The 72,089-nt window shown below is 42.6% G+C and overlaps 3 protein-coding genes across 3 annotated transcripts; 2 read left to right on the top strand and 1 right to left on the bottom strand.

Annotated features, from left to right (window-relative positions):
* Positions 1 to 30,895: 30,895 nt before the first annotated feature.
* On the top strand, positions 30,896 to 70,559 carry LOC147608948 (uncharacterized). The gene is made up of 6 exons (XM_086788774.1): positions 30,896 to 31,018; positions 31,172 to 31,428; positions 67,746 to 68,717; positions 68,843 to 69,043; positions 69,782 to 69,977; positions 70,169 to 70,559. Exons 2-6 carry the CDS (start codon positions 31,267 to 31,269, stop codon positions 70,351 to 70,353), a joined length of 1,716 nt encoding a protein of 571 aa, XP_086644900.1. The 5' UTR covers positions 30,896 to 31,018; positions 31,172 to 31,266; the 3' UTR covers positions 70,354 to 70,559.
* LOC147608950 (uncharacterized) lies at positions 36,413 to 38,235 on the top strand. Its single transcript, XM_086788280.1, has 2 exons — positions 36,413 to 36,833; positions 36,924 to 38,235. The coding sequence occupies exons 1-2, from the start codon at positions 36,413 to 36,415 to the stop codon at positions 38,216 to 38,218; spliced, it is 1,716 nt and encodes a 571-aa protein (XP_086644406.1). The 3' UTR covers positions 38,219 to 38,235.
* Positions 39,827 to 41,210, bottom strand: LOC147608949 (uncharacterized). Its single transcript, XM_086788279.1, has 2 exons — positions 40,127 to 41,210; positions 39,827 to 40,095 (listed from the first exon to the last, which is right to left on the bottom strand). The coding sequence occupies exons 1-2, from the start codon at positions 41,208 to 41,210 to the stop codon at positions 39,827 to 39,829; spliced, it is 1,353 nt and encodes a 450-aa protein (XP_086644405.1).
* Positions 70,560 to 72,089: the final 1,530 nt, after the last annotated feature.

Genomic DNA, 72,089 nt, shown 5'->3' with positions numbered 1-72,089 from the left:
GTTTTGATTAAGATAATGAGATTAGCACTAAGATGCATCCTTCTAACAAGGATCCATCCAAAAACATGACTAATCTTTCAAAAAGAGAGATTTACTAATCAAAAATATTAAATTTAAGCATAAAAGATTAGCATTAATCCAATTAAACATTATGAATCACTAAAAATCTTGATTTCAAGAAAAAACCATTGATTAAAAAGCTTCCCAAGCATCAGAGAGGTTGGGAAGAAGATAACTATTGAGAAAGATAGAAAAACACCATGGATTGGTTTTTGGCTTGATTCTTTTAAAAAGAAGTGAAGCCCACAAGGAAAGCTTGGCCACCAAGATGGGGAGGGTAATCTCCAAGGGAGGATGGAGATTTGTGAAGCTCCAAAGCTTCCCAAAGTAGAGGCAAAATAGAGGGATAATAAAATTACACTAAAATAAAGATAATACTGGCATGTAAATACACAAAGATGAAAATACAAAGGAATGAGGGTCTATTTATAGGTGAGGGAGGCCACTAACCAAGTCCAACTTGGTTCTAGAGACTTCCAGCTTCAGTTTGACCCAATTTGGACAAGTTTTGGACCAGTTTGGCTCACTTTTTGATCCTGTTTATAGGAGGAGAGAGGAGAGATAAAATATCTCAATTTTTTTGAATTAAAAATGAGAAGTAATCATTTGATTCAGGCGCCTTCTTCATGATCCTCCTCCCTCCTTATTAAGGTGTCAATTTTTTTACTAATAAACCTTATTTTTTGACTTATAAACACAGTACTAAGTCAACTCTCCATCTTATGTGAGCATTTACTCATTTTTGGGAGATTTTCTTTTATTCTTTGTATTTTTGTCATCCCAACACTTGGATTAATCCTATTGGCCCTTTAGAACCTTATTTGGACCTTAATAAATTTTTTTTGAATATGTGGACCCTTAATAAAAAATTTTTGAATATGTGGACCCTTAGGCTAAGGTCTCTAATACACATATTCAGTTAATTTCTAATGCACATTGGAAATTTCTTTTTGAACTTTTGTTTTAGGGGACATCTTAAATATAAGGAGAAACTTTGTATCCAAGAATATCTCAAAATTGAATTATCTCTCTCTAGAATATTTTCTCTCTCTATGCCAAAAATAAGGAAAAACAATGTTTTCTTGCGTTTTGGAATAGGGGATGATTACAAGGGATTGAGAGGAGAGCTTATACATCTTTTAGGGCTGAGGAGGAACCTTACATCCTCTCCCACTTGAAAAATGCGAGATGTCCTCATCTCGCAAAGTGGGGTAATCCTTTACTAGCTCTTCTTCTTTCTCCCAAGTGGCGTCCTCTAAAGGGTAGAACTTCCACTTGACCCTTGAAACTCTCTAAGGACTCTGTTCCTGAGAGCCTTCTCCCAAACATCAAGGATTTCTTTGCGTTGGAGTTCCATCTGGCCTTGAGTCTGAAAAGTCAACTGTGACATGGAATACATTATGTACTTTGAGATAGGGAGGCAGAAGAAGTTCATAAGCTAGATCTCCTACTTTCTTAGTAATGGCATATGGCCCACAGTATCTTGGAGATAGCTTTTTGTACTTCCCTAGAGATAAAGAACTTCTCTTGGGTCATACACGAATGAAGACCATATCTGCTTCTTCAAACACTCTCTCTGTCCTTTTCTTGTCAGCATATTGCTTTTGTCTGTCCTGGGGAGCCTTAATATCTTTGCGGATTGCCTGCATTTGCTGCTCCATGTCATCAAGCATCTGTCTCTGGACATCTCAACCTTGATCAATGGGTCGGACCACGCTAATGGTGTGAGGCAATCTTGTCCGTACTACAGAGCTTTGAATGGGCTCATCCCGATACTTCGGCGATAAGAGGCACTGTAAGCAAACTCAACTAGATGTAAGTAGCTTAACCACTTTTTGGGTTCTCTGCCACATAGCATGATCGAAGAATATCTTCTTCAATTATTTGGTTTACTCTTTCAGTCTGGCCATCTGTCTCGGGATGATAAGCTGTATTGAGATCTAAGGAAGTTCCTACTGCTTTGAAGAATTCAGTCCAAAACCTTGATGTGAACTTAGAATCTCTGTCGCTCACTATTCTTCTGGGTAAGCCATGCAACCTGAAAATCTCCTTGAGGAAGACTCTGGCAACATCCATGTTACAGTGTAGATTTCTTTTACTGGAATCAGATGGGCAACCTTGGTTAATCTGTCAACTACCACAAAAATGGACTTGTAACCTGATTGCACTGACGGTAATCCAGTAACAAAATCCATACTGATACATTCCTGCTTCATTTATGGAATGTCTAAGGGATGCAACTTTCCTGGCATCTTAACCCTTTCTGCCTTGACTCTTTGACATGTTAAGCACTAATGTACATGATTGAGTACATCCCTTTTGAGTCTTGGCCAGAAGAAGCTTTTCTTTTTACAGACATGTAGGTCTTTATAAACCCTGGATGTCCACCTATCGGGCTATCATGGGCTTCCCTCATAATTTTCCCCTTTGTTTCCTCATCATTAGGAATGCATAGCCAATTATTGTAATACATGTAGAACCCGACTCATTTCCTGAGGAGTCTTGCTTTCCTGCATCGAAAGGGTAGCAATGGGGGCAAAGAATATGTTCTACATGATCTTCTCTCTTGCTTCACTGGTCAATGGATTTGACACCAATGTTATTGCAAGGAAGGAGGCTTTCCTACTGAGCATATCAGCTACCACATTTTCTTTCTCCATGGTCGGTACTTTATCTCAAAGTCAAATTTTTGTAGGGTCTGCATCCACCTTCTTTGATGCATGTTGAGATCCCTTTGGGTGAAGATCCACTTCAGACTTTGATGATCTGTCATCAAGGTGAATCTCTGTCCCAAGAGATAATGTCTCCACAACTTTAGAGCATAAACTACTGAGAGTAACTCCAAGTCATGGTGGACAGTATAATTTCTCTCATGCATTCTGAGTTTTCTAGATTCATAGGCTACTGCATGACCTTCCTGCATAAGTGCACCTCCTAGGGCAAAACCACTAGCATCTGTCACTACCTCAAAGGGTAAGGAAAAATCTGGCAATTTTAGGAGAGGGTTGGTTACTAAAGCTTTCTCTTCAGCTTATCAAAAGCACTCTGATACATAGAGGTCCAATGAAATAGGGTGCTCTTCTTGAGAAGATTAGTTAAAGGGGATGCTATTTGAGCATACCTGGGTATAAAGATTCTATACCATCCGGTTAATCCCAAGAATCCTCTGACTTCTTTCATTGTTTTGGACTGTGACCAATCCACGATTGCTTGGATTTTAGCAGGGTCAGGAGAAATCTCGTCTTTAGATACTATAAATCCCAAGTATTCGATATGGTCAACAGAGAAAGTGCACTTGCTCTTCTTTGCAAAGAGTTGGTGCTTCCTTAGGATCTCCAGGATTTTGCGCACATGATCTTCATGATCTGCTGCATTCTTGGAGTATACTAGGATATCATCAAAAAAGATAAGAACAAATTCATCCAAGTATTCTTTGAGAATGTCCTGCCATTAGGTGATTAAACATTGTTGGGGCATTAGTTAATCCAAACGGCATGACTATGAATTCATAATGCCCATAGAGCGCGTATTGAAGGCTGTCTTTGGGATATCTTGTTCCTTGATTCTGATCTAGTAATACCTAAATTTGAGATCTATCTTTGTGAACATTTGGGTTCCACTTAACCGATCAAGAAGTTCATCAATCCTAGGGATAGAATACTTATTTTTTATTTGTTAATTGATTTAATCCTTTGTAATCAATACAGAGTCTTAACGTTCCATCTTTCTTTTTTTGAAAGAGAACGGGCGCACCCCAAGGTGAAACACTAGGTCTTACGAATCCTTGCTCTAGCAGTTGACTTAACTGCTCCTTAAGTTCTATGGCTTCAAGAACTGGCATTTTGTATGCACGCTGGGCTATTGGCTGAGCTCTGGGGGTTAGCTCTATCTCATGATCTACTTCACGAGTCGGAGGCATCTCAATCACTCTTCTAGGAATACATCAACGTACTCACTTAGCCATTCTAGTTCTGTAGCCTTGCATTTTCTGTCTATTGGATTCATTTTAACGAAATAGATAGTTTGCCTCTTTCTGAGTCCCTTCAGCAATTTAGAAGCTTTGACTAATTGCAGAACTGGGGATCCAAAAATTCCAGTTCCTTGGACTCGATTCCCGTGCAGGTCAAGGAACGAGATGGTTTCATTGTGACAGTATGTCAACCTGATTTTTGTGGAGCCAATCCATTCCAAGGATTCCGTCATAGATTCCCAAGGGTAAGATTCTGAACTGGCAGTCTGTCGCATTCCCATTTAGATTAAACTGAATGCGGTCTATCTCATGGTGTGTGAAAAGACTCTTCCCACTGCCCAATTCTACTTGCATAGGTTTCCCTATTTTTTGATCTAGGACTAACTTACGCAAGCATCAAGGGGAAATAAAAGAAGGTGTACTACCTGAATCAATCAAAAGCTTAAAGTGCTTACCCTTGTATTCTGATGGAGTCTAAAGGACTGAGAACTGATGATTTTGCCCTTGATGTTCAATGGTGGCATAAATATGTCCTCTTTCTTCCTCCTCCACTGCATCAGCTATTGTGACAGCTCTGGCTGTGCTACTGTCTGGGGTGGGACTCTCTCTCACTGGCTTCCCCAATTATGGGAGGGAGTTCTGAGACTACTTTGCATTTGAGGCTCCAAGCTGAGCTGGCACTCTTCTGGGTTGCCCTGATTTTGGCGAGGGGGACCTTGATTGGCTTGATATGAAGGAGTTGGTCTCTGCATTCTAGGACCTTGGCTTCCTTGGCCTATTGACATAGAAAGAGTTGGGCAATCCAAGAGCTTGTGCCCAAAACCTTGACAACCGAAACACTTATTTTCACTTCAAAGCTCTTCCTTCTGCATCATGGAAAGAGCCAGAGTTCCTGAAAAAGTGTTCCAAGGAAAAGGTCTTCCTTCATTTCTAAAACTTCCCATCTCTTGGTTCTGATTGGGACCTTGGTGTCTTTTAGGAGGCGGAAGGTTGGAAATGCTTTCCGAGGTTTGTAACCTTTTAAGAAGGATGAGGGATCTCGGACCTTAACAACAAAGGCCTTAGCGAAGTCCTTCGCCATCCGCACTGCTTCAACCATAGAAACTGGATAGCATTCTTTACCAAGGTGTCCAAAGGTCCGTTCATTCCTCAGATGAACCTAGCCATCAGCTGTTCCTCATCCAGTGGTGGTGAGTATTTAAGGAGAAGAGAGAACGCCTGGTGGTATTCCTCCGTGGTACGACTTCCCTAGGTTAGCTCCAGGAACTCATTCATCTTAGTTTCCAGGAAGTCGGGGAGGACAGAATCTCTTCTGGAGAGGTATGCCTTAAGATCGTCCCACGTTTGGGTGTTCCAATCCAAACGGTTTGTCTCACAGTGATTTCTCCATGCTACTCTGGCTGTTTCTACAATCTTTAGCCTAGCAAGAGCAATCTTACTTTTCTCATTGTATCCACTAACATCAAAATATTCTTCTGTGGCTTCGATCCCCTTTTCCACAGCCTTGCCTAAGTTTTTCCCTTCACCCTTGAAGGGACCTGGTTGAGATCTGTGAATTGCAAACATCGGGATCAAGCTCTTCCTCATCCGTGAGAGGATCTGGCTATCTACCACGATTCACACGTCTCATGATTCTGTCAAAACGATACATCATTGAATTTCTATTTGAGTTCGTCTCGAGATTCTAAGACTTAAGAAGTTCATAATTAATTACTTCAAACAGGGTAATCGTTCTTACTAGAGATCTACAACATACGTCTGAGAAAACAGATCTTATTTCTTTAAACTTGATATCTGATAATCACTTAGACAACTGGAAATTTTCACAAAACATTCATTATTTACATAAGATTTGGAATATATACATAGAGCAACATGGCTCCAAAAAATCAATGCCTTAATGGTATATGCATGTAACGGTGATACTGCGCTGTGGATATGCCGTGATGTAATTGTTTTCTTACTGGTGCTACAATCTTACTTCTCAGGATAAAACAACTGAGAAGTCTATAAATATGACAATAAATCCTAAAATCTCGAGGTGTGGGGTGATAAAGGATAACATTACGAATCACCTTTAGACTTAACAGGACCATGGCTAAAGAGATGTTCTTCCTCGCATCTGGCGCTGGTTGCAAGCAGCATGGACATATTGCCCTGTGTGCCACTTATATTGTTGTCTCTTAGCTGGGTCTGAAAAATATAACTCCTTGAAATGATTAGCGAGCTTTGCCCTGCTCGTTCGAGTCGTATATAGCGGAGGAGAGGATATGCTCAAAAAGCGAAAGTAGTCAAATCCTGAGTTTGAGTAAGATCGGGGATACCAGATAAACACGGGGCATCCATCTATAAAATCCAATTCATCAATTAAAAGTCTTTAATAATGAACTTAATCTGAATGAAAACACAATATGTGAATGCTCTTTTCCAAGATTTTATTATAGATTTATGTCAAATTTGGTCTTTTATTCTTAAGCTTTCAACAAAGCTCTGATACCTATTGTGAGACCCCTGTCCCCTCTGTGCACGGAATCCGAGAAGCTAGCAGGCGGAAGTAGCAACCTCTCGCGCGGGGCAAGATTTCCCACTCGGGACCTCGCCCACCACGAGTTTCCGGAAAAGAGACTAATCCGGCGGTTCCTCCGAAACCAAGACTGGAAAAACTTCCCTTGCCTAGAAAACTCGGGCAATTCCACCAGGAAAAATCTTCTAACAAAGATTTTATCTAACGGGTCAAGGCCTTAACTATCCTTTCTATTCCGACACCGAATCCATAAGTCACATGGCTAGATCAAAGAAGGGACTTGCACTTGGTTCATAGAAATCATCGCTATTTTCCCCTTAAGCGAGGCACAGCCGTTCATTCTTTCCCATAAAACAAGAATCTTCCTAGGGACTTACTCTAACTAGCGTGACTTGAACATATCTAAATTTATTTAGGAATCCACCGATCCAGCCATGAGTTAGCCAACCGCCCAACCACTGAATTGGTGGGATCCCTTTTTATAAAAAATTTGGTTGTGTTTTGTCTTGGGTACCAGGTAAAAGAGTTTCCAGGCCCCCTAGTCGAAACTCAAGCAAAATACAAAATAGACACACTACTTACACACCCAATATGAAATTGCTTTTTTCACAGATTCAGCTATCTTTAAGGTAGAATTGGAATGAAACCATAGTATTTCCATCATAATCCTCATAATTCCAGTCCACTGTTTTACAATCAAAATGTCGTCCGAACTCTCCGTTGAAGACTAGCTAGTCAACCAACGAGATCCAATTTCAAGTTCCAGTTCACATAGATAATTCCTTGCCAGTCCATCCATATCTTCCTTGACATACGCATGGGTGTCCCAGCAGCCGCCACCGCGAGCATGTGAATCGCCCGGTCAGAACCCTCTAGGATCCTCCTTAGGTGTCCTAGCACTTTACTCTCAGGGATCGCTTCGTCGGCCCTTGCCCATCATACCGGAAGCGCACCATTTTAACCATACCGAGGCTGGTCAAGACCTTGGAAGGCTTTGCCGCGAGAGACGTCCTTCGATGACTCCCCGCCAGCAGCAACATAACTCTCCTTAGATTAAACCATAAGCCAAATGCTTCCTCCAGCATTCTGGCGTAAGACAATCCTTTTTCAAAAACAGAGTTTTTATGCAAGTAAGAATTTCCCGTTGAGTTTGATTCCACAAGACCCTTTTTGTCAGAATCCAGACTTTCTTAATGAAAATCACAATTCTAGTATCTCGGTAACCCACCCATCAATTACAATGAATTTCGAACTTATTTCTCGATGATTCTGGATCTAAGAAAAACTTCTCTAAATCACCGGTAATCCATTCTTTGTACTGAAGAAATGGGAATGGTCACAAGGTTTTGCTTAATTTCTGATTCGAGAGAAGGGTAAGCATCTTACTAGCCTACCTTTCTCACGCGGTCATAGTCTAACCCTAAATTACTCAAATTTAATCCTAAAGATATTTTCTAAAAACAATTCTTTATTTTTTTCCTGATAAATTAACTGTGATTTCCATTCGTAAGGGAAAATCCAAAATTATGAGAATTCATTCTTTCTTGTACATAATAGAATTATAAATAATTCTATTCGTGAGAATAATAGGATTTTATAAAAATTAATTATTTTTCCAATGATCCATTTGTGAATATGCATACATCATTTTATTGAGTTATTCTCATAGAATTATTCTAAATTATTCTTTTCTCCAATTAAAACTCGTCATCAACATGCCCTAAATTTCTATGTAGAATTATGGTGAAACCTTCTCTTTTAACACTGAAACTACTTAAGGCATTTTCCTAATTAAAGTACGATGAAAATTCCTCTTAAAAAATATCCATGTATATGAATATACCTATTTTGAATTATGACCAAAATTCCTCTTTAAATATTTAAAATGTTTGTACATAATATATCGTGAAAATTTCTCTTTTTGTATCTAAATTTTTATGCATGTACATATGTAAAAATAAATATAACAAAAATTTCTCTTTTCTATATTTAAACAATTATGCATAAATACTATAAAAATATTTTTCATAAATGTAACAAAAATCATTCTTTTAGCATAAAAATGTTTATGCCTAGAATACGATGGAAATCCCTCTTTTTGTATTAACAAAATTATGCATAAAATTAAATTCTTTTTTAATGAAAAACTTTTTCCATAGCTTTGCTACAATTTCTGAAAATACTCAAAATTCTACTTTTAAATAAATACTCATAGTTATGAAATGTGGTGGGAATTCCCCTTATAAACTAAAAATTTATTATGCACACATAACATAATTATAAACATAATTATAAGCATATTTATAATTAAACCTCTTAATTAATCTTAAAAATATCCATTTATCATTCCTATATGAAAATACTTACAAAAATGTTAGCATAACTCTTTTTCAGTCTTAAAATGAATTAATATGATTTTTCTTAATCATAAACAAGTTTAAAAGAACTAATCATCATTTTTATCTAGATTAAAATCATAAAAATACTTAATCATCTTCTCTTGTTGTCAAGCCTAGAGTTTTGATCAAGATAATGAGATTAGCACTAAGATCCATCCTTCTAACAAGGATCCATCCAAAAACATGATTAATCTTCAAAAAGAGAGATTTACTAATCAAAAATATTAAATTTAAGCATAAAAGATTAGCATTAATCCAATTAAACATTATGAATCACTAAAAATCTTGATTTCAAGAAAAAACCATTGATTAAAAAGCTTCCCAAGCATTAGAGAGGTTGGGAAGAAGATAACTATTGAGAAAGATAGAAAAAACACCATGAATTAAGGCTTACCCTTGGTTTTTGGCTTGATTCTTTTAAAAAGAAGTGAAGCCCACAAGGAAAGCTTGGCCACCAAGATGGGGAGGGTAATCTCCAAGGGAGGATGGAGATTTGTGAAGCTCCAAAGCTTCCCAAAGTAGAGGCAAAATAGAGGGATAATAAAATTACACTAAAATGAAGATAATACTGGCATGTAAATACACAAAGATGAAAATACAAAGGAATGAGGGTCTATTTATAGGTGAGGGAGGCCACTAACCAAGTCCAACTTGGTTCTAGAGACTTCCAGCTTCAGTTTGACCCAATTTGGACAAGTTTTGGACCAGTTTGGCTCACTTTTTGATCCTGTTTATAGGAGGAGAGAGGAGAGATAAAATATCTCAAATTTTTTGAATTAAAAATGAGAAGTAATCATTTGATTCAGGCGCCTCCTTCATGAGCCCCCTCCCTCCTTACTAAGGTGTCAAAAATTTATTTTTTAACTAATAAACCTTATTTTTTAACTAATAAACACAGTACTTAGTCAACTCTCCATCTTATGTGAGCATTTACTCATTTTTGGGGGATTTTCTTTTATTCTTTGTATTTTTGTCATCCCAACACTTGGATTAATCATATTGGCCCTTTAGAACCTTATTTGGACCTTAATAAAAAAATTCTGAAAATGTGGACCCTTAGGCTAAGGTCTCTAATTCACATATTCAGTTAATTTCTAATGCATATTGGAAATTTCTTTTTGAACTTTTGCTTTAGAGGAATTCATCTTGAATATAAGGAGAAACTTTATATCCAAAAATATCTCAAAATTGAATTTTCTCTCTCTAGGCCAAAACAAGGGAAAATAATGTAATCCTTGATTTTCAAGGCGTGTGAAATAACCACTGTTAATTACAAGGGCTAGAAATAATTTATTATGACAATTGTGAATAAAGATAATATTGTATATTAGATAGCCACCTCTATTATATATTTTAAAAATATAATATAAATGTATTATTTATTTATATATTCAATTAATAGGTATTTTGTTTGTTTAATATATATAAACCTTATTAATATGTATTTAATAATTACATTAAATTAATATACTCAATATATATCTCTAATTATATTTATACACTTATGTTTTCATATTATTTATATATTAACACAATGGAAAAATATTCAAATCTAAAATATAGTTATATTTAAATCTAAAATATATAAATAACTTTACCAAGCTAGCAATTTTGTGAAGTATGTCAAGAATGATAGACATTTAGAGGAAAAAGTGCGATAAAAAAATCAAAGAAATTAGATTAAAATAGAATAAGAAATAGATCTAATTACTATATAGAGAACATGGCCCCAGTATATAGAATCTGAATCCTGAAAATGATGGACAAGTAATAACGCTCCAAAACTCCCAAGAATGAGTGCGACGACTTTGTACACGGCCACCCAAGAGTTATGATGACACTACCAGCCGGCCAAAAATCAAGTGCACAAACTAAATGTGTCTCTTTTCCTATCTCTTTCTCTCATTCTCTTTTCTGAAAACCCTACATTTCCTATCTCTTTCTCTCTTCCTCGTCCTCTTAGTATTGTTGTCTTCCCTTCTCAAGCAACTCTCTCCTCCAAAGATCGAATCGGCCTACCACTCTCTTCTCCAAAGAATGAATCAGGCGCAACCCATGATGGCTCCAAAAAGGTTTTTCTTGTAGATTTTTTTCTTTCTGAATCGCCTTCTTGCCATGGTTTTTCTAAAAGATGATTTCTGTTTCTTGCTAAATCGCCTTCTTGGCTATTTGCTTTATGTACTTCTTACCATGACATGCTATAAGAAAACCTTAAAACTAGCATATTACTTTAAAAAATCATCTTGAAACTAACTACCTAACTCTACTTATCAACCTTCCATTAAAAACATGCAATTATACCCATTTTACACCATAACTATAAAAAATATTCATTATCTGTAAAAAAATCTTTAACATTGTGATATAAAACAAAAAATAAACCAAAACTTGTTTTAAAACTTTCCTTAAATTCATTGCATATTTTAAAATATAGATTTTCTTAAAAAATAGACCAAAAATAAAGAAAATTAATTATTTTCTATTTAAAAAGACTTTTTGAGAAATTCTCACTTCCTTGACATTCCATAACATCTCTCTAAACTACCCTTAATTTTAAGAAATAAGTAAAAATCATTTACTATTTATTAAAAAAACATTTATTCAATTTGCTACTCATAAAAATACCTAATAATTCCATAATTACTCATAGTAAAACAAATTAAAATATGTTTAATTTTTTTATGAGTAAAACATAATCAAATGCTTCTTTGATATTCACCACTTAGATAAATTATTTAATTAACTCTCCCATAATAAATAATTACTAATTCTACCTTGAATTTAAAAATTAATTAGTAAATAGCAAGTTACACCCAATAATTATCAAAAATTTAGCATAGCATTATTTCAATATCTTATTTCTTTGTTTTGATTAAAGTTTTAAAAAATGATCAATAATTAATATACTTTTTTTTGTTAATTACCATTCTATCATGATTTACTCATTTGCTTAATTAATTAACTAAACATGATTAACTATTAACAAACTTAATAACTCAATGTATCTTATCATAATGGATGATTGATAAATAGGGTTTTACTAATCACGCATTGAATCTCTTAATAATCATGAATTACTTCCATTTTTAAGCATAAATAAAGAAGAATGCCTTAAGGATTTGACAATTTTGATCTATTTGAGTTGTTTATATTGCAACGGCACCGATGACTCTCAATCTACCACTTCTCATCACTAATCCATCGTTACTTGCTCTAATCAATGATTCTCTCCCCTTAATTATTCTTAATTTAAAAACTTAATTAATACTGCTAATAACTTTTCCTACATGCCACAAAACACAGAATGGATGCTTCCATTGCATTTGACATGGTCTAAAACCCTAAGATTAACTATCTACTTGCCCTATTTTGACATTTCTAACTCATTCTGCCTCCTTTTCAAAATGGGGCTTCCCTCAAATGAGGATTACCAGAATTTGAGCAATTGCGTTTGAGCGAGGACTTTTGTTGATTTTCACAACAAAGTTCAAGTTATTTATGTTCCAAATAGAGGTATTTCTCATTCATCTTTGGAGAAAAGCCTATGTATATGAATTTTTTTAAGTATGAAAAATCCACAGAAACATGGGATCAACAGTCTTAAGAACATATATCCAATATCAAAAGTATAATTTCTGGTTAGTTAGCTCTAATTGCATCTATATGTTATAAAAAATTACATTGTAATTATATCCCCAGTTAAAATTTATTTATTGAAAACATCTCTAAATATAGCCCTCTCTACTTTATTTATGGTTGATGTTTTGTCCGCATTATTTTTAATGTCAAGAACTTCAAGGATTAAAATTCTAGCAATTACCTTTCCTTCATTCAAACAACAATAGTCTCTTAAAGATTGAAAAACCAAAACCACTTGAGCATCTATATCATTGTTAATATGTACAAATCAATTCATTATCCTCGTCATTTCTGTTCCAAATATAGTTATTTCCCATTCATTAATGTAAAATCCAAAAGTCCACATGATTTTATTGAATACAAAGAAATCCATACCCATTTAGAAGCAAGGGTTCTTAGACCGTTACCCAACATCAAAATAGCAAAATTCTAGCAAGGTTAGCATTGATGCTTCTATACATTCCCAAAATTATATTGAAGATTTATCAAAACATATATAAGTGTTTCTCAAATTCTTCTCCCAAAAAAAGCTAATGCATACATAAGGCTGGTCCAAAATGATCTCATACAGTCTCAAAATTCAACCAAGTGGCCGACCAATACTTGGCTGGTCTACGAGAAGTTAGTGATTGGAAAAATTCCACCTTTGTAAGAGCTAATTGGTGCATAAACTCGTGCACTTTATCACTCAATCCCAAAACACTGATGAAGATAAAGTAGATGTGTTTGCATGGAATATAAATCCCTTTCTTTGCATCTCATTGCATGAAGTCCTTACAAGAGCAACGTGGAAACTCTGATATTATCACTGTGTATGTCAGACCCTTTGTAATATAATTTTCTGTACGCACATAGAAAATATGCATTTCATTTGGACTTATTATCTTCTCTTGCACTACTTCAACATTCAAACATTGAGCCTTTTGAATCCTCTCTTGAAAATCTTTACTTAGCTTGGATCTCCACTTCACAATCCTATTATCCCTTCAACTAGCCCAAACATGACTCAATGTTGTTGCACTCCGCTTCATGTTTGGTCCTTGCACATGCAAACTCTCATCCTCCTCAAGCACAAAACCTGCATGCTGCAATTGCTCCTTTTCATTTTTTTTAATGGAAGTCCTAACAGAAACCTTCCAGACCCTAGGGGAATGGCCAAGGACACCAAGGATAGACTGGTCAACACTCCATGTATGCGCTCCAAAGGTGTTGCAAAACCATACAAACTGCTCTTTAATACCATTAGGATGTTGTCTTCTCCCCTTGAAGCAAGGTGCAGGGACATCCTCAGTTGCACTTCGACCTAATGTATTTATGAGTGCTCCACATCTAGCCTTTGTGGTAGCAATGAACCCAAAGCATGCCACCACACTACGTGGCTGTGTTCTTCTGATGGACCAATTAGTGTCATGAACAACACTTTCCTCTTGCATAGAATCTCCTCTTCATGTACATTTGAAGAGGTAGGTCTACTCCCACCAATTGGTTGCCTACCTGTAACATAAATGTACTCCGACCTATGACTGTCATGCTCCATCACTGCAGCAAGAGTGGCAGAGTCTCTTCTCCTTCTAATTTGGGTTTGCTCCATTGATGGCCTTTGCATTTCAGGTGTCTAAATCCCAGCCTCTTCTATAACACTGTGGGCAACATCAACTAGCCTCTTTGTCGACACATTGCTTGAATCTTCTATCATAATCCTCTCCCTTAGTTTGTCTAGGGTAGGTCTTGTTCCCAAATGTTTGCCAAACATGTAGGCATTGTAGTGTGCACTTTGAAGCACATACATTTCCAGGTTTGAAGCAGTGGCCTCATATAAGCTTATGTGTTTAGCATATCCATGAGCAACCCTCACACTTGAATGCTTTGTCTCTGATAAATTCATAAAAGGAACAAATCTTGTGTCCTTATGTTGTTGCATGAATGATCCCCCCCATTGGGAAACCCGTATATCTCACCATTACGACCATGTCTCAAGGGCAAACAACTCACCATCTTTTACATGCATAGGTGTCCACCACTTCTTTAAAGCATCTTTACAAATCTCTGCACACTAGCATCTGATGTCTCTCTCTTCCAGTTTCTACACAGCTACTTATGCTCTTCTTGAGAAGGAGGCCTAATGAATTTCCTTATATTCCCTATCATGCTCATTTCCCAATGAAAACCACATCCTCATTAGGCTTATGCCTCAATTTATAGAGTTTACATCCAAGCATCTAATCCCACTGATTTCTCCTTGATTCTCTCCACCTCTCCCAGAATATCTCCACACTTCCTAAGTTCTCTCACATTTACACATTCTCTTTTACAGCCTCCTCTAACCAAAGGCTTGTTCCCGCACACACCCTATTCATTTGTATATTTCAACACCTCCCCTCAAGTGAATACTCCTAGAACACCTGGACCCTATACCAAGTTTCCCTCTTACTTGATAGTCCGCCGACCAGTGTCTAGCACACCTCCCTCAAGTTAACTTAGCACACCTGGACCCTATACCAAGTTTCTCTCTTACTTGATAGTCCATGACCAGTGTCTCAAGTCCCTAAACTCATAGTCCTTGACACTCTCTCTCTCTATGTGTCCAAGGCTACTACAAGTGCCCGCGACCTTGACTAAAGTGCTCACACATACATCTACCACGTGGCCTACATCATCGGTGGCTCAGAGGTGGTTTTACATCATCGGTGCTTAGAGGTGGTTTTACTTTGTTGGGGCAGGTTACATTGGGTTGTGGGGTCTCTCTCTCTCTCTCTCTCTCAGAAAAGATGATCCGACTCCACTTCCTTTGGAGCCTCCATGAAGTTTGCCGCCGATGTCGTTCCTTCTCCACTGGGTTTGCAGTAGCAGTCTCTTGCCATGTGTCCTGGCTTTCCACAGTTGTGGCAAGTGAAGGTCCTTCCTCCTACTCTGCCTCTTCCTCGTCCTCGTCCTCGAGACAATCCTCCTCGGGTGAAGAATGCTTTTTCTTCTCCTGCTGTTGAGTCGAGCCATTTCTTCTCTTTGCCTCTGCTCTCTTGCTCTAGTAGAGCTCCTTCTATCTCATATAGCTTCAATTCAGGTACATTCTTTAGTGTTGCTACAATGTTTTCATATTCACCTTTGTCCACACTCTTCCAGAAGCACTGCCAGTGCCTCATCATCTTCTACCTTTTTGCCAATAGTGCTTAATGTTTTTATATCTGTTCAAGTGTGTGATTAAAGGTTCACTTTCCTTCATATCCAATTTGTAGAATTGCATTAACAGATTTATCTTTGAATTTTGTTATTAGCAAGCACACATATTGAGAAAGTAAAAGAGATTCCTCAAATCTATAATGGTAACGTGGCTTTTGAGTTGCCAAATGCACATGATCCTTTAGCCTCTCCAATGCAAGGAATTGAGCAAGCACATGATGGCCATTGTTGGGTAAAACCTATAGAGAGTTATATGAAGTTCCCTAGGGTTGTACGAAAGAGTTCTTGTGGAGGCTTATTTGAGTGCACTTATGCCCCTTGTGTGAAAGGAGAACTATGACGGCACACCGAGTACAACATCATGGTCATTTAAACTGAGTGCAATAAGTCCCAATGCTTTTTCATTCTTGCTCTTCCACTCATTTTCCCCTCTCACCTCTGGGCATTCATCTCTTCCCTCAACTAGCCCCCACAAATTTTTCCTCATGAGCAGATACATGGTTTTTGTATGCCATGTGTAAAACTACTCCCCATTAAATTTGGCCATCTCTTGTGCTGTACTCATGATGATATGAAGGGGGTCTTACCTCTTGATCCAATTTCAAGATTCAAGGGAAGTGTCTACCCTTTTACAACTCAATCTGGTGTTTAAGAGATGATTACAACAGATTTATCAGCATAAAATCACCAGAAATTACATTAAATCAAGGGTAACCAATTTGTACGGAATGGTTGGAGTATCAAACCAACTCCGAATTGCAATCTGAAGTTATAAGGATCTGTATCAGATACCTAATGGTTAATTTGAACCCTCAATTGTACCAAAATACAGTGATTAGCATTGATTAATCTCACTGATTAGCAAATTAATCCCTTGTTTTGTGTGCAAAAAACAGAGTATGCGGGGAGCCCAGATCTGAGGCCTTAGAGTTCAAATGAGCTCAAATCCTTTCAAGGCCATTAATAGCAATTAGTCTAGTAGAGGATTACGCTAAGAAACACAAGATTTGACCAAACATTGAATGCTTAATCTCTGTTTTACCAAAGTCACCTGCAAATTTGATGAAGAGCTTGGATCTCACTGTAGACTTGATCAAATCAATTTCTGACTTCACCAGCTTGTAGAGCATGTTTGAAAACCCCTGGAGCTATGAGAAATTAGATCAATTTTATTTCATAAAGTAGAAAATGCAGATTTCCTCCAAAAAAATGGCACCTGCAAATCGTGCCGCCGGCGTTCTACGCTGATTTGCTTCAATTCCTTTGGGCTGTGTGTAGGCCCTTGAGTCTACTATGAGTACCTAAAAAGGCTTGGGCAATGGTTGAGCCTACAAGGAGAGGGAGCTCCTCCACTGACTAGGGGTGCAGAGGTTAGTTGAAAAAGAGGTGAAAATTTTAATTTTTTACTAATCCTAATTAGCAAAGTAATTAGCAAGATAATGGGCTCACAAATTGGTGGATTCTAGGCTTGGCTCTGATGCCATGTTAAAATTACAGCAATGTGATGAGCTATGGTGGATCAAATACTAGAATCAACATCATTAATAAAGTGATTAGCAAATAATTAAGACGTGATTAGTGAGTAATTAACAAATAGCTTAATGTAGGCATGGATAATCAAAAACCAGTAAATTCTCATTAGGCCAATGCCTCAATTTATAGAGTTTACATCCAAGCATCTAATCCCACTGATTTCTCCTTGATTCACTCCACCTCTTTTGCTTGATTCTCTCCACCTCCCAGAATATCTCCACACTTCCTAAATCTTCTCATGCTACCCTTTATTCTCTCCCACTAGATTCTTCTCACCTTTTCACAGGTTCTCTCACATTTACACATTCTCTTTTACAGCCTCTAACCAAGGGCTTGTTCACGCACACACCCTATTCACTTGTATATTTCAACATATCAAAGAAGACCAAAACAAAATAATTTAAATTCTCTTTGAAGATCTCTTACATTAACTAATTGAAAGTAGCATGGGTATTTGTCAATTCGAACGATATTACTATAAATTCATAATGTCCATATCGGGTATTAAAGGCTGTCTTGGGAATATCCTACTCCTTAATCCTAATTCCATAGTATTTTGACTTTAAGCCAATCTTGGTAAATATTTGGGTATCATAAAATCGATCTAAAGCTTATCTATCCTAGAAATGGGATACTTATTATTGATCCAATTTAATCTTTGATAATAATCAATACACAATCTAAGCATTCTATCTTTCTTCTTTTGGAAAAGTATATTGGGGTGCACCCCATGGGGATACACTAGATCAAACAAATCCTTGCTCCAAAAGTTACCTCAATTGTTCCTTGAGCTCAATTTCTTGAGAGGTGGAAGTCTCACATCATCGACAAAGTGTGAAGACAACCAGTCCTGCAACATCTCAGTTTGCACTAGCCTCCCAAAATTTTCAAGTAGGGAGGGGCAAGTTCTCATCCTCTTCTTCCACCGATTGCCTGACAACCCTTTTTCAAGAGCTCTGTGGGGTAGAGAAGCCTGCTACAATACTTTCTTGGACCACATTTGACATAATCTCACTTGGCCCTACATTTTTCAGTGCTCTTGGACAATGTTGGTTGAGAAATGTTAATGACGTCTGGTACTGATGAGCTTTTCGAGATTGGGTTGATGAAGCCATACAACATTGCAAATGAGTTTAAAGTCAAGGGTAGAGGTGACTTGTGCATATTAAGAGTGTATGTGTATGTGAGTGTGTTTTAGTATGTGTGTGTGTATACTTGAGTGTATTTAGTAGAGAGAGAGAGAGAGAGAATCTCCTTTACAATGTCTGTAAAAGATAGAGAGAGAGTAATTATATGTATTTGTGTTTTTCTTTGTGTGTGTATTTGTGGGGGGGCGAAGAGATGCATGCAAGACGTGAGACTTTTGATTCAACAATGAAAAAGAGAGAGAGGGAACGTTACCTCCTTTCTCTTGATGGTGGTCAATACAAAAAAAAGGCATCAAGATGGCCTTTTATACACACACAACATGGTTAATTTAACCCAACCCGAACCCTAACCTAACCACTCGAGTTATACAACTAGATCATATTTTGAAAGTTTATAAGATAATTGTAAGTTAAGGGATAGGTGTAAAAAATTAAAGGGATTTGTTAAAAATATATCAATATTTACTTTGAACCTAAAATATAGGTGGCCCATATAGACAAGAACCCAGAATATAGGTGGTCCATATCCTTACATAGACAAGTAGTAGGCAAGGAGTAGGTGGTCTTAAGCAAGAAAAATTGCTCTCTCTCTCTCTCTCTCTCTCTCTCTCTCTCTCTCTCTCTCTCTCTCTCTCTCTCTCTCTCTCTCTCAGTGTTTTTTTGTTAATGTATGTGTGGGGAAGGAATGAAGGCACGGAAACATAGGCATAAGGAGCGAGGTTTATTAGTGAGGCTACTCCGAGGGCATGCTCTCTACTCTAACACAACACCTCCCAAAAGCTCCATAAGCTACCTTTGTGCGATACATGTTTGAAGGAATGAAGGCATGGAAACATAAGCATAAGGAGGGAGGTTTGTTAGCAAATCTAATCCAATGACATGCTCTATAGTCTAACACAATGCCTCCTAAAAGCTCTATAAGATACCTTTTTGTGATACATGTTTGAGGTTCCCCCAGCAACATGTTTTCTTCTCTAATATAACTCCTCCCAGATAATGCCATATATCATGTGAGGGAAGCCTTACACTTGGATAGGTTTCTCAATGCAAGAAGACATGTTTCTAAGTTCAATTTATCGTGGGTTATATGAACCTTGTATGTAAAAATGTTTTTTGATCTTCCATGCAGTGTTGAACAGCGCAGTAGCATCGAACAAACAATGCTGAACAAACCTCTTTTCCTCTTCGAATAGACTTCATATTTGCCGCGCACTATGTTTTTAGTGACCAAGAACCGCCTACTATTAGCATCTTGCTACGTTGTTATTTGACGTGGCAGTTAATTGGCCACGTCAACTAGTATGTCATATTTCGATGCTTAGCAATATGACATGGAAATTGACTGCCACGTTAAATCATAGCTTCGCATCGCAGAAGAAAACAAACCACAACCACACCCGAGGTCTGCGACTTTACAACACCCGAGCTCCCTAACTTTGTGCAATTGGCTTATATGATGTGGCAGTTAACTGTCATGTCAGCCACATTCGTCAGTGCCGCATCAGCCACACACACACACACACACACACAAACAAACACAAACACTCACATGTTTGTACTTTCTTACTTACATCCTACTAACACTTTACACCTCAAAACTCCAATTTCCCCATCTCCCTCACTCTCATTGACTTGTTATTGTTGTTATGACAATTTTTGTCTTGAACCCATTACGCTTCTGTTTTCTTTTACAAATCCTTATTCATCTTGTTGCCTTCACTTGTCTTATCACTACATACTTTTTTAATAACAGGAGTAGAGTCTTGGTGACACCTACCTTCCCTCTACCAATACAATTTTTTTGTTTGGTGTTGGATGGTGGTAGGTATAGAGACTCTACCTCTAAAGTTGATGCATGGATTTGCCCTACTTTATGCATCTACCTTGTTTCAAACTTTATGCATCTACCTTGTTTCAAACTTTTTTCTAAATACTACATTTTTAAGGTCACTCTCATCGGGCTTTTTAAATACGATTTTGTTAGTTTCCTTTATATTGCTTTCCCTTTCCTTTTACACTCTTAACTCTAATTTAACATATACATACATATGTAAGCTTCCTCATTTACCCTATATGAGCCCACACATTATCACAAAACACACTTATGTGCGTGCACACACACACACCCACATAACACCTGCACACACGCATGCCCCTTAGGTATTTTTATTTGAATGTTTTTAGGTCTTTTAATCTCTTCATCTTGCCATCAATATCTTTAATTATTAATTGTTAAAAGCATGCACATATTTAGAGTAGGCCACAAGAGACTTGTAACACACATAATGAATGATGTGTGTTGCATGAATTGGGCATGATTGGAGAATTGCGAGGTGGGTACCAAATTTTAATTTCTTTTCACCTCATGAGGGCAAACGCTTTGATAAAGAGAGGGACAATTTAAAGCCGAGCCGTGTTTCGAGATTGGAGGAGGCCCACTAGTAGTGAAAGTCCCTTCTTTTGAAAATGAATCTCCCACTTAAAATTTAGAGTATGTGTGAACAAACCTCCACATGGAAGCCCGCCTGCCACTAGTGGAATGCTCCCAAGCCGGAACACATGAAGGACATGCTAAAATTTGAAGGCCTTCCCTAACTAGGTTGAACTTCAAAATATATATGTTTTATGTGTAAAGTTTAGAGAAATTTTTGAAATAGTATGTTTGAGAGATTGAGGTTTGTGTGGGGTGTGTGTGTGTTTAAGAGTTTGATAGAAAGGAGGGATGACATGATAATAAAACGAGTAAAGTGTTTGGGCACCTATTCGCTCTACTATAAGCATTGAGAGAGAGAGAGAGAGAGAGAGAGAGAGAACAATGCTAATAAGCTCAAAGAGCAGAAGTCAATGAATCTCAATGATCAAGTTGAATAACAATGTTCGAGAAATGAAAACTCCACAACATGCTTAGATAATATATAGGTTTCTTTCTTGAAGAGATTGTGTTCGAGAGATTGAGGTTTGTGTGTGTGTGTGTGTGTGTGTGTGTGAGAGAGAGAGAGAGAGAGAGAGAGAGAGAGAGAGTTTGATAGAGAGGAGGGACGTCATGATAATAAAACGATTAATCACAAGAACATTTCGAAGAAACATTAAAAGAATAATAAAAAATAGAATTGAAAGACTTTAAAAAAATGAACGTTTCTTGGTAAAATTTAATATTTTAACATTTTTACTTTTTTAAACACTAAAGTTAAAATGGTTAACCCTAACCCTAACCCTAATGTAAACGGTAAAGTAAATGATATTTGGCAATCATTTATTTAGGACCTCCTAACAAGTGATTCTCTCTCTCTCTCTCTTTCTCTCACACATGCACACATCTGGGTGTATTTTTTTGGGGAGCATTTTCAAGCGAGTGCTTTTTTGGTGTTTAGGCGAGCGGTTTATCTCTCTCACACGTGCACATCTGGGTGTATTTTTTTGGTAAGAATTTTCAAGCGAGTGCTTTTTTGGTGTTTAGGTGAGCGGTTTCTCTCTCTACACTTCTCTCCCTCTACTGACACACACATTGCGACTCATAGTGACAGTAGAGGAGAGGAGTAGATGGATACAAGAGCACTACACACATTGCAACTCATTTACAACTATCAATGTAACTCGTTTACAACTATTATTGCAACTCATTTATAACTATTATTGCAACTCATTTACAACTATCATTGCAACTAGTTTACAACTATCGTTGCAACTCGTTTACAACTATCATTGCAATTTCCTACACTCGCCTCTTCTTGGCCATCTTTTGACATGACATACAAATATCATGGGACACGCAAGAACAAATGTGAAGTTCCAAGTTTTTGCCTCCCGCAAATCAATTCCCAAGTGCTCCACACACGTAGAGTGCACACCATAGTGCCATCGGCCCGTAGGAACTCTGCAGCAAGCACAACAGCCGACTCCACAAGTACCTCCCTAAAAACATTCCACTAAGGAACCACAACATCGTCCCATGCGGAGACACAAATCTATAGGAAAATCAGCTCACACCAAGCACAAACCTCCAAGGCTATCGAAGCTGTCCATGCTTCCCCACTTCGTCAAAGTTCCCATGAATCATTGCAATACTGCAAGATTCCTGGAACAACAAAGCATGTATGGGGATTGCAAACACTCTAATGATGATGAATGGAGAGAGTCACTAGCACGCCTAAGAGATCGTACTTGTGTTTTCGCTTTCCCAAAAGCATGAGACAGAGGTGATCAATGCACCAAACTAGAGAGATTTCAGGGAGCTTATTATGGGAATTAAAGCAAATAATCAAAGCAAAGGAGAACGACCTTGCAACAATAAATATGTTCGAGCTCAAAATATCAAGCGCAATCGCTTACTAGAGGACATACAGAGTCATCAATGATGAGAATGAGAAACTAATTAGGAACTCGGCCCAATCAATGGTTGTGTGTTGTAGAGCCTAATAAGTGTGTTTCCTAAGTATTAAGCGTAGTAATAATGCTAGTGCTACTTCATAATGCCAACTTCTTTGATGTCGTAATAATGTTGACACTACTTCATAATGCCAACTTCTTTAATGTATTTGTCGAGTTTTTTATTGCTTAATGATGATTATGTTTTTTGATGTTCATCTTGTAAACCATGATGAGGGAGAGGGAGGAGAGAAAGAGGAGAGAGATGAGGGAGAGAGAAGAGGGGAGAGATAGATAGAGGAGTGATGGAGAGAGAAGAGGGGAGAGAATGTAGAGATGCTAATTTTAGAATATATATATATTTCATGACATTTTTATAATTTTTTTCTAAAAATTATAATTAATTTAAACGATCGAATTAAAAACGGCCAACTTATTTAAGGGTGTTAATCACCATTCAATACTTGTGTACTCCCTACCTATTGTGCCATTCTTTCTTGTTCTTGTGTACTTCTTTTTTTTGTTTCTCTTTACAATGAGCTGTACAATCACATTCCCATCTTCTATGAAGAATCTAAGTTTCAACAATGAACGAGTTATGGTGAGTGTAAAGTTTTTACATGAACAAGTAGATCCCCACTCATATTATGGATTGTAAGCCATAATAAATATTGGGTCTTAAGAGTTGCATTTCCCTCTCGAGGAAATCTCTAATCATGAGGGGGAGGAGTTCTATATAATTGAGGACTCTCTTTTATCCAATTACTCGGTAATAGTTAATTCTTTATTGAACTCAAACCCACAACCAATAGCCATCTTAGACAGCCTGCCAAAGGTCTTCCAACTTAGAAGAATGTGATAGATTTATGCAGCCCCTTTCAAGATAATAAGAAAACTGATGTATCAGGCTCATCCATTGTTACAAAAGGAGATGGTAAGAGCATTTTGAAATACCTTTGGAGCAGGAAGAAGGGAAACACATTAACAAAGATTCTGTTGAATTTCAAAGAGGTTATCAAGGCTATGGAGATTCCTAGACAATATAATGGTGATATTGCATTTGAGTTCCCACCGACCATGGGAACACGCTTAGGAATGGACTCCATGGAGCATAAGTATGATCCCCACTGATGGTCAAAGCCACAAACCTCTAACATTGCCTTCCCTAGAGTATGTCGGAGAAGCCATTGCCTAGGTAGTTTGAAATGTGTTGAACTTTGCCTGCATTTAAAGAACCACAAGGTGTCAAATACATTACATTTTATTGGAAGCATGCTAAAGGCACCAACCCTGGAGAGGGGTGCAGCAATGCATCTAGAAAGCTCCTTTGCCATAACTGCGCAGTTATGGCGATGTGCATTGCTACATCCGACGAGTAGATTAATGATACACATTGGCTTCCATCAACATAATGTACGTGCAGGCACATCCAAGGAACTAACTAATAGAACAAGGCAAATGGTGTCCAGGGTGCTAGGGGTGGATCACAATACTAGGGCAAGAAAGGTACAAATGTGTGTGGCCAAAGAAATTGTAACTAGTAGCACTAGGGCAAGAAGGTGGTTCCTCACATTTCATTAAGGAGGAATAAGAGTTCATCAACATTGTATAGGAGATGGGACCAATAGTGGAAGACAGTTGGTAGGCTAATCTTGTTGGGCAATTAGGTTTGTGTAAAAGAGTTATTAAAATCTAGATAAGTAAATTGTGATATTTGAACAATTTGATTTTTAGGTTTTGAAGATCAGTCACACTGCAGCCCGGCAAGGTCCTTCAAAGGAGAGCTTTAGCTTAGATGCACTTCTAAAGCTGAAGAGAGAGTGCACTTAACGACTTCTTCCACAGGAGCAAGTTCCCGGGTCCCATAATAGTAAAGATGATGGTTTTCACATTTCTATATTTGGAAGGTATACATGAATGAACTTGGTTTTATTTTCAATTTGAACAAATAACCTCAATGTAGAGGATGTGATGTTGACATGTTTTTCTGTGTTCACTCCCTCCAGCTCACTATCACCCTCTCCCTTTGGCTCATTATCACCCTCTCCCTCTCAAATAATTATGTCATGTTTCTCTCTCCAACTTGCTTCGCCCCTCTCTCTCTTCATGGAGGGGGGGTATCTTTTTGGAATTCGCTCGCCCAATTCCCAAAAAGCACTTATTCAAAAATGCTCGCCAAAAAACCCCCCCCACACATCTCTCTCTCACATGCACACATCCCTCTCTATCTCTCTCTCTCTCACACACATCTCTCTCTCTATTATGAAGGCTACGCTTATTTTCCCCAACAATGAAACATGTGAGATGAGGGTGCCTTTGAGCAATGGCAAAGGCTTTGTGAATAAGGAATTTCTTATTCAAAAATGTTTACCATCACAGTTCAAGGGTTTAGAGGCAATCACAATCATAGCAGCAAATAAAGAGACACGTATTGCCCTTGTTCCACTACAAGATATAGAAGGTAAGGACCTTTAGCTCCTTGATGACCTGATCTCTCTTACATATGAGGTATGTGTAAGTTCAAAATCCAATACATCAATTGGTACCTCTAACTATGTGAATATTGAAAGTTCAACCAATTCTGATGATAGTCTGCTACTATAGAAGACATATGTATTAGATGCAGTGCCTCTATACACCTAATTTCCCAACCAAGAAGTACTTTCGCCCTTGAAATCGAAAAGCACCATAGAGTTCTTGTTGAACATGAGGAACAAGAACACTTTGACAAAGCTGGTGAGACGTATACCATAGGTGTTTCAAGTGAATGAGCTTCCTAGATTCTATGATGGGGATGTAATATTTGAGCTTCCTGCCACCACCATGGGTTTTGGAGCATGAATGGATGGCATGAATCATAAGTACAATGGTCACATGTGGACAAAGACAGCTACATCGAATGTCAACTTTCCAAGGATGTGTAGGATAAGCCATTGCATTGGTGAAATGCATTGTTTACACACCACATGCCCTTGGTATTTGAATAATGGCTTCCCTGATGACATTAGTTTCAAAGGGTACATAAAGAAAACTTGTGCAGTTGGTGTACTAGCCATTAATGATGGAAAGCTCAATTGTCACTATTGCAAAAAACCAGCTACTTGCAAGGCATCTTGTGCTTGTTATGTGTATTTATGGCATGCCTAGTGATGATAGACTAACATGCTTCTAATACACATTGGAATTCATTCACATGGTGTCCAGGCTGAAACATCAAAGATGTTGCTTGATAAGACGGCTAAAGCAATGGTTCAAAGAGTAATTAAAGTTGATACAAGTGCTGGTCCAAGGAAGGTGTAGATGTGTGTTGCCACTGTGAAGCTCAAGTTTGACTTATCCGGCAATGATGGCATAGTGGAAATGTAAGAGATTTAAATATACCTGCCATGGACCTTTGGCTGAGTTGGTGGGAACTGCGCATTACACATTGGGAAAATGTAATGATTTTGGTATGTATAAGAATGATTGGCTTAAAGAATAGCATCTTTAATGATGTTTCTAACATGTTTCTAATATGTCTCTAACTATTGAATAGGTGGAGAAGAGCGGTGATCGGTCATGTACGCCACGAACAAACTTGTCAGAGTCTAAACATGGAAGCTAGTTAGGCGCGGAGGGATTCAAACAAAAAATAACAGTGTATAATATATGTGTATTTGACATGGCTAATGCTTTATTATACAGAGTGCAAAGAAAAATTCATACATGATGGGCAAGCATATCAGAGCAAATGCGCATACTCCAAGCCCAACACAAGTTGTAAGGATAGTAAAGAGTACCATTGCAAGTACACCCATGTACAATGTCCCAAACTCTTTGGTAGGTGATCAAGAATCAGGTTGAGACAAGAGACGATAATGTAATGTAATTGATGTGGATGACGATGCTAGTCATAGACCTGAGTACAACTGCACGTGAGAGATAGGAAGTTTGCTGTACGTCGCAAGAAAATACAATTCATAAATGAAGATGTGGACACAAGAAATAAATTGAGTGACACAATCATAATGGAAGCACCCATACACAAGAAATTTTGAGAAATTAAGAGAACTCCAATGGGAAGCCGAGTAAAGTGTTTGGGTTATATAGGTAGTAGTAAGTGGGGTCGCATGATTGTAGGATGTGAAAGGGTATCTATACCATCATTTTTTTAACAAGGTCCCATGCTGCTGAGAAGAGTAGTCAAACAATGTGGCTTTACAATAATGACATCATGCATACATGGGCTGTGGATAAGAACATTGACCTTCCCCCACACAATGTGCCTACTATATGGCCAGTGGGGGTTGAAGGCACAAATCTGACAGTTGAGGAGGTAAACACATTGGTGCTTTTGCAAGCTATAACTTATAGAGTAAGCCATTGGGAAGGGAGCAACAAACTCCTATGAGCTCAAGTCAATGAGAAATGCCTAGAGAAGAGACGAACACACATTTAGAAATGATATGTAATGAGATGGCCGTCGCACAAGATACTGAACATGCATTTCAGACGAAGTTGCAAAAGGATAAAGAAAGCACTAGATATTAATGCACAAGTTACATAGTGTAGGTGTTTCAATCTTCCAAAAACAAGGCTTTCACCATTGAAATGTTTGGGGAAGATTCTCATGTGGGAAGTTATGATGTGCACATAAAATGCATCCATCATGCTCATGTCCAGATTTTTTGGGAAGGGTCAAGAAGCAAAAACCCTACTTAGCATGCAAGCACTTGTACTGTACATGAGAGTCATGGGATTGTGAGCCAAAATGAAAATATGTTTATTCACCAACCAATTTTGATTGAAAGGGAGGTAACCGAATGTCTACATAGAGAACGAACTTACCCTGAATTGGTTTAGTGGACAACTCATGTTCCTAATTTAACTTCAGAGATGTATGGGATGCGCAAAAATGTTATGGGGTATCATTTTATTGGGATGTGTCATTTATTGGAGTAATTTTATTTTTCTAGAGAGAGAGAGAGAGAGAGAGAGAGAGAGAATAAGAGCCCCCCATTATTTAAAAATTGCTCACCATATTTGGGAAAATGCTCACCTGAATTTGTTCGCCAATAAAATCCGCCAAGTTGCTAGTAATGAGAAGTACATAATATGTGATGGCTACTTTAATTATTATTAAATTTGTATTGTTAAAGCTTACGAAGTGAAGACTATGTTTTGTGACTTGTTAGGGATGCTTTGCCCTTTAGTTTAACAAATGCACTTTCTACTCCCAAAGGCTCATCATTGATACTTGGGTAAATTTATTTATGTTTTTTTGGATGGTTTTTGCATATAGTTTAAAAATTGAACATCTTGAGAAAGTGAAGATGGTACTCAACCAAGTGGATGATGCTGCGAAAACTTTAATTCAATTGAATGTCATGTAGCCAAAGATAAAGTGGCACCTTTAGATCATGTTATCTCCTCGTAAGGCATCTAGATATATCCAAAGAAGATGGTAGCCATTCAAGTATTACCTAGATTAGATATGGTTCGAAAAATGAGGAATTTTGTGCACTAGGAAAACTACTCAACTCTTGGAGGATCTTGCACAACAATTATTGTATCTTGTTCATTAGCTGTTCATCAAATCACGCATTAATAAATGGCCTTTCAATGGGAAGAGAAGCATCATGAATTATTTCTTACAACCAAGAGAGCTATAATGAAGGTTCCTACCTTAGCCATCTGAATTGGGTGTAAAATTCTTTGTTTCTTCACACACGTACACGCACATGCACGTGCGTGCACGCACACGCACACGCACACGCACACGCACATGCACATGCACACGCACACGCACATGCACACGAACTAAATACTAAAAATAATGTCACTACAAAATAATACGTAAAGTTAATAGCACAAAATTTGATATTACTATTTTACTTGAAAATTAAATTACATAAACACTTTTATTATGTATGCTAATATAGTGCAATACTTTATGTACAATTTTCAAAGATGACATAAATGTAATAAAGGATTAACAAAGAACATAAATAGATGTACATATCATTTTGGCCTTCTATAGATGTTAATATTACTTTCTTTCTTCTCTCTTTGTCGGTGGGTAGTTTTTCTCACAATGTTTCACCTACTACTTATATCTATGAATGTTTTGTTTTTAAAAGCTATTTTGTTTTATCTTTGTCCCATAATACAATTACTTCGTGGATGTATTGTAACACTTTTGATCTTGTACACCCTTTGGTCTAGGGTGAATAAGATAGCAAAGTGCCTTACAACAAATAGGATGAGTGGGTGAAACCATGTTAACAAGCAAAGTCGTTTTAACACCCACAACAAAAGTTTGAAATAGTGTGTATGGTTCTCGCACTTCCTCCTGGAGCCTACCGTTGATGGTCTAGGTCTCAATCCCTCATTAAGGCTTCACCCAAAAATGAGGCGGTTTAATGCCTTCCTTTTCACAAAGTTTATGGTGCTCTTTATTACTGATCTTATTGGCGAATCTAGGGCTTGTAGGACCATGGCACCTCCTGTTTCTAGGGTTTCCATAGTACTTTTGCCTACATGTATATTTATTTGACTATTTTCTTCCTCGCTTGAGGTAGATCTAACAGAGCCTTGCCTTTTTAACACCTTCTTACAAGGAAGCACTATGTTGAGTGTTAGTCATTTGATGGGACTGATGGTTGGGTGGGTTTGAGGAAATATGGTTTGATGCATTATACTCGACTGGATTATCGTTTCCAATAATTAGCCCAGATCGAGGATTTCTCTTTGGTAAATCGGTCTCAAACATAGGTTTGAATGGATTTAGACACGTGCGTTCTGCACAATTTACAAGAAATAAATGTTTGTTAAGTTTGATCTTTTTGGTTTTTTGATACCAGTTTTCTTTTTGTTGGCTTACGTTCCATAGACAAGCTCATGTCTCATGTCTCATGGGCCCATATCTTATGGTTGATGTCTATGACTGATGTCTCTCACACCTTTTTGTATAAAATGGGCTAATGTAGGTTTGGTGAGCTAGACTCACGACATGCCTATTGGGATCACGGTGGCTTATGGACTCCTTATGGACTCACATCACAGCTAGCTAGGCTCATATCATAGCTAGTTGGGCTCACGTGGCTCACATATTTTTTAATGAAATAGGCTTACGAATTTTGGTCTTTATAAACTTGGGCATGGATTTCAAGTGGTACATGGGGCTCCGAGCCTATGCCAAGGTTGGCCGTTATTTATTTGAGCAATAATTATACTTACTTCTCCAATATACCTCATTGAAGTACTCTCCTATTAATCTAACAACTTTGACAATACTATTTATTAAAAGATAACAAGATTTATTAGTGTTTTCTTATATTCGCATGGAAAATAAGCTATGACATAGTTTATACTATTTGTTTTAAATTTTGGCTAAGGTTTCAAAGAGCACTCAAGTAAGAGGTTTCCCTTTCTACTACATGTTTTGATTATATTTGATCAATATTTTTTGGTTGAGTCCTCTCATGTTTACTTTATTGTTATGTTTCAGGTTTGAAAAATTTCGCAACACTATTTTTGAAAGATTAGATGATTTAGCTTAATCAATTAAGACTATTTAAGATTTCATTGTTAATACTTTCTTATATTAAGTGACGTGCTCAAAGTTGGAAGAAGATATGAAGGGTTTACTAACATAGAAAAATATGTTTTGAAATGTTAGTAAATCAGGAGTGAGTGTAGAGGTCAGTATAATTTTCTCTCTCTCTCTCTCTCTCTCACACACACACACACACACACACACACACACACACACACACACACACACACATGTGAGAGTGGGTACTGAATTGAGATGCCACCAAGGTAGATGCTTCTTGGGGTTTAAGATACATTTACACTCGGTGTCCTTGTCTTATTTACACACGTAATGATCGTGGGAAACTTGAACCACTGAAAAGAGAGAAGGGGGGCTATTTGGAGCAAAACTCGTGTAAATAAGAAAAGGACACCATATGCAAATGTAAACTCGTTTCCATGGGGCTAGAAATGCATACATGTGGACACGGCCTAATGGAGATAGTCACTGCCCAAGTGTGTTAAGGACCTTTGTATAAACCTTGGACTTAGGCCAAGACATGGGGCCAAAGAAATACATACATGTGGACACGGACAAGTGTGTAATACATAGATATTGAGACAGGCGCCGCCCAAGTGTGTAGAGGAGTGGCTGCAAGGGGAAGCGTGAATTTTTCTGCAAATTAGGGTTTGTGCTCTGCACGGCATCTGCTCGAAAGATGTTTTTTAAAAGTGGTGTTTTTTTTTTTGGTTGTTGTTTTGGGGCAATTTCTCGTAGAAGCATTAGCTTTGCTTTCAATACAAGATCTTAGGTGGCTGCTGCTGTTGTTGTTACCCACAGGAGGCCATGGCTATTCTGAAGAAGTTTGCAGCATTTCAGAGAGCGCTCTTGTATTCTAATTTCTAGCTAAGGGTTTCTAAATCTAGCAGAAAAAAATGCAAGGATTCAAATTGCAGAACATACACGGAGCAAACAAGCAACAAATCCATGATCATCATATGCCAACGTGCCCTGTTTGTATGGAAAAACTAGGCACTTATGGTGGACCTTCTTCACTACCATGCGGTCACAACGGCTGCTTGCAATGCCTCCAACAGGTATGTACGATCTGCAATCTTGCATTTTTTACACACCCACATGCACACAGGGCTATCTGGCTATCCACACAGGGCTAGTGCATGCGTGTTCACATGCCTGCACAGAATGCTCACACACACTTGTGCATGCGCACATGCACACACACACCTGCTGACACATACACTTGTACACATGTCCACACACTTACAACGATCATACATGCACATATAATGCAGGCACACTCCCACTTGCATGGGCACACACTTGTACATGCGCTACAATTTCACACATTTGCATATGCCGGATATATTAGCAACCATATGACGTCTACAATTATGGAAATTTAGAAAGTCCATAGTGATTGGTATATGAGCATACAAAAGGAGTATGTGAATGATGAGAATGCTACCCGCATGTTGGAAAGAACATGTAGTGAATGGTATTGTTGCGATCAGGGAAAAACTTGACCACTCCCACTATGGTGGATTTCGACAATGAGAGAGAGCACCAGATCCTTGCAAAAACTGTTTCTTCGATAGCAATGTGTGTGGGAGACTTTTAGGTCGCTTCCAGAGGCTATAAATTAACCGTCCTTCGAGGGAATTGAGTTGCACTGGAATGGGAGTGCAAATGGTGTCTGAAAACCAACCACACAAGCGAATTTTTTTCTTCTTCTTTTCTTGGCTGAATCTCTTTTACCAAAAGACAAAGCTCTGCTACCATTGTAACATGCGAAACCTTATAGACAAGATTATACCTTACATAACGAATATTCAGCACCTTGGTTCTCGATGATTGCACAATGTAGCGAGGTAAGAGTGCAAGAGAGAGGGGGGGAGAGAGAGAAGAAGAAGCACAATAAAGACACAGTACACCCGATTGGGTCCTAAATATCCTCTGCAGGGCCTCCACCCACCAAGGATTGGTGTATTTGCTTTATTGAATGATGAGAAAAAGACTGACTTCTTGATGACCTTCCTTGGCTTGCAGCATGAAGATGATCTGGTTTTGACCTTCAAGTTCACCTTTGCATGGGAATTCCCTTGGTTGTCTTGGCCCTTGAATACCTTTAGCACTTTGTGAATATGAGATGCCTAAAACCTTTGCTAAGCCCATGCTTATATAGTCTTCCATATGTTGGTTGATTTGCTTTATAAGGGGTCGGCTTGTTTATTTACAGCCCATGACCTGTTTTGAATGGGCTGGCCGCATGTTATGCCTATAGCCAATCCATGCCCTTAGGGCTGGACGATTGGCTGCCCAGGCTCTATGGCCTGGTAGACCTAGGCTTGGGCCTTTCTTGGACTGGCCGGTTGGGCAATAGCCCTTTTGCGGGCTGTTATGGGCCAATGCCATGGTCCATGGGTTGCCCCCAATGGTAGCCCAAGAGTAGGGCAGCATGGGTAGTCCCATGGCCTTGCTCTTCATGCATTCCTAAATGCAACTACATGCTTCCTTAGATGCTTGGCATCTTGCTACAAGCCGAATATCCGGAATACCTATCATCATTTCAGAGGGTGACTCACAGTATGGATTGGCATTGCTTCATGTGCGAGACTTGCACACCTGACCAAGACCATGTACGGGACTTGTACACTTGACCCTGGACATTTAGAGTGGAACCTTGGTTGACTTGTCCTGGATTGGGGCTCACAAGGTGTCGCCATTTGGTCCCTTCACCAATCTTGATCAGTGTTTCACACACTGAGCGGAACCAAGGTGTGAACGAGGATTTTCCATAGAAGAAAGATGAAGCATCTATTGGCAAAGTTTGGCCTGAAAGATGGCCACACAGTATGAGTAGCATGGGATTTTATTCATCAAAGTGATTTATAATGTTTATAAGTCAGTGTGTTCCCATATCATTAAAGACGGGCTTTACATATTATTATTTTGGGCATGGGACAGGTGGACAAAAGGAGGTGCCTACTTGAAACTTGGGCTACAAGCCTGGGAAAAGCATAAAGTTGATATTTTGGGCCAAAACTTGGGCATCAAGCCAGGAAAAGCATAAAGTTGATATTTTTTGGCAAGTTCATCTATTTTGGGCAAAAAGGGAAAAGCACTTCAAATATAGCTGGTCGACTTCATTAAAAAGGGGTGTGGGCTTCTTTTTCGGAGCATGAAGCGCATGCCTCTACTGGCCAATTGCAGTTCTCTCTCTCTCTCTCTCTCTCTCTCTCTCTCTCTCTCTCAGCGTTGGCCGTATAGCTTCTTCTGTCTCTTTTCTTTGTTTTGGAGCTAGTCGCTTACAAGGTGATCAATAGCTGAATTTCGTTTTTGCTGGCCGCCTCCAAAACTGGTCAACTGCTGGTTGTACTTACAATTGTACAGCAGCCATACAGTCTGCCACACGTGAAGTTTTCTTCTGGTGTTCTTCGCTCATAGTTCTGGCCTTGTCAGGGGCAGATTTGGGGCTGTTTTTGGAACAGTTTTGAGAGCTCTTGTGGGGCTGATTTGAGACTCAAATTTGGGGCTATTTTGGCACAGTGTTTGGGCTGTTTTTTGGCTCTGTTCCGGGCTGTTTTATGGACTGTTTATGAGCTGAATTCATGGGACTGTTTTGAGACGGTTTTCAGATGGCTTTTAGTGCTGTATTTTATCTGGGCACTGGATAGATATCTGGGCAAGAGATTTGCTGATGCTTTGTGGAAAATTCGATGCTGTATGCACCCGCACCTTGGTTTATTGTAAAAGCTTCTCTCTCAATAAAGAAGTTCCTAGGGGGTGCCGGTCGATCCGGCTCATTGCGGTGTTTTTTTTATATTGTATATGGTTCTTCCACTGTGTTTTCATGCTCTGTGTTTGGTATTTGAAGTGTTGGTCTATTATCTCTCCGGGTCTTCAATTAGTGACAGTGGTATCAGAGCACAGGCTTTCTCGAAAGCAAGAGGCTTTCTTCCAACAGTGAGAAAGAGAAAAGATCAGATGTGGGATTACATTGACCAATAGTTTTGCTATTGAGCTTATGGAAATAGTCACGTGTCAAGAGCATGAGTAGTAGGCAACTTGGTCTAAGGATTTATGGATTCACAGATTTTATCCTCGAAGTATGGAGTTGGTTTTATGTACTCGTGTTTAGCACTTTTTCCATATAGATTATTGTGGATTTAAAATCAAGTTTTTGAGCAAACCACATGGAGCTATCTCTCAAGATATCTTATGCATATGCTGAGGAGATATTTCTTTTGGCTTCATGACAAACCTGGCAAGAAAAGTAAGTATAATTTGAGTTTTGCAAAGTTGCTGCTTTTTGCAATTTATTGTAAGTGTTTTTGGACACTTAACCCTTGCATGCCTTTACAAGGAGAATTGCGTGTTTGTTTGCCTTGAACCGTTTCATGTAAACATTATGGTTGAAAAGCTTGGTTTATAACGCTTTTCATACGGGTCTGTTCAACGACTATGGATTAAGTTTTTGGCATATCTTTGCTCGAGGATTCATACATATATAATGGTCTGACGCATCTACATGGTTATCATTGGCTCGGTGATTCTTGGACTTTATATACAGCTCTATCACTCCCTTTACGGGGATGGAGTATGTTTTTGGATCCCTTTATTTGGGATGCAGTCGACTTATGGAATTCATGGATAGCTCATGGATTGAGGATTTTTCTATGGATTCCTATTGGCAGCCGAAATGCTTGTAACACTATCTATCGTGCAGACATGTTTATGGAGAACCAAGATATTTATGCTTGTGACTCATTCTCATCTTATGTTCTACACTTGAGCCCACCTTTCCCTCCAGGTCTGTGATCGGGATACTACCACGGAGTGCATGTGGTAGAGTGAACTTGAGGCCACCTCTCCTCCAAGGTGTGCGGTCAGAGTACCGACACGGAGTGCATGTGGTAGAGTGAACTTGAGGCCATCTCTCCTCCAAACATAGTTGCAAGCATTCTTTGCATTCGTGCATTTGCATTCGAGAATGCCGAGTTTGCAAAAGAATGCATCGAGGGTGGATGCATTCGCATTCGTGGCGGGTAAAAAAATTATTTTTTTGGGCATAAATAGAATGTTCAAAGTCAATGCTTGAAAACACAATGAAAAACTTGAAAGCTTGAAACTTAAAAGATGTTAGAATTTAGAACTTAAGACTCAAGACTCAAGACTCAAGAGTGCTGGAAATGTACTCAATTTGCAAAGGGATGCAAACTGTTAAAAAAATTGCAGGCAAAGTTTGCAAAGGGATGCAAACTGCAAACGTTTGCAAACGTTTGCAAAGCCTTGCATTCGCGAATGTTTGCAACTATGCCTCCAAAGTGTATGTTTTGAGTACCGACATGGAGTGTATGTGGTAGAGTGGACGTGACGCCTTGTTGGGTAGAGACTTATGTCTATGCCAAGGGTCATGTGATCTAACATCTCGTCGGCAGGGGACTGTGTCTGTGTCAACCATAGTTACCGCGGAATGGCGTTCCGCCTTCTTGGAACACCAGAACGCCAGGTTGGAGCTCAACGCGTGCCCGGAACGCAAAAACGGCAGGCGGAACGTGACTTGCAGTGGAACGTGGCGGAACGGCGAGCGGAACGCCGGAACGTAGGGCGGAACGCCCGTTCCGGGCGTTCCGGCATGTGCGCATATGCGCGACGGCGGCGGGTTTTATTTGCTGTTCAGGTTTATTTCGCTGCGTCTGTTTTTTTGGCTGAGCCTGCTGCTTGAGTGCTCTCCCTACCACTCCACCCTTCCTCTTGGCTGCCCCCTTGGCTGCCCCACACTCTCCGTTCCACCTACTACTCCACCCTTCCTCTTGGCTGCCCCACACTCTCCCTACCTCCTCTTGGCCCCTCCTCTTGGGCCTTGGCAAGTTGGCCCCTTCTCTTGCTCGGTTGGCACTCGAGTCTTGAGCAGGTAAAATTTAAAATTTGACGCAATGAACATTGGATTTTGGAGATTCTAGTTTGCTGCGTTTTTTTCCACTTTGTGGACACTTTACTTATGTCTCATGCAAGGGCATTTTGCATGTTTTTTTAAATTTCAGCCATTTATCAATTTCAATGGCACCTCCTTGTGGCATAGATGCAGAAAACAGATCCCCTTGGTGGAATGAGGTGGATCTTGTGTCCAGATATGATAGTGCAAGAGGAGGAGGGTCACGCAAGTGGAAGTGCCACTTTTGTGGATCCATTAAGACTGGAGGCACGGATCGTGTGCGAGCCCATTTGTTGGGGGTTAGAGGCAAAGGCATTTTTGTTTGCCCTACAGTGTCAGGAGAAGATATCATACGATCGCAGGCACTTGCAGATAGACTTGATGCAGCAGGGAGTCGGCCCTCTGTTCTTGATCCTCAAGGTACATCATCATCAGCTACACTTGCAGGCGCGGCATCTTCAGCGAGTGCATCTACCCCATTATTTGGGGCTGCTCCACAGCCATCTGCACATGGAACAAATGCTTCCCAGACCCAGGCTTCACGAGGTCCAGTGCAGGCTAGTCTTGTGGCATCATGGCACCCTGGGAGGAGGGCACAAGTAGATGCAGCAGTGTAACGGTTTGTTTATGCTGCAGATGTTCCTTTGGTAAAGGCCCGCAACCCATACTTTGCAGATATGGTGAAGGAGATTGCTTCTTTCGGACCTGGCTATGCTCCACCCTCATCCGAGGCATTGCGCACTACACTTCTAGCCACAGAGAGGACGGCCATAGAGGATGCCTTGGGACCCATTCAGGATGTATGGCGTAGATGTGGCGTCACTATCATGGGTGATGGTTGGAGTGACACTAGGAGCCGCTCCATTCAGGGTATCCTTGCGTACTCCAGAGGATGTAGCTTTTTTATTAAAGCTATTGACAATTCAGAGGCGGGCAAAACTGCAGAGAGATTGACAAATATTTGGAGTGAAGCCATTGATTACGTGGGTCCCAATAATGTCATCCAGTTTGTTTTTGATGGAGAGAACTCAAACAGGGCAGCAGGGAGGATCATTGAGGATAGGTACCCACATATTTGCTTCACTCCTTGCATGTCACATGGGCTCAACAATCTCCTCAAAGATATTGGTAAGATGCAGTGGGTGGAGCCTTTTATTGAAATGGGCAATCACATTGTTTCATTTATCACTCGCCACCACTACATTTTGGCTGTATTTCGACAGAGATCCCCAAAGAATCTCTTAAAGTATTCAGATACACGCTTTGCATATAATTTCCTTATGCTAAAGCGTCTTTTTGAAGTGAAGAATCATTTGAGGCAGCTTGTAGTTTGTGAGGAGTGGGATGCGTGGCGAGAGCGTTCCTCAGTGGCAGGTATTCGATGCAGGTCCATAGTTCTTGATGACACTTTTTGGGACACTGTTGAGGTATTGTTGCAGGTTGTGCGGCCAATCATTCTTATGTTGAGGCTTCTTGATGGAGATGAGCCTTGCATTGGCAAGGTGTACGAGGGGATGGACAGGATGATTGAGAGAATCCTATCTCTACAGACTTTGGATGGGGGTAGGAGACAGGAGCTATCTCGTCTTGCGACAGGCAGGTGGACAGAGTATCACTCTGCATTAGAGGCTGCTGCATTTGTGGTGGATCCAGAATTTCAAGGCAAAGGACAAGAGACAGATGCAGAGGTTGTGCAGGGTTGGGAGGATATCTTGAGGAAGCTTGTACCCAGTGCTGATGATAGGAGGAGGGTTCGTGAAGACCTTTCCTTCTATCGACAAAAGAGAGGCCTCTTCGCTTTGCAGGATGCACAAAATGATAGGTTCAAGATATCCAGTGCACGGTGGTGGGAGGATTATGGGGCAGATACACCATTGCTGCAAAGATTGGCCATTCGAGTGCTTAGCCAGGGTGCTAGCTCCTCGCCATGAGCGCTTATGGAGCAGTTTTGGGAACATTGCAAGCAAGAAGAGGAACAGGCTTGGTGTCCAGAAGGCAAATGACCTTGTATTTGTTAATGCGAACTTGCGTTTGCTTGACAAGTTCAGGGCTGAGTGTACTCCAGAGCCATTTATTGGATTTTGCCTTGATCTTGATGACAGTGATGGTGAGGATCAGCCAGAGGGAGAGGATGATGTGGAGCAGCATGAGGATGAGCAGATTGAGGGACAGCCTGGACAGGAGGATGAGATCCCACTTGCTGATGACTAGTCTTTGACTCACCAATTACCTTGGCCCTTGAGGCTAGTTTTGTACTTGTCATGCGATGGTACTTTCTTTTTCAGTTTCTATATATCCTCATGCGATGTACTTTCTTTTCAGTTTCTATTTGGAGTCTGGACTCTTTAAATTTTTAATGCTTAAGACTTTAAAGTTTTATCTTGGATATTTTAAATGTTTTGTCATTTTATGTCATATGCTGACATGTCATATGACGTGGCGTTCCCCGACGTTCCGGATCCGCTCCCGTTCCCGTTCCCGCTCCTGTTCCAGCATCCGACGTTCCCGGAACGTTCCCGTTCCGCGGTAACTATGGTGTCAATTGTGGATGGATTCATTCATGGAAGGGTGGTAACCCTGGTGAGTGAATTCCATGAACTCATGGAAGGGTGGTAACCTTGGTGAGTGTCGCATGAACTCATGGAAGGATAGTTGCCTTGGTGAGTGAAGCCTCGTGGAAGGGGAAGCCCTGGCGAGGATGTATGGTTTCATGGAAGGGTCGTTGCCCTGGTGTCACTTGCATACCCAGGTGGTGTACAGGTGACATGGCATTCTTAGCATTCATGAGCATTTAGCATAGCATTCCCAGCATTAAGTGAGCAGTTTAGCATGGCATTCAAACATAAGGAGCATCTCCAGCATGTACCACAGCATGTGCAACATTGTATGGGGCTTCTACAGCACCTACACCAGTACGTGAAGCATTTAGGGCATGCGTCACAACAGGTCGGGGCCTGTGGAACTAGCCAACATCAGATAAAGAGGCTTTTGGGCATTTATGTGGTCTTGGAGGATCCAGTCAAACAAGCCGACAATAGTGTTCTGGCCGACCAACAGCGTAAATCCATATATGTAGAAAAGTGCATCATTCATTTCAGTCATCTTCCTTCTTCTTAGCGTTTCTGGCCTATTGAGCAAAGGGAATCAGCAGCATAGTCAACATACATTCAGCATTCAGTTCATCTCCTGCCCCCTACATAAAGGAAACCAGGCTCCATAGTTACCGCAGAACGGGAACGTTCCGGGAACGTCGGATGCTGGAACAGGAGCGGGAACGGAAACGGGAGCGGATCGGGAACGTCGGGGAACGCCACGTCATATGACATGTCAGCATATGACATAAAATGACACAACATTTAGAATATCCAAGATAAAACTTTAACGTCTTAAACATTAAAAATTTAAAGAGTCCAGACTTCAAATAGAAACTGAAAAGAAAGTACATCGCATGAGGATATATAGAAACTGAAAAAGAAAGTACCATCGCATGACAAGTACAAAACTAGCCTCAAGGGCCAAGGTAATTGGTGAGTCAAAGACTAGTCATCAGCAAGTGGGATCTCATCCTCCTGTCCAGGCTGTCCCTCAATCTGCTCATCCTCATGCTGCTCCACATCATCCTCTCCCTCTGGCTGATCCTCACCATCACTGTCATCAAGATCAAGGCAAAATCCAATAAATGGCTCTGGAGTACACTCAGCCCTGAACTTGTCAAGCAAACGCAAGTTCGCATTAACAAATACAAGGTCATTTGCCTTCTGGACACCAAGCCTGTTCCTCTTCTTGCTTGCAATGTTCCCAAAACTGCTCCATAAGTGCTCATGGCGAGGAGCTAGCACCCTGGCTAAGCACTCGAATGGCCAATCTTTGCAGCAATGGTGTATCTGCCCCATAATCCTCCCACCACCGTGCACTGGATATCTTGAACCTATCATTTTGTGCATCCTGCAAAGCGAAGAGGCCTCTCTTTTGTCGATAGAAGGAAAGGTCTTCACGAACCCTCCTCCTATCATCAGCACTGGGTACAAGCTTCCTCAAGATATCCTCCCAACCCTGCACAACCTCTGCATCTGTCTCTTGTCCTTTGCCTTGAAATTCTGGATCCACCACAAATGCAGCAGCCTCTAATGCAGAGTGATACTCTGTCCACCTGCCTGTCGCAAGACGAGATAGCTCCTGTCTCCTACCCCCATCCAAAGTCTGTAGAGATAGGATTCTCTCAATCATCCTGTCCATCCCCTCGTACACCTTGCCAATGCAAGGCTCATCTCCATCAAGAAGCCTCAACATAAGAATGATTGGCCGCACAACCTGCAACAATACCTCAACAGTGTCCCAAAAAGTGTCATCAAGAACTATGGACCTGCATCGAATACCTGCCACTGAGGAACGCTCTCGCCACGCATCCCACTCCTCACAAACTACAAGCTGCCTCAAATGATTCTTCACTTCAAAAAGACGCTTTAGCATAAGGAAATTATATGCAAAGCGTGTATCTGAATACTTTAAGAGATTCTTTGGGGATCTCTGTCGAAATACAGCCAAAATGTAGTGGTGGCGAGTGATAAATGAAACAATGTGATTGCCCATTTCAATAAAAGGCTCCACCCACTGCATCTTACCAATATCTTTGAGGAGATTGTTGAGCCCATGTGACATGCAAGGAGTGAAGCAAATATGTGGGTACCTATCCTCAATGATCCTCCCTGCTGCCCTGTTTGAGTTCTCTCCATCAAAAACAAACTGGATGACATTATTGGGACCCACGTAATCAATGGCTTCACTCCAAATATTTGTCAATCTCTCTGCAGTTTTGCCCGCCTCTGAATTGTCAATAGCTTTAATAAAAAAGCTACATCCTCTGGAGTACGCAAGGATACCCTGAATGGAGCGGCTCCTAGTGTCACTCCAACCATCACCCATGATGGTGACGCCACATCTACGCCATACATCCTAAATGGGTCCCAAGGCATCCTCTATGGCCGTCCTCTCTGTGGCTAGAAGTGTAGTGCGCAATGCCTCGGATGAGGGTGGAGCATAGCCAGGTCCGAAAGAAGCAATCTCCTTCACCATATCTGCAAAGTATGGGTTGCGGGCCTTTACCAAAGGAACATCTGCAGCATAAACAAACCGTTACACTGCTGCATCTACTTGTGCCCTCCTCCCAGGGTGCCATGATGCCACAAGACTAGCCTGCACTGGACCTCGTGAAGCCTGGGTCTGGGAAGCATTTGTTCCAGTGCGGATGGCTGTGGAGCAGCCCCAAATAATGGGGTAGATGCACTCGCTGAAGATGCCGCGCCTGCAAGTGTAGCTGATGATGATGTACCTCGAGGATCAAGAACAGAGGGCCGACTCCCTGCTGCATCAAGTCTATCTGCAAGTGCCTGCGATCGTATGATATCTTCTCCTGACACTGTAGGGCAAACAAAAATGCCTTTGCCTCTAACCCCCAACAAATGGGCTCGCACACGATCCGTGCCTCCAGTCTTAATGGATCCACAAAAGTGGCACTTCCACTTGCGTGACCCCCCTCCTCTTGCACTATCATATCTGGACACAAGATCCACCTCATTCCACCAAGGGGATCTGTTTTCTGCATCTATGCCACGAGGAGGTGCCATTGAAATTGATAAATGGCTGAAAATTAAAAAAACATGCAAAATGCCCTTGCATGAGACATAAGTAAAGTGTCCACAAAGTGGAAAAAAACGCAGCAAACTAGAATCTCCAAAATCCAATGTTCATTGCGTCAAATTTTAAATTTTACCTGCTCAAGACTCGAGTGCCAACCGAGCAAGAGAAGGGGCCAACTTGCCAAGGCCCAAGAGGAGGGGCCAAGAGGAGGTAGGGAGAGTGTGGGGCAGCCAAGGCTCAAGCCTCAACGAGGTAGGGAGAGTGTGGGGCAGCCAAGAGGAAGGGTGGAGTAGTAGGTGGAACAGAGAGTGTGGGGCAGCCAAGGGGAAGGGTGGAGTAGTAGGTGGAATAGAGAGTGTGGGGCAGCCAAGGGGAAGGGTGGAGTGGTAGGGAGAGCACTCAAGCAGCAGGCTCAGCCAAAAAAACAGATGCAGCGAAATAAACCCGAACAGCAAATAAAACCCGCCGCCGCCGCCATCGCGCACATGCGCACATGCCGGAACGCCCGGTTCGGGCGTTCCGCCCTACGTTCCGGCGTTCCGCTCGCCATTCCGCCATGTTCCACTGCAAGTCAGGTTTCGCCTGCCGTTTCTGCGTTCCGGGCACGCGTTGAGCTCTAGACCCGCGTTGTGGCGTTCCAGGAAGGCGGAACGCCGTTCCGCGGTAACTATGAAACCAGCATCCAAAGGGTGGACCTCAACATTGGAGAAAGGAACAATTAGTCATTATCATCATTTAGCATCTCTCTCTCTTTCCGAGAAGGATACTCATTTAGGATAGGCATAGATCTCATTGTAACCATTGCATTTAATATAGGTGCATTGCATTTGCATCGAAACCATTCTCTTTCTCTTAAGTGTTTCTAAGTGAAGTTTAGTTAAGCCTAAGGTTGTTTTACTACGATCAATCCCTCGCATGTCACATTGGTATCAGAGCGTTACAAGGTAACCAGCCTTAGTTCATGTTCATTCCATAAGTCATTCGGTAAGTCAACATGTTAGTCGCTTTTGCTTAGTTAAATCCAGGTCTCAAGATCTTGCAGGCCATCCTCGGGGTTTTCCCCTTAGACATGCATCAGTAACCCATTCATTTGCATTCTTGCATAGCATATAGGGGTAGCACATGACTTGCATCAGTATAAAAGTCATCCTAGTAGTCCAGTGAAGATAGTTAGTCTGAGCATCTTGCATCTGCAAGGCATACATGATTTACCCATGAGTTTTTTCGGGAAGAATGGCATCCATCATCAAAGGAGCAAATGGAGTTTTGGGCTTCAACCTACATCAGGAAGGGGTTCTCTTCCACATAAGAAGACGGAAATGGCTCCAACATCGCCTCAGGAGGTCCATAGGTCCATGAACGATGGAGATGGTGTGTGAAAGGATTCCATAGACAGGTCAGTGGTGATTCAGGTTTTTCTAAGTAGATTTATTAGCATTTGCCATGCAGTTCCCGTAGTGGAGAAGTCTTTGGCTCAAAGGATTCAACTCCTACAGTCGACCTCAGTCCTGGTAGAAGAAGACAGAGTGGGGAGGGGAATGTCATGTGCACACCCAGTGGTGTACAGGTGACATGGCATTCTTAGCATTTTGAGCATTTAGCATAGCATTCCAAGCATTAAGTGAACAGTTTAGCATGGCATTCAAGCATAAGGAGCATCTCCAGCATGTGCAACAGTGTATGGGGCTTCTGTAACACCTAGAGCAGTACGCAAAGCATTAAAAGCATTTAGGACATGCAAGAATGGCATCCATCATCAAAGGAGCAAATGGAGTTTTGGGCTTCAACCTACATCAGGAAGGGGTTCTCTTCCACATAAGAAGACGGAAATGGCTCCAACATCGCCTCAGGAGGTCCATAGGTCCATGAACGATGGAGATGGTGTGTGAAAGGATTCCATAGACAGGTCAGTGGTGATTCAGGTTTTTCTAAGTAGATTTATTAGCATTTGCCATGCAGTTCCCGTAGTGGAGAAGTCTTTGGCTCAAAGGATTCAACTCCTACAGTCGACCTCAGTCCTGGTAGAAGAAGACAGAGTGGGGAGGGGAATGTCACGTGCACACCCAGTGGTGTACAGGTGACATGGCATTCTTAGCATTCATGAGCATTTAGCATAGCATTCCCAGCATTAAGTGAACAGTTTAGCATGGCATTCAAGCATAAGGAGCATCTCCAGCATGTGCAACAGTGTATGGGGCTTCTGTAACACCTAGAGCAGTACGCAAAGCATTAAAAGCATTTAGGACATGCATCACAGTAGGTCGGGGCCTGTGGAACCAGCCGACAGCAGATAAAGAGGCTTTTGGGCATTTATGTGGTCATGGAGGATCCAATCAAACAGGCCGACAATAGTGTTCTGGCCGACCAGCAGCGTAAATCCATATATATAGAAAAGCGCATCATTCATTTCAGTCATCTTCCTTCTTCTTAGCGTTTCCAGTCTATGGAGCAAGGGGAATCAGCAGCATAGTCAGCATACATTAAGCATTCAGTTCATCTTCTGCCTCCTATATAGAGGAAAACCAGCATCCAAAGGGTGGACCTCAGCATTGGAGAAAGAAACAATCAGTCATCATCATCATTTAGCATATCTCTATCTTTTCGAGAAGGATACTCATTTAGGACAGGCATAGATTTATTCATAGATCTCATTGTAACCATTGCATTTAATATAGGTGCATTGCATTTGCATTGAAACCATTCTCTTTCTCTTAAGTGTTTCTAAGTGAAGTTTAGTTAAGCCTAAGGTTGTTTTACTACGATCAATCCCCTGCATGTCACCCTTGGTGAGCCATATGGACATGTGAAGCATGTTTGGCTTGGGCATGCGTATGGATCATAGGGGTGGTGCCCTTATGCAGTCCAATGGCATGGCAAGATGTTTTGTGGTTATGTATTCTGCTTACTTTTCTTTTGTAGGTACTTAAAGCTACTTATGGATTTATGGATATTTGGTACTTAAAGCTACTTATGGATTTATGGATATTTGGGACATAGTTGGCTCTTGTGCTTGTGTCTAGTTATTATCTGGCTTATGAAATTATGGCTATTTGAGACACAGTTGGCTCTTGTGCTTGTGTCTGGTTATTATTAGAGTTGTTGACTAGTTTATGGATTTATGGATATTTGGGATACAATTGGCTCTTTTGCCTATGTTTGGTTAATATCAGAAATGTTGATTCATAGTTTCTTTCTTGATACGGTTGGTTCTTATGTCCGTATTCTGACTTCGGATCATGGATCTCGATTTATGGCTTTAATGCCGGAATTATGTAATACTACTATTTGGTAGTGAATCTGTAATTTTTGAAGAATATTTCAGTGGTATTAGGCTTATTCAGTTGCGGACAATTGTTTTATAAGACAGAGGGGATGTCACCATTTAGTCCCTTCACCAGTCTTGACCAGTGTTTCACACACTGAGCGGAACCAAGGTGTGAACAGGGATTTTCCACATAAGAAAGTTGAAGCATCTATCGGCAAAGTTTGGCCTGAAAGATGGCCACACAACATGAGTAGCATGGGATTTTATTCATCAACGTGACTTATAATGTTTACAAGTCGATGTGTTCACATATCATTAAAGACGGGTTGGACATATTATTATTTTGGGCATGGGACAGGTGGACAAAAGGAGGTGCCTACTTGAAACTTAGGCGACAAGCCTGGAAAAAGCATAAAGTTGATATTTTGGGCCAAAACTAGCCTGGAAAAGCATAAAGTTGATATTTTTGGGCAAGTTCACCTATTTTGGGCAAAAAGGGAAAAGCACTTCAAATATAGCTGGTCGACTTCATTAAAAAGGGGTGGAGGCTTCTTTTCGGAGCATGAAGCGCATGCCTCTATTGGCTGATTGCAGCGCTCTCTCTCTCTCTCTCTCTCTTTCTCTCTCTCCCCATCTCTCTGCACTAGCCGTACAACTTCTCTCTCTTTTCTCAGTTTTGGAGCTGGTCGCTTACAGGGTGATCAATAGCTGAATTTCGTTTTTGTTGGCCACCTCCAAAACTGGTCGACTGCTGGTTGTACTTACAGCTGTACAGTAGCCATATAGTTTGCCACACGTGAGGTTTTCTTGTGATGTTCTTTGCTCACAGTTCTGGCCTTGTCAGGGGTAGATTTGGGACTGTTTTTGGAATAGTTTCGAGAGCTCTTGTGGGGCTGATTTGAGATGTAACCATTTGGTCCTCCATGCTCTTTTCACATGATAGAACTCATGCCTGGACACATGGATACAGGGTTCCTAAAGTTGTAATTGGAAAAAGCACTCGTCTGGGTCAAAAAGCAAGAAAAAGAAAAAATCAAACTTTGTTGACCAGGGCACCGTTGGAAAGAGCACGTCGAATTGAGCCAAAAAGCTAAAAGCCACTTTTTCAAAAAGTAGCTCCAGGGTCAAAAAGGAAGGCCCTGAAGCTAGAAAAGCAAAACAAGAACTTTTGACTAAAGTTGAGTAATATTTTACTATTAAAAAGATCAAAAGTAAAGTAGAAGGCAAAAGTGATGCTTTTGCTTTGCTTTTGTCTTCTACTTTGCTTTTGATCTTTTTAATTGTAAAATATTACTCAACTTTAGTCAAAAGTTCCTGTTTTGGGACCCTATTGGCAGCACAGGGCTCTTGATTGGTTGAGATCTCCACCTTTCTTGGTGTGAAAACTCCATTTTGTAAAATTTTTTCATACTTAATAGAAGTCTCCTTTCTGGAAAAAAAAAAAAAGTTCGTGTTTTGCTTTTCTACCTTTAGGGCCTTGCTTCTTGGCCCTGGAGTTGCTTTTTGAAAAAGCGGCTTTTAGCTTTTTGGCTCAGTTCGACGTGCTCTTTCCAACAGTGCCCTCAGCTTTTTGGTCAACAAAGTTTGACTTTTGCTTTTTCTTGCTTTTTGACCCAGACGAGTGCTTTTTCCAATTCCAACTTTAGGAACCCTATTTCCATGTGTCCATCATCGTGTCCATGTCCAGGCATGAGTGTCTATCATGTAAAAAGAGCATGGAGGACAAAATAGTTACATGAGACTCAATTTTGGGGTTGTTTTGGCGCGGTGTTTGGGGCTGTTTTTGGCTCCGTTCCGGGCTGTTTTATGGACTGTTTATGACCTGAATTCATGGGACTGTTTTGAGATGGTTTTCGGATGGCTTTTGGTGCTGTATTTTATCTTGGCACTGGATAGATATTTGGGCAAGAGATTTGCTGATGCTTTGTGGAATATCCGGTGCCGTATGCACCTGCACCTTGGTTGTCACGTGCATCCCGCACTTGGATGCCACGTAGACATATCTGTACAGAAGGTGTAGGACCTAGGATGGAAAACTGGTCCCATGTGAGCCCAATCCGGGACGAGCCACCAGGGTTCCACTCCAGTCGTCCGAGGTCAGGCGTGCATTGTCCTGCACATGCGTCCAAGTTAAGGTGTGCATTGTCCTGTACATGAAGCAGTGCTAGTCCGGGCTGTGAGTCTCCCTCTGGAATGATGCCAGTGGTTCTGTGTATCTGGTATGACACCGGATGCCAAACCACTGTGTAGACAGTTAGGGTTTGCATATAGGAATGGGGCCAGCCCATAGGGCTGCCCCAAGAATAGATATGTGGGCATGGGGGAGGTGTAGAACCACCCCCATAGGGGCTAGGAGGGCCTTGGCTATGCCCACTAGCCATGGGATGGGCTGGAAGGCTGGTTTTTAGACTCCGGTGGACCACCCCTTTCGGAGTGACTCTTGTCCCTCGAAGGACGGTTGGTTTTCAGCCTCCGGAAGCCTCCGGAAGTCTCCCGCACACATAGTGGATGGTCAGATTGCGCTCCGGAAAGGAGGTGCATTTTCCTGCTATGGCGAGCTTCGACGACGAGAGAGACCAAGAACCTTGGGACCAAAGTGCACCAGGCAGCCCAGCTAGGGCATCAGGCATGGGTGTTAAAGAGATGTTCCAACAGATGATGCGAGCAATCGCAGACCAGAGTACCAAGTTGGAAGAGAAGAAGGCGCAGTTACTGGCTTTGGAAGAGCGCACCCGTTCTCTAGCGCTGCGTTTTCCATCTCCTCCTTGTTGGGGTAAAGGCATTATGCCCACCCTTATAGTGTGTACAAGCCCATAAGTTATAGTACATAGTACACTTAGTACTTTTAATGTACTAAGTGCACTATGTGTACTAGTGCAATATACATGTGTGATAGGGGAGTCACACACTCATGCCTCATGAGTTGACTTATCCCCACAACTCTCTCTCTCTCTCTCCCTTGCTTCTCCGTGTATGTCTCCCACATGAATTAACCTAACCCTAATTCTTCCTCTCTCCCACACACTCCTCCCTCTCCTTTCGTATCCCAGATTCCAGATCTTGTACATAGGGACTCTCTCGAAGGGTCACGATCGCAGCTGAGTTTGATGCTTGAGTTGCAGATGCGTGCATTGGAGATCCGACAACGCGAAGACGAAGCCATGCGACACGTGGAACATGAGCGTTACCTTTCGACTTTGGACACAAGATTGACACCAGCGGCTTCCTCAATTCATTTTCCCGAGAAAATGAATTTCAGTAAGTATAATGGTAAACTCGACCCCACAACTCTTTATTCATGGTTGCTTCAATTTGAAGCTTACTTTGCCGCAGTTAGAAATAATGATAGTGACAGAGTGATCTTAGCCAGTTGGTACTTGGAAGGTGAGGCCATTCCTTGGTGGACCCAGTGGGCTCATGCCCACACCAGATTAGGTGTGGTAGCTTATGTTTGGGACGAGTTTGTCCGCGCTTAAGCAACGGTTTCTATCGCCCCATTACCTTGAGCAACTCAAAGGCGAGTTCAGGGGAGCACGTCAGAACGCGCAACCAATCCTTCAGTTTGCCAATAGAATTTCGAACTTATGTTTGCAATTAGGTTTATTGATACGGACAAGAAAGGGCAATTTCTGTATGGCCTTGACACGCAAATCCAATGGGAGGTGTGTATGTTTAGGCCAGCCACCTTCGAAGACGCACTCTCGCTTGCGCAGAGCGTTGAAATGAAACACAATGGTGGCAAGCCCAAGACTTCCTAGTCGGCTACTCCTAAGGCTACTGCCTCGGGGGGAAAAGGCCAGAATCAGACGGGGTCTTCCACAGGACAGAGCACGGGAGCCTCTGGCTCCAAGAACTCGAACAATGCGTCCAAGCTTACTCCAGACCAGAAAGCGGAGACCAGCAAGATAGGTGGCAAGCTGAGTGCTGAGGAGATTGCTCAGTACAAGGAGGGTAGGTGTTTCTTTTGTCATACAAAAGGACACACTTCTCAGGAGTGTTATAAGAAGACTACCGTTCCAAAGACCGCCGCCTCAGCCTCCACAGCTTCTGTGGTGAGCCCAGCTCCCACACAGACCTCAGTGGCTGTCCCTAGTTCTTCAAATCCCAATGCTTCAGTTGGAGTAATCATTTGCCGGGAGCTCCAAGATAAGCAGAAGAGCACCCATGACCAGGAGCATGAGCGCAACGAATTGCTCAAGACCTTTGGCTACATAGGTGGCCAGAGAGTCGTCGTCTTGTTTGACAGCGGCAGCACGGAGGACGTGGTCACGGAACAGGCCGCTCGACGTGTCCGTTTCGTCTTGACATCGGTGGACAAGCAAGTTGAGGGCTTTAGCACAAGCATGACAACGAGCGTCAAGTATGAAGCTCTAGGTGCTAATTTAGTTATTCAGGGCATAGAGTTTGTGCGTGATTTTATGGTTGCCCCTCTTGTAGAAGCAGACATAATATTGGGCATTCAGTGGTTTCACAAGTTCCTTCATGATGTCAAGTGGGACAAGCACACTCTCCAGATTAATCGGAATGTGTCAAACGCCCCAGTGACCATTAAGTGTGAGCCAGGAATTCCGAACTTTCTGCTCATAAGCCACTTGCAGGCTAAACGAGCAATTAGGAAAGGCGCACACTATGCGATGATATACATCAAGATTGCCTAGATGGTGGTGAGTGCTTTCGAGAAGTATTTGGCTCTCCATGAAAAGTTTCAGAAGATTTTTCTTCAAGACAATCTCCCTCCCCAGCTCCCTCTGTCCATACCGGAGGACCGCAAGATCGATCTTCTCCCAGGCTTGGAACCCCCGAGCAAGTTTCCATATTACCTTTCTAAGGCAATGGAATCAGAGTTGGACCGCCAACTCCAAGAATTGTCGCAATCTGGCTTCATCCGCCCCAGCGTGTCGCCATTTGCAGCACCGATCTTGTTTGTCAAGAAGAAAGATGGGTCTTCTCGTTTGTGTGTCGATTATCGTGCACTCAATAAGCTGACTATCAAGAGTAGATTCTCGATGTCTTGAGTAGATTATATTCTCGAGAGACTGAATCGGGCTAAGGTGTTCTCAAAACTCGATTTAAAGAGTGGGTACCACCAGGTGAGGATTGCGGAGGGGAACATCCCCAAGATAGCCTTCCGTACGGAACGGGCCCACTATGAATTTGTGGTCATGCCTTTTGGCTTGACGAATGTCCCAGCCACATTTAACCGCATGATGATGCATGTGTTTAGGGAATTGATTGGAAAGTGTGTGTTCATATTTTTGGACGACATACTAGTATTTTCAGCTATACGGTTGAGCAGCATGACATGTTGGGTTTTATGCTGTGTATGCACCCAGAGGAGTGCTAGTGATCATCAGTAGATTACTGGGGCACTTTTTACTTCAGTTAGTGGAGGTTTTTTCCCCCAGTTTAGCTTAGTTACACTTATAAATAGTTTATAAGTGTTTTGGTCCACCCGGCACATTTCATGGCCGGACATGTGAACACATCTTTTAGGTCACTTTATTATGTGGCTATTGTACTACACATTATCAACTGAATACACAACAAGAGTCGTGTTCTCTCTCTCTCTCTGCTTCCCCACGTTTGTATTTGCAGCACCTCCAAACCCTAACCCTAACAGCTGAAAGCCTTCTTTTGGTATCAGAGCCTCCAGGTTGGCCTGCCCTTGCCCTGCTCGTACTGTTTAACACCCAGGCTCATCAACATTAGCTTCGCCTGCAATTGCCCGTACAGGTAAAGCTTCGCCTGCAACAGTCTGTACACTGTATTCTGTCCGTACAGGTTATCGCCTGTTTTGGACTGTACCCGTCAGCTGCGCCCAGCTCCGTACAGTTTTCGTTCAGCGGGCTCTTCACAGAATGCATGGGTGACTTTGGAGCAGATGTATGCTGCTCGTAACGAGGCTCGAATCTCGTTTTTGAAAAGAGAGCTGGAAAATCAGAAAATGCATGAAGGAGATGATATGTCTAGCCACTTAAACAAGTTGCAGGATTTGAGAGAGCAACTCATCAATGTGGATGAGATTATTCCTGAGACACAGCTTGTGTCCACCATCTTGCACTCTTTGCCAAAATCTCAGCCAAAGAGTTCAAATCAAAATTCAGGTGATGGTGGTTCATATCAGGATACCAAGAAAGGTGATGGACAGCCCAAGAAGAAGGGCAAATGCCATTACTATAAGAAGCCAGGTCACTACATCACAGAGTGTAGAAAGAGGATTGCCATAGAGAAGGCAAAGGAATCTGGGATGTCTGTAAATGATGCCTCTAAAGCTCCTCCAGAGACTGCTTCTTTTGTTGAGGACAGGGATTACTGTTTCTATACATGCAGCTATGATTCCTCTTGGTCTTCACAGGCACTCAGTACGACAGAGCATGCATGTACTTGGTATTTTGATAGTGGTGCTTCAAAGCATATCACATCTCGCAGGGATTTGTTTTGTCATGTAGGCCCTGCCCCTGTTGGCAAAACTGTTCAGTGTGCCAACAATGCTTCATATCCAGTTCGTGGCATTGGGGAGATTCAGCTCACAGCCATTGATGGCTCTATTCTTCGCCTTACAGATGCCTTATATGTACCAGGGATAAAGAAGAATTTGTTGTCCATTTCTTCTTTAGCACATTGTGGTATGCAAGTTCACTTTGATGATGACAAATGCATGGTCAGAGACAAAGCTAATGCTTTGACCTTGATGCTTACTGGTACATTATGTCATGGACTTTATCAGTTGGATGCATTTCAGCCAGTGGATCAGTCTGCTTATAATGCATTCACTCTTACTCCAGCTATGGTTGATGCGGAGTTATGGCATGCTCGCATGGGGCATGTAAATTTTGGTAGTCATATGCTTATGCAGCGACATAACATGTTTACAGACCTACCTCTCATGGAGAAGCCTCCAGATCACATTTGTGAAGGATGTATTTTGGGAAAAATGCATAGGTTTTCCTTCCCACGTGATCAGGCTCTGCGAGCAACTGCAAAGTTGCAGCTTATACACAGTGATCTTTGTGGTCCCATGCAGACGAAGTCATTAGGTGGTTGCTTCTATTTTGCTACATTTATTGATGACTTCTCTCGTATATGCTGGGTCTATCCTTTGACACAGAAATCACAGGTATATGATGCATTTTTGGCCTTTGTAGCACTTGCTGAAACAGAGTCAGGAAGCAAGGTTAAGACTCTCCGTTCTGACCGAGGGGGGGAATATATGTCACACATGTTGAATTCCTTTCTTGAGAGTAGAGGTATAAAACATCAGTATACTACTCCTTATACTCCACAGCAGAATGGGGTTGCAGAAAGGAAGAATCGGTCACTCATGGAGATGGCCAGATGTATGCTAAAGGCAAAGAGGCTACCACATATCTTTTGGGTGGAAGCTGTCATGTGTGCTTGTCATATTTTGAATCGATGTCCCACAAAGGCATTGGTTTCCATTATTCCTTTTGAGGCTTGGCATGGCCGCAAGCCTTCGGTATCACATTTTCGTATCTTTGGGTGTCTTGCATATGCACACATACCCAAAGAGTTGAGGAGGAAGTTGGATGATAAAGCCACAAAATGCATTTTTGTTGGGTATAGCCGTGAGAGCAAGGGCTACCGGTTATATGACCCACTATCCAGGAAGATATTCACTAGTCGGGATGTGATTTTTGATGAAAAATCAGAAATATCCATGGCTGGTTATGATGCAAATCAGGCTGAAAATGATGTGTTTGAAGGTCTACTACCTATGGAGTTTCATTCCACAGTTGGTGATCCAACTCATGAGGGTACAGGACAGCCAGCAAATCATGAAGGTGGTGCAGAAATTCAGCAGCAAGTTGAGCCAGAAGCTGAACCAAATATGGGGCAGCAGGCACCACAGGTTAGACACATACCTAGATGGTATTTGAGGACATTACAGGACAGCCATCTAGAGGGTCCTCTTGCTGGTCGTACTCGTAGGGAGATACGGACCAATGAGCATGCACACATCATGGATTTGAATATGGTTATGGCAGCCAGTTTACAGGATGATGATGAGCCTGATTCATTTGTGGATGCATGAGACAATGTGCATTGGAACAAAGCCATGCAAGATGAGCTTGATTCTATTAAAAGGAATCAAACATGGGATTTGGTTGATCTGCCCAAAGGCAAGAAAGCAATTGGTACTAAGTGGGTCTATAAGTTGAAAAGACATGCAGATGGATCCATTGACAAGTACAAAGCCCGTCTAGTTGCAAAGGGCTATGCACAGAAGAAGTGCATTGATTATGAGGAGACATTTGCTCCTACATCCCGTATGTCGACACTTAGGTGTGTCATTGCATTGGCTGCACATCGTGGTTGGGTTGTTCACCAGTTGGACATAAAGACTGCTTTCCTACATAGGGACCTCGAGGAGGAAGTTTATGTATATCAGCCCATAGGTTTTGCAGAACATGGTCATGAAGGGAAAGTATGCAGGCTGAAAAAGGCCTTGTATGGTTTGAAACAAGCTCCAAGAGCTTGGTATGCAAAAATAGATGCTTTCCTACTCACTCAAGGATTTGTGAACAGTCCATTAGAAGCCACCTTATATGTAAAGAAAGAAGAGACAGATCTGCTGGTCATCAATCTTTATGTAGATGATCTCTTGCTCATGGGATCTAATGATGACAAAATTGCAGCTTTTAAAGAGATACTGCAACAGACATTTGACATGTCTGATTTGGGGCTTGTACACTACTATTTGGGCATATAGTTTGTGCAGGATAACAGAGGCATTGGGTTGTTGCAATCTCGGTATGTTGCTAAACTTTTGGAGAAGTTTAAATTTCAGGATTGCAAGCCTATTAGCACTCCTATGGAGCCAGGGATGAAACTGTCACTACAAGATGACATTATTTCCTTTGATGCCACTACATATGCTCAGGCTGTTGGGTGCCTTATTTACTTGTGTACTACACGGCCAGATATTCAGTATGCAGTCTCTCAGTTGAGCAGATTCATGCACAGCCCGCGGTTGTCACATTGGCAAGCTGTGAAGCGTGTATTCCGATATTTGCAGGGTACCTTGTCTCTTGGATTGCTTTATCCTGAGGGGGGTGACATGCAGTTATACGCTTACAGTGATTCAAATTGGGCTGGTGATTTTGATACTAGACATTCCACTAGTGGAAATTGTTTCTTTCTTGGCTCTTCATGCATTTCTTGGCTAAGTAAGAAACAGACCACAGTGGCCACTTCGTCTTGTGAGGCAGAGTACAGAGCAGCCTACACTACTACTGTTGAGTGTGTTTGGCTGCGTCGTCTCATGACTGATATGGATATTTCAATGGAGGAGCCTACTCCTATCTATACTGATAGTCAGAGTGCCATTGCTGTGGCCAGGAATCCTGTGTTTCATGCTCGCACGAAACACATTGAGATTCACTATCATTTTGTTCGGGAGAGACTCCAGGCAGGTGATATCAATCTGATCTACTGTCCTACAGATCAGAATGTGGCAGACATCTTCACCAAGGCATTACCACGTCCGAAATTCGAAGCATTCCGCACTGCTTTGAATTCGTTTCCTTTTGGTGGATGATGTACAGTGAGCACATATCACTCCAGGGGGGTTTGTTGGGTTTTATGCTGTGTATGCACCCAGAGGAGTGCTAGTGATCATCAGTAGATTACTGGGGCACTTTTTACTTCAGTTAGTGGAGGTTTTTTTCCCGAGTTTAGCTTAGTTACACTTATAAACAGTTTATAAGTGTTTTGGTCCACCCGGCACATTTTATGGCCAGACATGTGAACACATCTTTTAGGTCACTTTATTATGTGGCTATTGTACTACACATTATCAACTGAATACACAACAAGAGTCGTGTTCTCTCTCTCTGCTTCCCTACGTTTGTATTTGCAGCACCTCCAAACCCTAACCCTAACAGCTGAAAGCCTTCATGACATTGATGTGGAGAAAGTCTTGAAGTTGCTGGAAAGCAACGAGCTCTACGTCAATGAGAAGAAGTCGGAATTTTATTTGTTTGAGGTTCATTACCTTGGATATATAATTAGTGTAGAAGGCATTTGACTTGATTTGGCTAAGGTGGCCGAGATTGTCAATTGGAAAGTATCTCAGATTGCTTATGACATCAGATCCTTTGTGGGTATATGCCACGTATACTCCACCCGCGTAGACAAGTTTTCTGACCTCTCTGCGGATCTCATTGATCTGCTAAAGGGTGTTAAGACTAAACGGATTCGAATGACTCCACGAGCATTGGAGGCATTCAAGAATCTCAAGGTGGCTTTATCAGAAGCGCCTTGTTTAGCACTTATCTCGTGGGACGAGCCATTTCAGGTGATCACCGATGCGAGTAACATCGCCATTGGAGGTGTATTACAACAGAATGGTTATCCAGTAGCTTACATGTCTCGTAAGTTATTGCCCGCAAAAAAGAATTACTCAGTCTACGATCGTGAACTTCTCGCAGTTATACATGCCTTGAAACACTGTAAACATTTTCTTTATGGCCGTGACTTTGAGGTTCGCACTGACCATCAGGCATTACGCTGGATTCAAACAATGCCAAGTGCACAGTGGAGTGACCGACAACACCGCTGGAGCTAGATATTCCAGCAATTTGGTGGTATGATTGAGTACCTTCCAGGAAAGGCCAATCCAGTGGTTGATGCTTTGAGTAGGAAGGGACAAGTGACTTTGATTCAGACCAATAGACTCGACCTTGTTGGTATGGGATTAGACGCATGAAGCACATGCATGCGGATTCCGAGGAATTTGGTACACAGTGGGAACAGGCATTGGATGCCACAGGACCGTGCCACCTTTTGATACGCGATGGTTGGCTTTTCTACAAAGGCCGACTGTGTCATGAAGTCGTTCAGGCAGCTCTTCTCCATGACGCTCATGATGCCATTACTGGTGGTCATAGGGGCATGAATTCGACTTTGGAGAAATTGGAACGGCAATATTATTGGCCAAAGATGAGGCAAGATGTGTTTTCATATGAACAACACTGTGATATTTGTCAAAAGGTGAAAACTCCTCGTGGGAAGAAGATAGGGTTGTTACAGCCCTTACCAATTCCAGAGGGACCTTTCCAAGACATTTCGATGGATTTTGTCACGAATCTGTCTCCGAGTCCGGGTAAGCGTAATACTCAGTGCTTAACTATAGTTGATAGATTTAGCAAATTTGTTATGCTTATTCCATGCAGGGCCAATGTGACCGTCGAGGATGTTGCTTAGTTGTTCATTCGACATTGGTACCCGATTGGCGGGATTCCTAGGACCATAGTGTCAAACTGAGATGCCAAGTTCACCAGTCATTTTTGGAGGGCATTGTTTGATAACTTTGGTACTAAATTGAACTTTTCCAGTGCATTTCACCCATAGACAACAGTCAGACAGAAATCTACAACCAGTTGGCCTTTGATGTGCTGAAGTGTTATGTCCACGATCAGCAAGGTAAGTGGGAATCATATTTGCCCTTAGTGCAAGCTGTTTTGAATGATTCTTTTCTTCAGCTATTGGCAGGACTCCATATGAGGCAGCGTTTGGAAGACCATTCCAGTCGCTATTGACCAGGACCTCGTCTTCAGTACCCGAAGCGAATAGATTGACGGAGTATTACCAAGAGATTTTGGAGTCAGTAAAGGACAGGTTGGCTAAAGCGCAAGAGGCCTACACTTGATAGACCAATAAAGACCGAAGGTATATGAAGTATTCGGAAGGGGTTTGGGTGTATCTTGGGATTATGAAGCAAAGGTTGAAACAGGTGGGCAAGCGATGCCCAAAGTTGTCATTTAGGAGCTTCGGACCTTTTCCCATCCAGAGAAAGATTAATGAGATTTCAATAAAGTTGAAGCTACCTCCGAGTTGGACTATGCACGATGTGTTTCACGTCAGTTGGTTAAAGCTATATGCAAGTCCGATCCCTTCAGAAGTGAAAGACGAGGCGGAACCAGATATCATTGACGAAGCTAAAGTTATGGTTCTAGAACAAATCCTTTTGCACCACGTCAAGCATAGCTCAAGCCGAAGACAAAGACAGTTCCTCACAAAGTTTGAGGACAGAGGGACCCACGAAGCGGTATGGCTTGACAAAGAGTTTTTCGACGACTATTCGATGTTATTGACGGATTATTTGGAGGCTATGCAGCTTTCGTCAAGATAAGCAGAAGGGGATGTCACGTGCATCCCGCACTTGGATGCCACGTAGACATATTTGTACAGAAGGTGCAGGTCTTGAGATGGAAAACTGGTCCCATGTGAGCCCAGTCCGGGACGAGTCAGCCAGGGTTCCACTCCAGTCGCCCGAGCTCAGGTGTGCATTGTCGTGCACATGCGTCCAAGGTAAGGTGTGCATTGTCCTGCACATGAAGCAGTGCCAGTCCGCACTGCGAGTCTCCCTCTAGAACGATGTCAGTGGTTCTGTGTATCTGGTATGACACCGGATGCCAAACCACTGTGTAGACAGTTAGGGTTTGCATATAGGAATGGGGCCAGCCCATAGGGCTGCCCCAAGAACAGATATGTGGGCATGGGGGAGGTGTAGAACCACCCCCATAGGGGCCAGGAGGGCATTGGCTGAAACTCGTGGCGGGTGCCCGGGGGACTAGGGCCTTTGACACACTTGTTGATACCATCAATGCATATTAAAACATTTAAACATGGCCACAGCCTTAACACATATCCATCATCACTTTGCATAAAACATAAAGCTGGAGAAAACATCCACAAATGCTGAAAATGGAGCTTGCACGTGTGACACCGCATAGAGGCCGGAATGGGCCGACCCCCCCCCTTGGAGTATTTTATTACCCAAGGAGAATAATATCATGTACAAGCTTTGAGGGCCTTACTCTCCCCGCGGGAGATGCCGGATTATCCATATACAAATGCCATAACACAGCCCAACACGAGGCAACCAAGCCGGAACATAGGCTGTAGAAATGCTGAGCCAACAATATAATCCATATACCTCCGTGTGGGTACTGATTCTTCCCCAAAAACCACGGGTCTTCATGCAATAGAGAGAGTACAGCAAGTACAACTCTCCATTCAGCCGGTACAGCAGGTACAGTGGCTGGTACAGCCGGTACGGTGGCTAGTACAGCAAGTACAAGTACAAAAGCTGGTACAGCCGATACAATGGGTGGTACAACAAGTACAAAAGCTGGTACAGCCAGTACAAGGGCTGGTACAGCAGGTACAGTGGCTGGTACAGCCGGTACGGTGGCTGGTACAGCAGGTACAGAAGCTGGTACAGCCGGTACAATGGGTGGTATAGCAAGTACAGAAGCTGGTACAGCCAGTACAAGGGCTGGTACAGCTTGTACAACAAGTACAAATGCTGGTACAACAAGTACAATGGCTAGAAATCATAATAAATGATTAAATACCCTTGCCTTCAGTATTTCTTCGCGATGGAAGCCTCCAAAACAGTCCCCAACAGCCGGTATTCTTCATGGGCAGCCTTCAAGTGAGAGAGAAAGAGAGTAGCCATCATTAGGGCAACCTGTAACGGTGGTAGAGGCTAGTGTGGAGCAAGAGAGCCTCCATTAATGAAGAGAGAGGGCTCCAATTTATAGATTTGGGCCTCTCATGAGCTAAAATGACAAGAGAAGGTTACGATGACAAGTGGAGAGCCACACAATAGCTGAAGTGACAAGCGTGAGGCCACTTGTCTCACTTTGATCCTTTTTCTAACAAGTGTCAGGCCACTTGTCTCACTTTGGTCCACTTTCTTGCCACATGTCCCAATCTAAGAGATGGGTCCTTTCATAATCTTTACCTCTAAAAATATCCCAACTGGTAGACATTCTGTCATAGGCACTTTGCCAACTCTTGGTATCTGCTCAATTCCAGATGTAATGACGCGAACAGAATTTCCATCGGAGTCGGGCCAAAAATAGCAACTCTCCTAAATTTTAGGAGTGTGGTCCTTTGTATTCTAGGATAATCCCCCATCCCCAAAGCTTGTACTTTCCAAATATTTAAACATCCTGGAGTCCACCAGACCCCTTTCAGACTGGGAAATGTCCAGGCTGGTGACATCCTCCCCAGCTTCTTAAAAGTTGTCCGCAACTTTAAGCTTCAAGCCATATATTCAAGATATAATCATGTCCCATCGATTGGGCGAGACGAGACAGTCTCAAAAATCCAATATAACTGAAGAATCCATGTCCCAAAGAAATGGGCGAGACTAAATAAGTCTCCATAATACCAATATCAAAATCATGTCCCAAGATAAATGGGCGAGACAAAAACAGTCCCATAAGTCCAGATATCATAATCATGTCCCAAGATAAATGGGCGAGACAAATCAGTTCCATAAGTCCAGATATCATAATCCATGTCCCAAGTAAATGGGCGAGACAAAACAGTCCCATAAGTCCAGATATCATAATCCATGTCCCAAGTAAATGGGCGAGACAAAACAGTCCCATAAGTCCAGATATCATAATCCATGTCCCAAGTAAATGGGCGAGACAAAATAAGTCTCCTGCCAACAAGACCCTTGGCATAGAGATAAGTCCCGTCATGTCCACTTTACCACTTGCACTCCGTGTTGGTACTCTGACCACACACCTTGGATGAGAGGTGGGCTTACAAGAGACACACAATGAGCGGAACGGCCGACCCCTCCCTTGAGTAAATTGTATTACTATTGGAGAAATTCAATACATAGCTTCACGGGCATCCATTGCCAAATCCTCCATGCCAATGCATATGAAATTCAGCATTTAGAAAACAATGGTATGTCGATGTAGATCACCAAGGAGCTGCCTTGACGCCCGGCCCGACTTCAGTGCCCATATTCTCTACCATTGGCTCTATGTTCTACCAAGCAAGGTAGCAACATCTTGAAGAGCACTTAGGACAAGAGAAATACTACACAGGGCGGCTAAACAAGGAGTCCTGAAAACAATCACTCGCAGGCATAGATAACCTGGTGTTCCATATGCATTTTTGCTACACATAGTTTATAGGCATTTCGGCCACCAACTCACACTACCCTCTCAAGTGCCCATGTTCCCTTCCATCTGCTCTCTATTGTTCCACCCACACATGGTAGAAACAATCTTCAAGAGAGCACGTAGGACAAGAGAACACTACACAGGGTATGTTGTGCTTGTCACTACCCTTTGAAGTGCCCATGTTCCCTTCCATCTGCTCTCTATTGTTCCACCCTCACATGGTAGAAACAATCTTCAAGAGAGCACGTAGGACAAGAGCACACTACACAGGGTATGTGAATCATGAGTTCCATAAGTCCAATGCATCCCAAATAAAGGGAGCCAAAAAGAATAATCCATCCCAGTAAAAGGGAGCCATAAACATAATCCATAAACCTGAGGATGGATCCAAATTCCTAGAAAAGAAGTCCAGGAATCCATACACCTGTATACCATAATCCTTGTATACCATAACTCTTACCACATACTCCGTGCTAACCACACACCTTGGAGTAGAGGTGGACTTTATCCATAAAAGCATCATATCCATGAGATATCCAAAGATTGCTTCTCTATAAACTCGGACAGATTCGTCCATAGAAATTGCTCGTGAAGCCCAATATCTATATAAATCTCGTCCAAGAAAGAAATCTCCATTGATATAATCTATCCCAATAAAGGGAGCCATGAAAAGAATTCATTCCATTAAAGGGATCCATAAACAATGTTTCCCTGAAACCATCTCAAGGCAAACAACAACACCTTTCTCCTTGCAGAGCTATACAAGGGTTAGTGAACATCAAAAACACTTCATAGTAAATAGCAAAAGCACCAACTTTGGAAACTCAAAGTATACTTAGCTGTTCTTTGCCAGGTTGGTCATGAAGCCAAAAGAAATATCTCCTCACCATATCCTTAAGCTATCCCGAGATATATCTCCATATAGCTTGCCTGTAAGCTTGATAATATAATCCACAATATCCATATGGAAAGAGTGCTAAACGTGTGCACATAAAGCCAACTCCATACTTCCAAGATAAATTTTGTGAATTCATAAATCCTTAGATCAACATGTTGTCTACTGCTGCTCATGCTCTTGCTTCATAAGCTATGAAGCGGCTAGCCATGCTTAACAGCAATGATGGTAAGTGTGGCCCCACTTGAGATCTTTTCTCTTCCTTATTGATAGAAGGAAGCCTCCGCTTCCAAGAAAGCCTATGCTCTGATACCAATGTAACTCGTGGCGGGTGCCCGGGGGACTAGGGCCTTTGACACACTTGTTGATACCATCAATGCATATTAAAACATTTAAACATGGCCACAGCCTTAACACATATCCATCATCACTTTGCATAAAACATAAATGTGGAGAAAACATCCACAAATGCTGAAAATGGAGCTTGCACGTGTGACACCGCATAGAGGCCGGAATGGGCCGACCCCCCCCTTGGAGTATTTTATTACCCAAGGAGAATAATATCATGTACAAGCTTTGAGGGCCTTACTCTCCCCGCGGGAGATGCCGGATTATCCATATACAAATGCCATAACACAGCCCAACACGAGGCAACCAAGCCGGAACATAGGCTGTAGAAATGCTGAGCCAACAATATAATCCATATACCTCCGTGTGGGTACTGATTCTTCCCCAAAAACCACGGGTCTTCATGCAATAGAGAGAGTACAGCAAGTACAACTCTCCATTCAGCCGGTACAGCAGGTACAGTGGCTGGTACAGCCGGTACGGTGGCTAGTACAGCAGGTATAGCAAGTACAAGTACAAAAGCTGGTACAGCCGATACAATGGGTGGTACAAGTACAAAAGCTGGTACAGCCAGTACAAGGGCTGGTACAGTAGGTACAGTGGCTGGTACAGCCGGTACGGTGGCTGGTACAGCAAGTACAGAAGCTGGTACAGTCGGTACAATGGGTGGTATAGCAAGTACAGAAGCTGGTACAGCTAGTACAAGGGTTGGTACAGCTTGTACAACAAGTACAAATGCTGGTACAACAAGTACAATGGCTAGAAATCATAATAAATGATTAAATACCCTTGCCTTCAGTATTTCCAGCCTTCAAGTGAGAGAGAAAGAGAGTAGCCATCATTAGGGCAACCTGTAACGGTGGTAGAGGCTAGTGTGGAGCAAGAGAGCCTCCATTAATGAAGAGAGAGGGCTCCAATTTATAGATTTGGGCCTCTCATGAGCTAAAATGACAAGAGAAGGTTACGATGACAAGTGGAGAGCCACACAATAGCTGAAGTGACAAGTGTGAGGCCACTTGTCTCACTTTGATCCTTTTTCTAACAAGTGTCAGGCCACTTGTCTCACTTTGGTCCACTTTCTTGCCACATGTCCCAATCTAAGAGATGGGTCCTTTCATAATCTTTACCTCTAAAAATATCCCAACTGGTAGACATTCTGTCATAGGCACTTTGCCAACTCTTGGTATCTGCTCAATTCCAGATGTAATGACGCGAACAGAATTTCCATCGGAGTCGGGCCAAAAATAGCAACTCTCCTAAATTTTAGGAGTGTGGTCCTTTGTATTCTAGGATAATCCCCCATCCCCAAAGCTTGTACTTTCCAAATATTTAAACATCTTGGAGTCCACCAGACCCCTTTCAGACTGGGAAATGTCTAGGCTGGTGACATTGGCTATGCCCACCAGCCATGGGATGGGCTGGAAGGGCTGTAGGCCAGCCTTAGGGCCCCTGGACAAGCAGCCGACAGGGCATCCAGCCCTTAGAGGGCTGTCGGCCAGGTGTGAGGCAGCCCACACAGGCTGCCCAGCAGCCAAAGGCAGTGGCGCATGGTGGCCAGCCCTCCATTAGTGTGATGCGCATGTTTTCCAGCATTAAATGCTGAATAATCAGGTCGTGAGGCTTTTTAAATCAGCCGCCTGGTTTTAATACAGCCGACCAGCACCCTGGAGGGGTATAAATACCCATACCATATTTTCAGTCCATTCATCTCAGATTTCACCAAGTGCTGAAGCAAATCAAAGGGCCAAGACAGCCAAGGATAAGCTAACGTAAAGGGGTGAAGGATTGAAGGTCAAGGGCAGAGGATTCTCCTCAGCCAAGAAGGTTCAGGTTCAGTCTTTTATTTCAGTCATTCTAATAAAAGCAAATACACCATTCGTGGTGGGGCCCTACAGAGGGTATTTGGGACCCAATATTGTGTCCTCTTCTCCCTCTCTCTCTCTCTCTGTCTCTCTCTCTCTCTCATAGGCCAAATTTTTTTTTTTTTTTGGAAAAACGATCCTTCTATTAGTTAATGAGAAAACGCCATATGGCTACAAAGCTCACCTCGCAAGGAGGGATAAAAAACACAATGAACACCTGAGCTCCCCCCCGTGGCTGGCCGCTCTCTGGGGGGGGCTACCTAGTAATACATGATGGAGGTGAGAAAAGCCAAACTGGCGGTCTATAGTGCCAAGTGACATCCTCGTCCCTCGCGGCGGTGAGGAAAGGACCAGGCTGCCAAGTGCGGAGGAAAGCCTTGCGGCGCCCTCTCATGCGATCCGAGTCACCCTGGAGTTTCCCCCAGTGTCCTCTCAAGGTGTGAATGATGTCCACCCAGAGGGCCTGTATGACCTCCGCCGGTGGGGTCGCCTGGTGGTCAATGGCCTCCCTGCATCGGGCTCTCCATATGTGCCAAGCCGTCATGCTGCTGATCATCTCCCATCTCTGCCCGACCCCCTCCTGAGAGGCTGCCGAAGAGAAGTCTGGTGTCGGAACCACCGCCATCGCCCTGTCAGAGACCTGGATGGTCACACTGCCAGGGACGTCCTCATATCCAAGTGCAGGGCCGCTGTCCGTGGCCCAAGCCACCGCACCCCACGTCACCAACATCTCACCTGGTGAGCCTGCAAACACCATCCTGAGAGCGCGCTGCCAGACCTGTTGTGCCTGTGGGCAATCCCATAAGCAGTGCCGCTGTGACTCCTGTGCATGGCCGCACCGAGGGCAGGACGCTGGGTGTCTGCCAAAAGCTAGCCAAGCCCCCACAGCCAATCCTCTATGCGCTGTGAGCCAGAGAAAAAGCGTCACCTTCCGGGGCTGGAAACTGGCCCAAAGGCGCTGCCAGAAGTCCCTAAGAAAGGCAGGAGAGAGCCCCTGTCGCCGCCAATGCTCGGCCGCTGCCGGGGTGCTCGCTATCCTGTGTCTCTGAATCCGCCGCCCCAGCCTCGCTGTGTACTGAAAGAAGGGGATAGCAGGGCTGGTAGGGGCCGAGTAGGGATCTCGCCAAAACCACTCACCTGGATCCCACTGGAGGCGAATAAGAGGCCTGCTGTCCCACGCCCATAATCTCCAAGAGCAGTCCTCCCCTATCGAGGCCGGTGAGGGGTCTACATACCACTGCCTCTGATGAAAGCCGACCACCCGTACCCTCTGAAGAATACAACCCTGGAGCCCATCCAAATCCAGTCGTGTCCTCTGGAGCTGGCCACCCTCTCCCACCTCGAAAGTGAGTGGGGAGACGCTCTCCGCTGTGCCGCAGACCGCTAGAAGGATCTCATGCCGAGTAGGGGGGGAGCGAGTGGAGGATGGAAAGGCATCTGCCAGAGGATAGGAGTCAGGGGGGGCCGCAGGGGGAGGAGGGAGGGGGGGGTGGGGGGGGGGAGAGGGGGGGGAGGAAAGAGTGCTCTCCGGGTGGGGGGGAGGGGAACCGGGGGTCGCAGAGAGCGGCCGGGGATCCTCAGGAAACTGCTCCAAGGAGGGGGCGGGGCCCCCCGGGGGGGGAGGCGGGAGTGGTGTCTCCACGTGAGAGGCTCCACCATCGGCCTCAACACCGGGCACTGAGTCTGAATCCTCGTCCATCGGGGTGGGACCTGCAGGCCGCCTATCCCTGACTGGAGCATAAATGCGGGTAGGTGCCTGTACGCCAGCCGGAATCGCCTGTCCACCAGCCTGTCCGCCAGCCTGTGCTGCCTGCTGGCGTCTGCGACGGTCCCTGCGGGCCGGGCGTTTCCGCCGGCGAACCTCCTGCCAGCCGCCAGTCTCCTGGGTCTGCGCGGCGTTCTCCGCTGGAGCCTGCTCGTCCGATGGTGGTGCCTGCTGTGGCGAGCCAGGGATGTCCGGTCTCGGAGGTGGATGGCCACCTCTCGGGTCTCCTGCAGTGGGTCCAGAGGCCGCATAGCGTGAAGGATGAACCCCCTTGCGGGGGCATGCGCGTGCGAGATGGCCCATCTCCCGACATATGAAACACTGGCCGGGGAGGCCCGAATACTCCACGCGCTGTATCAGATGTCCTCCAGAAAGACAAGGGAGGAGGATCGTCTTCGGGAGGGACTCTGGTGACGGAACCACAACACGAATGGCCGGGAGTCCTGCTGCCCGAGCAACCACTGAGGCCGCGGTCTGTGGCACCTCCACCACTTGCCCGAAAGCCCTGCCTATGGACGGCAAGAGGGGCAAGTACTCCCTTCGGAGACCTGGAAAGCAGACGGTGATGGGGAATCCAGTCGCGCCTGCCAGTGGATCAGACGATGGGTCGAAACCGTGGGTCCACCGTGCAAAGAACGCCCGAGAGGAGCGTAGGGCAATGGGGCTCCGAGCCAGCACCCTCTGAGTTGCTGTAGGGGACTCGAACTCCACCTGGTAGTAGCCGCGGCCTAAAAAATCCACGCTGACGATTCTTGCGGTCTCGCCAATGAGGCTACCCTGCAGTAGGTCGCGTAGCTCTCTCCGCATTGGGCGGCTACCCACCACCTTGCAAACCAAGGAAGAGGCCTCCAAGGAAGAAACGGAGGACGCGAGAAGCTGCTGCTCTGCATCTGAGAAGTCTAATCGAAGACCTGTATCGGTCGGGGCTGACGGAGAGGCTGCCATGGAGTCCTCCTAAGGGAAAAGACCAGGTACTGGCTGAATCGAAGAGACGAACCCAAGAAAAACCTCTCCACTACGCGGAAATCGCCGAAAAAAGGGGAACGGGGGGCTGAGGCGGGGAGAAGGGGAGAAGCAGGGACGGGGGGCAGAGAGGCCGACGACGCGAGGAGGGGGGGAAGAAAGGAAGGAGGCGGAAAACAGGGGGGGGAGGCGGAGGCAGGAGGGCGAGGGGGGGCTGCGCAGGGAAGGCGAAGGGGGGGGAAGAAGAGGGCGGCGCGGAAGAGGGAGGCGGGGGGCTGAGAAGGCTGGCGGCGCAGGCGGGGGGCTGAGGGGGGCAGGCGGGAAGAAAGCGGGGGAGGGGAGGGGCTGCGGGGACAGGCGGGGGGCTGGGAAGGCTGGCGGCGACAGCGATGGGGGAGGCGCAGGGGGCAGCAGGCTACGCGCTCGTCATCCCGAGATCCATAACTTTTGATTCGTGAGTCTCATAGGCCAATTTTGGCCTTTCGCAGACGTTAATATATCTTTCTTTCTTTCTTTCTTTCTTTCTTTCTCTCTCTATTTTTATGCGCATCTAGATACATTTAGTTTTGTGCGTTAATTTTGTCATGACAAGTGTGCTGATTTCTGAGCATTGAAGTTACCGATCTCCCCTGAAGCTTTTGCATGCTACATTGGTTTATTGTAAAAGCTTCTCCCTCAATAAAGAAGTTCCTACGGGGGCCGGCCATTCCGGCTTAGTGTGGTGTTTTTTTATATTGTATATGGTTCTTCCGCTTTGTTTTCATGCTCTGTGTTTGGTATTTGATGTGTTGGTCTATTATCGCTCCGGGTCCCGGATTAGTGACACAAGGGACTATGTCCATGTGGCATCCAAGTGCGGGATGCACGTTACACTATTGGGATATACTATTTGGACATATCCAAGATTCCTGGCTGCCCGTACACAAGTCGATTAATTGTTGATAGTAAAGCAGTATTGTGATATGTTTATTGGTATGGAAGACCTCCTCGGATAGGAAATTCATTCAGGTAGGAAAACATACATTGCATTGGAGTCGTGCATTTGTTGCTCCATTGGTGATTACAGCTCCTAGATTAGCTTACTTTCTGTTTATCAACGGCATTTGCATTGTGCAAGATGTCATATTCCTTGAGGGGCATGTTGTATTTTGGTGTAAGCTCAACGACGATGGGGTTTGGATACCCATTATTGGCCTACCCTACATGGCAAAAAATCCAAATACAACTTCAGCCCTTCCATAATGTTGTACTGGACCTTGATGTGGATAGATTGGAAAATTGGATATTCCATAGAAGCATGGAAATATGCTATGGAATATGAATAAGCCAATCGATCTCGATTGGCAAGTATTAGTATTTCCATCAATTGTGACAATCTCTATATGATTGCTATCAACTACAGTACTTAGATCAGTCTTGTTTGGATTTGTTTTTCCAGTGTTTTTAGTTTTCTTTCCTCATATATGAGACCTCTGTTGCTTTGACAGGGTCTCTCTTTGTACATTTGACATAATAGAAACAATGGTTTTTACCCAAAAAAAAAAGTATGTGCACGTGTGTGTATGTAATATTTATGTATGCATGTATGTATGCATGTGTGTGTGTGTGTGTGTGTGAGTGGAAAACATAAGGTATCATACATTAGAAACAATATGGGTCATACCATACATCTCACCTTGTTTGACATGAATTTTGAACCAACTATAATTAGATAGCCTCCATCAGTTTTCACTTTAAGTTGCTCTCCACTTGATATATGTCAGGTACAAGCACACATTCCTTATCCTTTATGTCCTCTTTGTCGAACTCCTTTTGATGCGGAGTTGAACCTAGGGCCTAACTTGGATTTCAAAGAAATGTTGGAGAAGCTGCAGCTAGCATCATCAGGGGCTATTAGGCTTGATGAAGACGTTCCATACAATCAAGGTGATCAGTACAGACACCATTCCCATCAGGGAATTGACGGCCATACACCTATATCGACTTCTCCAAATGTTACTATAGATGAGTCAACATTGTTGAAAGGTGGTATTGATGGGTCAGCATATTCATATAGCACAGCTCCATGTGATGGGAGGAGCCAGGTTGAAACCAATGTTTGTGATGCTGTGGAAATCTCGCCACCTGATGTAAATTTTTGGAATATAGTAAGGGGAACCTTGGCCATTCTATCTAGAAAGACATGGTCCTCTGCAGAGCAGGCAAGCTCCCAGGCCAGCCAATTTGATAGAGGTTTTTCTAACAGTCTAGGTGCGGAAGTAGGGGAAGATTTATGGGCTAGTGTGTACCTACCAAGTGCACCCCCGTTACTGACAGGTACCAGAGAAGATGTAAGGGCATTGAGAGCCATACTCGAGTCTGAGCCCCCACAGTGGGTCCCAGACAGTGCATGTAGCAGTTGTATGCAATGCAATGCAAAATTTCAGCCCTTGACAAGGGGAAGGCACCATTGCCGGCTCTGTGGTGGAATCTTTTGCAGAGCTTGCTCGAATGGGAAATGCTTAATGCCTGCCAAGTTTATGGAAAAGGATCCTCAGAGGGTTTGTGATGCATGCTATGAAAGGTTGGAACCTGTACAACAAATTCTTATCAACTCTGTCAGCAACGCAGCACAGGTTGCCATTCACGATGTGACGGATATTACGTGCATGAGGGGATGGCTGAATAATCCACTTGGCTCATGCATGCAAGAAGAAATCTACAAAGCAACCAACATCCTGAGGACCTTTTGCAAGGTATTTTTGAGTGCTAACGAGGTTTTTGCAGGTGGTGTTTCTTGCACCTCACTGTTGTACATTGTCTTTGGTATAAATTATGAAGAAAGTCATGGTTATATGTGGACTTCATGGTCTGTGTGCAGATTGGCAGGCTTAAACCAGAGCAATCCATACCAGAGGTGGTTCTTCAAGGAGCTAAAGGACTTGCCATTTTGACAGTTGCAAAAGTAGGGATGGTGCTGACGTACAAGCTGGGAACTGGTTTAATAGTAGCTCGAAGAGAAGATGGCAGCTGGTCCCCACCAGCTGCCATCATGTCTTGTGGTTTAGGATGGGGCCTACAGGTATATGGACATGGTTATGTTGAAACACACATTTGTATGAGAGCATTTACACACACCTCTAGAAAGAAGCAAGTGTGATATACACATGCGTTCTGATGCATGTGTTGTACTGTGGACATAATTAGGGTAGGGTTCGGCATAGAAAAGCATCCTGATTTTAAAGGACGTTAAAGGGTATCAGAGGTGAGCGGGCGCCGGGAATTTACAGAGTAGGCATAGGATGCATTTACCTCTTTATTGTGGGGCAGGCAACAAAAGGAGCCGAGAGCAAGGGCAAGCATGCAGCTAGGATTGCTAGCAAAATAACAGCCAGCTTTGGGCAGTCAAACAGGCCAACAAAAGGGCACTCAACATGCCTTGGGCTCGTTAACAAGGGCATTTTGGCAATTTTTTGGCTGGCTGATAGCAGGCCTCCCACACAACTGGCAATTGGGGCTCCATGAAGTAAGGTTGCTGTTGTGTTTTCAGACAACTGGCAATTCACCCACTATTTGGCACTGATGACGTTAGTGGGGATGTCGTAGTATCTAGTCCATACTATGCATAATGGAGTTGATAGTTATATAGTCTTGTGGGTTGACTACCATGAGTATATAACATGCACGTTCCTAAAAGGTGAATTTGGGCTTGTTCCTGGATTCATCTAGGTATATAAGGTTGCTGTTGTGTTTTCACAAAAGAGGTCTGGAGCTATCAATGTTATGACTGACTGTTGAACGTGTCTTCTTGGTTAACCAGGTAGGTGGAGAGCTAATTGATTTCATTGTTGTCCTCCACTCCATGAAAGCTGTGAAGGCTTTTAGTGGTCGTCTACACCTGTCTATTGGAGCTGGATTAAGTGCATCTGTTGGACCTCTTGGTAGACTTGCAGAAGCTGATCTGCGTGTTGGCAAGGGGGGTACTGCTGCGTGCTATACCTACAGTTGCTGTCAAGGTGAGAATTTATGTCAAGGCTGACTTAAAATTTTCCTTTTTTATCAAGTTAATATATTAGTTTATCAAGTTAATATTTATGTTAGTCTAGTTCATTCACGCTAATTTATATTTGACTACATATTAAATTGGCTTAATGTGTAGTCTACTGGAAAACGTCATATCTTAGCTGCTTAAGCTGCATTTTTGCAGGTGCTTTTGTTGGAGTATCTTTTGAGGGTAATGTAGTGGGATCTCGTGCTGACATGAATGCACGCTTTTATGGTGATACATATTTGACACCTGATGACATACTTTTTGGCACCGTTCTGATGCCAAGGGCAGCCGCTCCTTTATATGGGGCTTTGCATGACTTGTTCTCTATAGCTGGATTGTGATTCTATTCATGAAACTTTGCAACACAGGTGTGGTAAATGATAATGCCACTGTGTATGTATATTGTTTGAAGTAGCTCAAGATCTTATAATCTGTACCTCTTGTGGTGACTGGCAGCTATTTGGTTGGTTATTGAAAGGATTTATTGATTCCTAAGACTGCAAAAAACCCTCTGAATACTAGAAATGTAAATAACTTTTTGGCACCAGCATTTTGTACATGTATGATAAGTATCATATTTTGTGAATCTGTGAATTTCATTATATCTCTGTTCCTTCTGCATTTTGTATTTGTCATTCACAAAAACAGATAACAATCTTAGGTCCCATGCCCTTGTTTGCAAACTAGATATCATTGAGAACCCTTGCCTTGAAACAAGGCATCAATACATGGCCAAAACAACCCACTACACCCCCCCCCCCCCCCCCCCCCCCCCCCAAACCCAAACGACCATCTCATCCTTAAATTAATTTTGAAGGGTCCCAAGACGAGTGGAAGGATTTTCTTTTCTAATTTTTGATAATTTGGAAGGTGGTTTGAGATGCTCAATAATGATGTTAATAGCTTTTGGGTCGTTGAGTTTATAGGCCTTGAAGAGCCTGCATTTACATTATCATGAACATTTTTGAGACCTTCAATCACAAGATTATTGAAACACGTGTAGGTGATTCGTGCTTCAAGTAAGCAAAGGGGTGCAAGCATTGAGCTAATGGACCTTTAATTGGTAGGCTTTTGATGGGGAAAAACTTTTCAATATGCCTTCAAGTTGGTTTAGCAATAACCACCAGATGGTCGTGACGCACAGATTGGGAGATTTGCAGTCTAGAATTATTGATCATAGCAGCTGCTCGAATGCAACCATCTTGACCCGCCTTGGCACCCAAGCCTGTGAACTCACGTGTCAGCACGTTGGAGGAGCAGCTTGCTACCTACATAGCCCCCCGCTCTCTGACTTCTAGTCAGGCTCACAAGGGCCTACTTGCTTTGCCTCCGCTGGGGCTAGGGTGCTTGCTAGGCATGACATCTTTTTCTTCGATATCTTTTTCATTAATTTTTATTTTTTTTGGAAAAAGTAAAATGAAGGGGATGGTATTTAAAATTTGGGAAGGGGTGTACATGTGCGGGGGTGTATGTGTGTTTTAAGTGGGGATGACGGTGTGATTAGAGGGCACGCATGTGGGTGTTTTTGGTTTGTTTTTGTTTTTAAGTTTAGGTTTTATCCATCATTCCCAAAAGTATGTGTCTTTGTATAATAGGGGTATTATGTTGCATATGTACAGAGGAGGTTTAATGCTTTTGGCTTACCTTGTGAGCTCACGGAAAAATGCTTGCCTAGCCACGATGAAAGCTTTGACACAACCGTCACCAATTTTGTTGGTATGCTTGATTGAGCTATTCCAGTTTCACCTTGTGAGTTGGAGTTTTAAGTGGTGTTACATGGAGGTCTTTTGGTGACCCCCTCGAGCCTTGGGGTTGTTTGGTTGTGTCGCAGAAGTTTGTGTACAGCTCTCTTAGGGGCTTGGCACCATGGGTGGCTCTTCTTGATGGGAATGTAGTTAGGTGAGGCCATTGCACATGGGCCTGGTCTTACCTCTTGTTGCTTGGTGTCCATTGAATCTTCAGACTTCTGTGGTGGTGGTTTTAGCTTATGAATCAAGGTGGTTTTCACTACTCTCCATTCCTACTTAATCTTTGAGGGTGGCATCGAAGGCATGACTACAGGTTGCTACTCCATCTT

This window comes from Cibotium barometz, chromosome 52 (assembly GCF_041138505.1).
Source record: "Cibotium barometz isolate CiBa-2024 chromosome 52, ASM4113850v1, whole genome shotgun sequence".
NCBI lineage: Eukaryota > Viridiplantae > Streptophyta > Polypodiopsida > Cyatheales > Cibotiaceae > Cibotium > Cibotium barometz.
This window is presented reverse-complemented; position numbering and strand designations above follow the sequence as displayed.

Coding starts and splice junctions, on each gene's coding strand:
- LOC147608948 (XM_086788774.1), top strand. CDS start 31,267: ATGCAAGGATTCAAATTGCAGAACATACACGGAGCAAACAAGCAACAA. Junction 31,429..67,745: donor GCTTGCAATGCCTCCAACAG/GTATGTACGATC, acceptor GATATATGTCAG/GTACAAGCACACATTCCTTA. Junction 69,044..69,781: donor GTTTAGGATGGGGCCTACAG/GTATATGGACAT, acceptor TTGGTTAACCAG/GTAGGTGGAGAGCTAATTGA.
- LOC147608950 (XM_086788280.1), top strand. CDS start 36,413: ATGGCACCTCCTTGTGGCATAGATGCAGAAAACAGATCCCCTTGGTGG. Junction 36,834..36,923: donor CCAGACCCAGGCTTCACGAG/GTCCAGTGCAGG, acceptor TTTATGCTGCAG/ATGTTCCTTTGGTAAAGGCC.
- LOC147608949 (XM_086788279.1), bottom strand. CDS start 41,210: ATGGGTGATGGTTGGAGTGACACTAGGAGCCGCTCCATTCAGGGTATC. Junction 40,096..40,126: donor CATTCGAGTGCTTAGCCAGG/GTGCTAGCTCCT, acceptor AGCACTTATGGA/GCAGTTTTGGGAACATTGCA.